Source organism: Mytilus trossulus, chromosome 11 (genome assembly GCF_036588685.1).
Source record: "Mytilus trossulus isolate FHL-02 chromosome 11, PNRI_Mtr1.1.1.hap1, whole genome shotgun sequence".
In the NCBI taxonomy this organism is placed as follows: Eukaryota; Metazoa; Mollusca; class Bivalvia; order Mytilida; family Mytilidae; genus Mytilus; species Mytilus trossulus.
The window spans coordinates 46,826,926-46,899,014 of record NC_086383.1 but is presented as its reverse complement, the minus strand read 5'-3'; the positions used below and the strand labels follow the sequence as shown (position 1 = coordinate 46,899,014).

General features: G+C 33.7%; 4 protein-coding genes across 5 annotated transcripts; 3 read left to right on the top strand and 1 right to left on the bottom strand.

The window, feature by feature from the left end:
• Positions 1-26,340: 26,340 nt before the first annotated feature.
• LOC134690096 (mucin-21-like) lies at positions 26,341-28,299 on the bottom strand. The gene has a single exon (XM_063550067.1). The coding sequence runs from the start codon at positions 28,297-28,299 to the stop codon at positions 26,341-26,343; it is 1,959 nt and encodes a 652-aa protein (XP_063406137.1).
• An 11-nt stretch (positions 28,300-28,310) lies between these two features.
• On the top strand, positions 28,311-28,808 carry LOC134690095 (uncharacterized). Its single transcript, XM_063550066.1, has one exon. The coding sequence runs from the start codon at positions 28,311-28,313 to the stop codon at positions 28,806-28,808; it is 498 nt and encodes a 165-aa protein (XP_063406136.1).
• Positions 28,809-32,878: 4,070 nt separating this feature from the next.
• On the top strand, positions 32,879-34,796 carry LOC134690093 (uncharacterized). Its single transcript, XM_063550065.1, has 4 exons — positions 32,879-33,220; positions 33,255-33,630; positions 34,228-34,354; positions 34,745-34,796. Exons 1-4 carry the CDS (start codon positions 32,879-32,881, stop codon positions 34,794-34,796), a joined length of 897 nt encoding a protein of 298 aa, XP_063406135.1.
• Positions 34,797-53,832: 19,036 nt separating this feature from the next.
• Positions 53,833-71,318, top strand: LOC134691214 (transmembrane protein 18-like). Of its 2 annotated transcripts, none has more exons than XM_063551563.1 (5): positions 53,833-54,202; positions 57,639-57,756; positions 61,685-61,739; positions 68,611-68,704; positions 70,120-71,318. In XM_063551563.1, the coding sequence occupies exons 1-5, from the start codon at positions 54,176-54,178 to the stop codon at positions 70,261-70,263; spliced, it is 438 nt and encodes a 145-aa protein (XP_063407633.1). In that variant the 5' UTR covers positions 53,833-54,175; the 3' UTR covers positions 70,264-71,318. The 2 variants fall into 2 exon arrangements, with proteins under 2 accessions (XP_063407633.1, XP_063407632.1); XM_063551562.1 differs by lacking the exon at positions 53,833-54,202 and adding an exon at positions 54,898-55,093.
• Positions 71,319-72,089: the final 771 nt, after the last annotated feature.

Below are 72,089 nucleotides of genomic sequence, written 5' to 3'. Positions count from 1 at the left end.
ACGGCGGATAGCAAAAAGCAGATTGACTTGCAAAAAGCATATCGCACGGTTATTTTTAGAATATCTAAAAACCGATATACTTTGTGACGTCATGTACTGAATTTCAAGATATTGTTTAACGTTTTATAACACATGATATCTGTCATCGATTATTTGACAAAAAAATCTTTAAATACATAAGATGTTAAAAAAAAAAAAAGGAAATGAAATAACAACTAATATGTTGTTACTGTCAAGGAGACATATAGATTCTTACATTGATACCAGTGGATTATCGGATTTATCCAATCGAGATAGTTAAATTATCAATTTTAAAGTCCGAGCCGCCTCGGCGAGGACTTTAAAATTTATAATTTAACTACCGAGATTGGATAAATCCGATAATCCACGAGTAAATATGTGAGAATCTGTTTCTCTAATGATTAAAAAGACATTTTCTTTTTTTGTTAACCGAAAATCCCCTTTGAGTGCCTTTCAGATTGCACGAAGTTGTCAATTTCATTAACACCTGTTATCAAATTTTGATTCATCCAGTTAGCTAAAAAGGTCATGACCCTTAAAATCATCCAATCATCTTTTGAGATCACCAGCAACCACACGTTGATTAAACTTTTTTATACAATGGGTTCGGAAAGGGATAAATTTCCATAGAATTAGAGAAAATGTAATATCTATAAAATTCCAATAATCCTAAATGACGATTTTGATACAAATATGGTCGGAAATTAATAATATAACAAATATAGCCTGTGTATGAGGTCAATACAGGATATATCGACCCAAAGAAGTATATCGACCTCGGACTTCGTCCTCAGTCAATATACTTCTTTCAGGTTTATATATCCTTGTATCGACCGCATACAAAGGCTGTATTTGTATAATATCATTATGACATTTACCGTTGATCTTAAGGTCCAATTAATTAATTGATTGTCCAACCCTTAAACCATATATGTTCTTACAGGCTATGCCATTTTCTTTAATGCACAATATGATTAATTTCTTAGGTCAAATAATGCCTCGTTAATAACTCCAAAAATGATTTATATCCCCCTTTTGCCTTGGTAAGTCGTTTCTTATTCACCATTCACATTCACATTCCAACCCCTACATCATATTAATTCGTAATTGCCTGTATGAGACATTTTATTCCATAAAATGTCTGTATGTGGTACAAGTCACGTCTCATTCATTCCATTAACTGTTAAGTATCTTTAAAAATTGTTCTAACTCATCTGAAATTAATAACTCCTATTTATTCTTGTTTTCATGAAAAGACCGTCACATTGAAACAAAGATATAATTGAGAATGGAAATGGGGAATGTGTCAAAGAGACAACCCGACCATAGAAAAAACAACAGCAGAAGGTCATCACAGGTCTTCAATGTAGCGAGAAATTCCCGCACCGGAGGCGTCCTTCTGCTGTCCCCTAATCAAATATATACTAGTTCAGTAATAAAGAACGCCATACTTATTTCCAAATTGTTCACAAGAAACTAAAATTAAAATAATACAAGACGAACAAAGGCCAGAGGCTCCTGACTTGGGACAGGCGCAAAAATGTGACGGGGTTATACATGTTTATGAGATCTCAACCAAAGGTCTACAATTTAAAAAAAAAAGTTTGCTGTTGCTAAAGCAAGATGTGGGACTCGATATCCAATTCGTCCAAAAAATAATGATAATCTAGATGTTAATATTATAGTGTAACACCGTATTACGAAGTATATTCATAAAAAATAACTAAGTTCATACTTAAAAAAATAAAGAACCTATTATTGCATGGTTGAAATGCACTTTGACAATCTGTATTACATTCAATTTAATTTGTTCAATATTATGACTTATTGATTTGTAGTTGGTTTTAATTCAAACATGATTTGCTTTTGCTAAGCAACACTTGTATTGGAATGAAAGACAAATTGAGAGAAAAATCTTCAAACCACTGCTTAATTCAAGCACCAATTTTGTAACCGTTACTAGACAACCAACATTTCTGTTGCCAAGGTTGTTTTCAAGCATATAGTTAACAAAATCAAAGGATATTTTCATTTGTGACTTCAAGTTCTTGGACAACCAATATTATTTGCAAATATTCAAATTTGTACTGATAAAGCAATTCATATGATATAATTTTCATTCTTAATAAAAACCGTTGCTAGGCAACCTTCCTTTCACCGGAACACAATAAAATCATTTCTTTTACACTAAGACCATCATTATTATCAATATAAACTTATTTGGAGGGGGGCCAAAAATAGCCCTTATCATACCTTGTCCTTTAATTTCCAACATTCGATTTTCAATTTTAAGCAAAGGTTTTCATAATTCATTGTTAGGTTTAAACATTCAATTTTCAACAATCAACATTCGTTTCAAACAATCAATATTCGTTTCCAATATTGAAAAATCGTTTTCAACATTCAATTTTCGACATTCAGCGTTATATTTTATAACATCCGTAATTTGTTTTCAACATTCGATCTTCAATTTTGAGGAATGGTTTTCAAAATTAATTATTTTTTTATTTTAACATACAATTTTCAACATTAAACGTTCATTTTTTAATCTTTTTAAATACGTTTCCAACATTTTAAAATAAGTTTTCCACATTCGATTTTCAATTTTTAAAAATGATTTTTAAAATTCAATTTCATCTTCATTATGAAACATTCTAATTTTTAAATTTTAAAATTCATCATTCGTTTCAACATTCAAAATTCAAAATCCATCATTCGTTTTTAACATTAAATATTCTTTCAACATTTAAAATTAGTTTTCAATCTTCGATTTTCAATTTTGAGCAATGGTTTTAAAATTCAATATTCGTTTTCAACCTTCAATTTTCTATTATCAACATTCGTTTCAAACATTCATTAGTCGTTTTTAACATTCATAATTATTTTTCAAAATTCGTTTTCAATTGTAAGATTTTTTTATTTTTTTAACATTTGGTCAACATTCGTTTTCCAACATTAAAAATTAGTTTTCCACATTCGATTTTCAATTTTTAAAAATGATTTTTAAACATTCTTTTTACAACTTTCCACATTCTTTATCAACATTTTACATTCGTTTTCAACATTCGATTTCCAATTTTCAACAATGGTTTTCAAAATTTAACATTCGTTTCAACGTTTAAAATTCAACATTCACGATTCGTTTTCAACATTTAACATTTTTTCCAATTTTCGAATTTCAATTTTGAGCAATGGTTTTCAATATTTAATTTTCAACCATCAACACTCGTTTTCAACATTTCACATTCGTTTTCAACATCAATCATTAGTTTTCAAACTTCGATTTTCTAAAATTCCATAATTGTTAAACATTCAATAATTTTATGTTAATATTCGTTTCAACATTCAAAATTCAACATTCGTTTCTTACATTGTTTTCTTCATGAATTTGGGTTAGACAAGTACTGTGCCACGTCTTATCTCAATACCTCAAAAATAAGAGAAAACACAAATGACTCAACGTTTAAATGCAACACACACAGAAACGAACAAAATTATAACAATGGCCATCTTCCTGACTTGGTACAGGACACGTTTAAAGGGGAATAAAAGTGGTGGGTTGAACCTGGTTTTATGGCATGCCAAACCTCGCACTTTAATGGTAAAGTTAAATATAACATTGAAATGACAACAAAATATTACAGGACTACAATACAAATTAAAAGGAGAACATATTAGACAAAGAAAAGCATGATTAATAGATAACAAAAAGCATCAGGTTTAAAATTCAATACGCCAAAAACGCGTCTTGTCCACACAAGACTCACCAGTGACGCCCAGATATAAAAGATCGAAAGTGAAAAAAGTACAAAGTTGTACAGCACTGAAGATCAAAAGTTGAAAAGGTTTTGCCAAATACGGCATTGTTTGTATGCCCGGGATAAGAACATTCTTATTATATAGAACAATTCATGCTATTGCAAACAGTAAATTTTATCAAATGAATATGAAAGAGATATACATAATGAAACTGAAGTATTAACTAATTAAAATTAGTTTCCAACTTCGATTTACAATTTTCAAGAATGTTTTCCAAAATTCCATAATCGCGTCATTCAATTTTCAACTTTCAACATTGTTTTTCAAATACATAATTAGTTTACAACATTCGATTCCCAATTTTAAACAATGCTTTTCCTTATTTGTTTTCAACATTCACTATCCGTTATCAACATTTAACAGTCTTTTATAACATCTAAATTTTGTTTTCAACATTAGATTTTCAATTTTGAGCAAAAAATCCATCATTCGTTTCAAACATTCAATATTCGTTTTTAATATTAAAAATTAGTTTTCAGTATTCGATTTTCAATTTTAATAAGATTTTTTTTTCAAATTGAGCATTCGTTTTCAACCTTCAACGATTAACGAACGTTGAAAGTTGAAAACGAATAACATCCGTTCCAAAATTCAAAATGAGTTTCCAACATTCGATTTTCTATTTTGAACAACTGTTTTCAAAATTCATTATTTGATTTTAACATACAATTTTCAACATTTAACGTTAGTTTTTAATATCCCTTAGACGACTTATTTCCAACATTCATCATCAGTTTTCACAATTCATCATTCGTTTCAACATTTAAAATTCAACCTTCACCATTCGTTTTTAACATTTAACATTCAACCTTCACCATTCGTTCTTAACATTTCATATTGTTTTCAACATTTAAAATTAGTTTCCAATCTTCGATTTACAATTTTGAGCAATGGTTTTCATAATTGAATTTTCGTTTTCAATATTGTCAACATTCGTTTTCACTATCTAAAATTAGTTTCCAAAATTCGATTTTCTATTTGAAGCAATCATGGTTTCAAAATTCAATATCCGTTTTTCAACATTCAATTTTCTACTATCTACATTCGTTTCAAACATTCATTATTCGTTTTAATCATTTATAATTAGTTTTCAGCATTCGCTTTTGATTTTTTTATTTTTTTTATTTAGTTTGAACAGTTTTCAAGATTCAATTTTTAACATTCGATTTAAAATTTTAAGCGATGGAAAATTACATATTCGATTCAACATTCAAAATTCAACATTCGTTTTTACATTGTTTTCATCATCTAAACTTCGTTTCGTTTTCAACATCTAAAATTAATTTCCAAAATTCGATTTTCAATTTTGAGCAATGGTCTCAAAAATAAAATTTTGAACAAACATTGGTTTTCAACATTTACATTCGTTTTCAACATCTAAAATTAGTTTCCAACCTCGATTTTCATTTTCAAGAATGTTTTTCAAAATTTCATAATCGTGTTAAATATTCATTTTTTAACATTTAACATTCTATTTCAACATTCATAATTAGTTTACAACATTCGATTCCCAATTTTAAACAATGCTTTTCAAAATTCCTTATTTATTTTTAACATTCATAAATCAACATTCACTATTCGTTATCCATTAAACAGTATTTTATAACATCTAAATTTTGTTTTCAACATTAGATTTTTAATTTTGAGCTATGGTTTTCAAAATTCTATATTCTTTTTAAACAATCAATTTTCAACAATCAACATTCGTTTCAAACATTAAATATTCGTTTTCAAATTAGTTTTCAGTATTCGATTTTCAATTTACAGGAATGTTTTTCAAAATTCAACATTGGTTTTCAACATTGAATTTTCAACATTAACCTTCGTTTTTAAAATTCATAATTGGTTTCCAACATTCTTGATTAGTTTTTGTTTTCAAAATTCAACATACATTCAATTTTCAACTTTCAACATTGGTTTTGAACATTCTAAATTAGTTTTCAACATTTTTATTATCCAAATTTCAACAAATTTCAAAATTCATCATTTGTTTTCTATGTTCAAATTTCAACTTTTTCCATTCGTTTTCAACATTTACCATTCGTTTTCAACATTGAACATTCGTTTTCAATATCTAAAATTAGTTTTCAACATTTAATATTCGTTATCAATATCTAAAATTAGTTTCTTCAATTTTCAATTTTGAGCAATGGTTTTTGAAATTTCCACTTTCATTTTCAACATTCAGAATCCGTTATCAATATTCAAAATTAGTTTTTTTACATGATTTTCAATTTTCAAGATTGGTTTTAAAAATTGATCATTCGTTTTCAACATTCAATTTTCAACATTCAACAGTCATCATTCATTTCCAACATTCAAAATTAGTTTATAAAACTCAAGATTCGTGTTTTACATTCAATTTTCAACTTTCGACATTCATACTCAACACCTCTACATTAGTTTACAACATTCGTTTTCTTCATTCGTACTCAACATTCTACATTAGTTTTCAACATTCGTTTTCTTCATTCGTACTCAACATTCTACATTAGTTTTCAACATTCGTTTTCCACATTCATACTCAACACTCTACATTAGTTTTCAACTTTCGTTTTCCACATTCATACTCAACAATCTATAAAAGTTTTCAACATTCGTTTTCCACATTCATACTCAACAATCTATAGAAGTTTTCAACATTCGTTTTCTACATTCGTTTTCCACATTCGTTTTCCACATTCGTTTTCCACATTCATACTCAACACTCTACATTAGTTTTCAACATTCGTTTTCAACAATCTTTTTCTACATCCAGTTTTTAACATTCAACGTCCGTTTCTAACATTTGAAATTTGTTTTAAATTTCCAATTTTCTTCTATGGTTCAAAATTCATCACTTGTTTTCAACATTAAAAATTCAACATTCACCATTTATTTTCAACATTAAAAAAGTAAAATCACAAAAATGCTGAACTCAGAGAAAAATCAATTCGGAAAGTCCATTATCACATGGCAATATCAAATAACAAGCACATCAAAAACGAATGGACCAGAATTGTCATATTCCTGACTTTGTACAGTCATTTTTAAATGTAGAAAATGGTGGATTAAACCTGAATTTATAGCGCTAATGGATGTCAGTCTCATCAACTTCCGTTATATGAAGCGCAATGATGCGTTCAACAGACACAATAAATCAAATAGTAAAAATATGGGTACAGCAGTCATCATCGTGTAACAATTTTTTAAGAAACAATTTAACAGAAAACACACGCTTCTGGCGTACTAAATTATAATCCTGGTACTTTTGATAACTATTTACACCACTGGTTCGATGCCACTGTTGGTGGACGTTTCGTCCCCGAGGGTATCACCAGCCCGGTAACCAACACATGAATATCAATAATGTGGTCATTTTTATAAATTTCCTGTTTACAAAACTTTTAATTTTTCAAAGGATTTTCATATCCCAGGTATAGATTTCCTTAGCCGTATTTGGCACAACTTTTTGGGAATTTTAGATCCTTAAATGCTCTTCAACTTTGTACTAGTTTGGCTTTATAAATATTTTGATATGCGCGTCTCTGATGAGTCTTATGGCGACGAAAAGCGCGTCTGGCGTACTAAATTATAATCCTGGTACTTTTGATAACTATCAATGAACAGAGTCACGTTATAAGAACCAAAGAACTCAAAAGAGAAAACAAACGACACAACGGAAACACAGCGTTAAAATGTTGCACATACAGAAACGAACTATAACATAACAATGGTAATTTTCCTGACTTGGTACAGGACATTTTTTAAAGGATAAAAATGGCGGGTTGAACTTTGTGTTGTGGCATAGTAAACCTCGCAATGGCAATGTTAAATATAAAAAATATTAAAAATGAGCCTCGTCCATGCAAGACTCACCAGTGACGCCCAGATAAAAAAAAAGCTCGAAAGTGAAAGAAAGTATAAAGTTGAACAGCACTGAAGATCAGAAGAAAATGGTTGTGGCTATGTTTTTATGCTTGGGATAAGAACATCCTTTAATATTATTTTAATAGAACAATGTATGCTATTGCAAAACAGTAAATTTCTTCAAATGAATATAAAAGATATACATAATGATACTGAAGTATTAACTAATTACAGAAAACAAAACCCGAATACATTCCATCACAGAAAAATAGACACACCCGACTTAGTCCAGACCTCAACATAAAAAATCATAAAATAACGTCACATACGAAGTGGTGAAAATGCACAAAAATTACGTAACATGAATTTGTGAATCAGCACAAAAATGACGTCACATTTGAAAAAAACTATATCGCAAAAGTAAGATAGAATTAGGATTGATTTAAGAAAAATCTGAAAATAGCCACCCAAAAATAGCCACCCAAAATAGGAGGTCTGTATTAGGGAGCACCCGAAAAGTGAACCCCCTATATAGTGAATAAAGTGCACAGATCCGATTTAAGGGGTATTGTAGCGCCCGAATACAAAAAACGGCCGAACTTAATAAAAAAATACTTCAACAATTGAGTTTTGAACCCTTGCATCCCATAATTACAGGTATATCCTATATATCTAAAGGTTATAATAGAAGATGGAATATAATATAGGATATACCTAAAATTAGGGGATTCAAGGGTTTAAAACTCGATCGAAGCGTCCTTTCGAAGTATTTTTCTGTGCACTTTATTCACTATATAGTTCCTCATTTTTCTATGTTTTATGCTTAAATGTGTAAAAATGAGATTAGAGTATTTATATTAAATTGGATAATGAGATGTAGAAAAGAATTATTGGCACTTTGTGACATTATCATTAGTTTGCCCCTTCCTGGCACAAGGTAAGGCGTTTCGTTATTCCGGTGGCTTTCATTTGGTGGGGACAACTCGATAGAGTAATGCTGGGGGAACGAATGATAAGAATACTGCTTGATAAATAAAAGTTGACACCTCCCTTTCCCCCTTTACGAAATATATGTTACAACTTAAGTGCGACAATTGTGCCGTTAGCATGTAGATATGCATAAAATGTATTATACATGTATATTGATCGAAATTGGAGTTTGGATACAATTGATAAATAAAAAGGGGCAATGCTAACATACATCCTATCGCTGCATACTTTAATTAATACCATATCATTTGAACACACCACGTTTTAAGCTGATAAAATTTTAATCGTCGAATTCTAAAAAATATTACACAAAACAGACCAACTTTTTTTAGAGATCCTTTAAAGAAGATCCCAAATCACGGACTTTAAAACATGAAATCCAGAGGTCCCGCATTTAAAGATATTGAAATCCGACAAACCGAAATTCAACTAAAGAATTCCCGGATCCCGAAACGATCAATCCCGAAATTTCGACCTTGCAAAAACACCTTGGTATCTTGAAGTTACGAAAAAGGTCCCCCCTTTTGAATAAACGTATTCTAAAAAGTTACCGATACAGAATCGTCATCAGATCTTTGAATGTTGTTTTTATTGGTATTTATGTTGATTTTGTGATCAGTAAATAAAAAGAAAACTAAATATTATTGCCCTTTCATGGATCTTCAATCTGTCGATTTCTGTGCAATACAAGGTCATGTTTTTCTCGAACTGTTTATGATGAATTTTCACTAAATCTATGTTGGATGTGAAATCATTAAAGTCTTAGATGTATGATTTTTTTATTAGTTGTTATTGGCTTTGAACTAGCTGCCAGTAGCTGCGAGTACTCTCAGAACTGAACTTAGTGTCTTTTTTGTTGTTGGGATGTACGCGTATATCTGTCCACGGTTTCTACTCTATGTTTTTTGTTACATGTATTTCTATTTGTATTCATTCGATGAGTTTATCATTTTTTGTTCATTAATTAGGCCGTGTTAGTATTCGGTGACTAACTATGTGGTATGAGCTGTGCTCATATTTGAAGGCCGTACAATGACCTGTAGCTGTTAATTTCTGTGTAATTTAGACTCTTGTGGAATGTTGTCTCCTTGGCAATCATACAACATCTTCTTTTTATATATCCAGGACATACAAGAAGAGATTGAAGTTATTCAATTTGAATAAACTTGAATGGTGAAAAGTGCAAAAAAAACACAATTCACTATTCATGAATTTTGAATAGTGAAAAGTGAATAGTGAACGTACTTTAGCTCGGTATAGTATATACGGTGGTATTGGATTATTAAAAGTCCAAATTCGCCAGTATTCCTCACAGACAATCCTTATAACATGTATATCTGCTCTTTGTTGGGTTCTTGTCTCTTTGACATATTCCTTTTTTCCATTCTCTCTTCTTTTTTTTTTAATTCATCGTATTATGAAAACGAACATTTGAAGTGCACTAAAGGTAATCATGAATGCTCTCAAACATGAACTAAAACTACCGGGTTAATCGGTCGAACGACTATCCGAGTAACCGGTTAATCAACACTGTACGATTTGACAACACTAAAATTAACCCATATAAATACATTAGAAAAGTAGTGCCTTTTTTTTAATCCCTTTTTATCCCATCCCGTTTCGGTTTGAGTGATAGACATATATCAGAAGATGTGATATGAGACAATGAGACAACTCTTTACCCGAGTCACAATTTATTAAATTATACCATTAAAGGTCAAAATAAGGTCTTGGCTCAAACCGACCAGCAAGTTATACAACTTTAACAATTGTGATGATATGAATATTTTTCTGCAACAACATCTTACCTGCTAGTTTAAAATTCGTCTGTTTATTTATCATGCTACATCAGAAATGTATGACATATACAGTGAAAATGATATTTTATGATCCGCACTTTACATACTCTGAAATATTGAATTTTGAAAAACATTCCTCAAAATTGAAAAACGAATGTTGAATGTTGTAAATTGAATGTTAAAAAACGAATGTTGAGTTTGAAAACCATTGTTGAAAATTGGAAAATCTAATGTTGGAAACTAATTTTAGATGTTTAAACGAATGTTTAATGTTGAAAACGAATGTTTATTGCTGAAAATTAAATGTTGAAAACGAATGTTGAATTGTCAAAACCATTGTTGAAAATTGAAAATGTATAGTGATTGGCCTAACCCTTATATTTCTACAAAACAAAAGGTGTATCTTACCAAAAAACACACATTGCTCTTAGGTGTGTAGAGGAGTTCTAAGGCATCACAAAGTCTGAATTTTGCGCCTGTTCAAAGTCAGGAGCCTCTGGCTTTTGTTAGTCTTGTATTATTTTTATCTTTAGTTTCTTGTGTATAACTTGGAGTTTAGTATGGCGTTCATTATCACTGAACTAGTATATATATTTATTTGAGGGCCAGCTGAATGACATCTCCGGGTGCGAGAAATTCACGCTGCATTGAAGACCTATTTGTGACCTTCTGCTGTTGTCTGACATATGGTCGGGTTGTTGTCTCTTTGACACAGGTTTAGCAGTCAAATTTAAAACTGGTCATTCAATAGTAACTGAAAATCCTTTATCATTATTTTAATTAGTTGTCAAGTTGTAACCATTTGAAATTGGTTTTTTTAAGAATTTTCCAATAGACTTCTATAAGAAACCCTACATATATGTTATATTTTAGCCATGGCGTCCATGTTAGTTGGAGGCAAGGTCATCGGATACATTTCTAAATCAAGATGCCCTATTGAAAATTAAGGCTAATCATGATAATTCTATTTGGCCCAGTAGATTGAAAGATTTTTGTGAAAGATTACCAAATTTACAAATAAATTTACGATTTTTTTTTAAATTTACTTTTAACTCTACAAGTTATTTGCTGAACAAATTTTTATGAATCATCTACTTATAGTAACCAAAATGTCTTTGAAATATTCAGGGGCTGCAACCCAACAACGGGATGTCTGATGCCTTTTCAAATTTCAGGGCAGAAATAAATTGACCTGATGAATTTCTACCAATGTCAGATTTGCTATAAACGCTTTAGTTTCAGAGATATAAGCCATACACTCCATTTAACAAGTCATATTTTTAGCCATGACAGTCATCTTGGTTGATACATTTTTTAAACTAGATACCCCGAGGATTTATGCAGCGGTATACTGCTGCTGCCTTTATTTATACTAATTTTGTTTTTGTTTGGCTCTGTAGTTTCAAAGGAGACGAACTTGTTGGAAGACGACAAGAAGTGATTGAAGTAATAAGAAAAGCTAACTGAGCCTATCTTGTCCAGGTGAGCTAAAATACAATTGTTTTTCTCAATTTAAACAACTTATAGAACTTTCTTGAGAAAAAAAAAGAGTATACGATCACAAGTTTTATAATAAAAAATAGCAAACATATATAAAAACATCCATATTTTTTTTTAATTTGAAGTTCCATTTAACCGTTAAAGCTGGTTACACAGGCAAATTTTGTTCACGTGAATTTCATTTTAAATTTTCACGTCAATTTCACGTGAAATTCACATTAAATTTTCACCTGAAATTCACATTAAATTTTCACGTGAATTTCACGTAAAATTATTTCATATGAATTTAACGAATTTTTTTTTAGGTATTTCACGTAAAAAAATATAAATGGTGTCTTAAGTTATAACAAATTAACTGAAAATCAAAAAATTGTCAACATCTTACACCTTGTATTATATGTAGCATATATTCCCTGGGAATCTGAATTTAATCTGAGAAATCCTATTTCACGTGAAACATTTCGACCCAGCACGAGGTATTTGGGAATTAACAGGTTACTTAGAACTTTTTGTAAAAAATAAACACTAGCACATCATAGAAAATCAAGTGAGTAATTCATGTTTCAAATGTTATAATAAAAATCTCTGTATTAATGGCTGTGGATTTTCTATAAAAATCTTGATTTATTCGTTCGTTTGAGGTGAATCTCACGTGAAAAATTTCACATGAAATTCACATGAATTTCACGTGATATTTACGTGAACAAAATTTGCCTGTGTATAAGAAATAAAATGTGAGACATATTACCATTCATAGGTCTACACTCTATGTCGATACCTGTAAATTAGCATTGCACCCAAAACATCATGTTTTCTTTGACTGTTAAGGTAGCACAATACAAAGATTTTTTTACTTCCAATCACTAACCTTTGAAGTGCTGTAACTTTCTTATGAATGCATAGAAAATAATAAAAGAGGTATATATAGATAGATAAAAGATTAATCTTTTAAATGAATGCAATATTTTTATTATGCAATCATTATGTAATCAGTGGCAAAATCTGGGTAAGTTCACTTGAATGAATTTAGCTCTATCATCTCTTTAAATTTACAGAAAATGTTAACGAAATCGTAATAAAATCAACGGTACCAATTTTGATGCACCAGATGCGCATTTCGACAATACATGTCTCTTCAGTGATGCTCATGGCCAAAATCTTTGAAATCCAAAGATGAAGAGCTATAATCCAAAAGGTCCAAAAAGTATAGCCAAATTCGTTAAAGGAATCAGAGCTTTGCATGAGGGAGATACATTTCTTAATTTTTAATAATTTCTAATATTTTGTAACAGCAAATTTTAATAACACAAAAAATCCGTATTTTTATGCCCAGTACCGAAGTACTGGCTACTGGGCTGGTGATCAACACATCATGGGCTTCAAAAGGGTGTATCAGATTGTCTCTATGGTATTCCATTCTCTCATAAATCTCTAATTAGTGTAAACATCCTAACCACATAAAAGAAGATAATGTTAGGTGTAAAATTTGTTCTATACATTCTATCTGAAATCTGAGACACTCTTTTGTAGATAATGGCCATTGGAATAACATATAATAAAATCAACCCTCTAGGGATACATATGCAGAAGCTAATTACATTTGAAAGTGGAAATTTGGTGAAAAATATTTTAGACACAGTTAACATTATAATTGGTTACATAATTGTTTTGCATAGGTACAAACATTGCATTAATTTGAAAGAGTAATCTGTTAGCTATCCAAAACTACCATTTTTATAAATTTTCAAGCATCATTAAAAAAGAAAATTACAGCATTTTAAAACTTGGGAGTTGGAGTTATAAAATCTTTGTATTGTGCTACCTTAAATACGTCCTTACACTAAATCCATCGGATGTTTGATGCGTTAGTTTTATGATATTTGAGTCTTAGATGCAGAATTTATAAGTAGTTGTTTTTGGCTACGAGAGTAAACCAAGATCTGTACCGCTGTGTGTTTTTGTGAGATGTTAATGTTTAATTTTTTTTTTGTATCGAGTTTTCAAATGATTTTTATAGTTTTCCAAATTTTATTTTTTTATTTTTAAATGATTTTTTATATTTTATATGTATGTTGTATTGGTAACCCACTGTCCCAGATTAGACGAGAGTAATGTGCCAGCAACTAGCTTATTTTACATATATATCTGTCCCGACTCCTAAGTCAGGGCCATGTGTTGTCGTTTGTTGCTGTATATCATATGTTTATATGTATTTATCAAAGTTGTACAAAATCGAACATGTAAAGTTGTTTGTTTATAGTTAACACGTGTTTGGTTAATTATAGTAAGGTCGGTTCGATTGGGATATTGAGTTCATGCACGAGTGTACAACTCAGGTGGTTTAAAGTCATTGGAGCCATTGCAGTCAAAGAGTACAGTAGCATTTTATTAGTTTCTCTCCAACTTGTACTTTTCGTAATATGGCAAGTTCTGAACGTGAAGATCCTCTATGACATTATGGTACTGTCATAACAGATAGAGACATGCTTACCAAAGTTGCAGACATAACCTTTTACAATTTCTTAAGCGGATGAAGTTATTACGATTGCTGATAAGTCACCAGCAGGAAGGGATACAGCCAAAGAATACCTGTCATACGAGCTTGCTTAGGTTGCCGATGATGAGAAGAAGATTAGGTCCGCTGCAACACGGACCTTGACTCACCAAGTAAAACAAGTAACACGAGCATGTTAAACATCAAGGTGATAAGTATTGTTTACATAATGTATGGTTTTTCATCATATTGAATATAAAATTTTATTATATAACATTAATATTTAGATACAATTCAGTGCATGCCCTTTGAATATGAAAAAGATTCCCTCTTCATGATCTGTTTTGGGAAATGAGAAGAACATATATAATATGAAAGATAAATTATACAAATTCATTCGTTTTAGACAGGATTGATAATGGTTATTGTATCCCGTTTATTATGATTCAACCAGTTATACTGCTATATTTATCAAGAACTATAAAAATGCGGAATTTGTTTCAGAAGCTAATTCAGAGAAAGGATTTGTAAAGGGGATCATTTTTGACCTACATGCAGTTAAACAACAAGTTTGGGAATAAGTAATTTAGTTATTCTTTTCATGGTATCCAGTTCAGTATACATCAGATTTATAATGAGTACTAACTATTTAAAAAGTATATAGTTAACATGAGCTTTAACTAAAATATCACAATACAGTACCCAAGAGTTTCAAATTGATTATTGTTGCCTAATCTACCATTGGGAATGATACTAGTACATTTCTTTTAAGTTTATTACTTTATTGACGCAACTGGGCATGTTGTTAATGACGCCACTGGGCATGTTGTTATTGACGCCGCTGAGCAAGTAATTATTGACGCCACTGGGCGTGTTGTTATTGATGCCATTAGGCGTGATTTTAATGACGCCACTGGACAGGTTTTTATTGACGCCACTGGGCGGGTTGTTATTAAAGCCACTGGGCAAGTTGACATTGAAGCCACTGGGCGTATTGTTATTGAAGCCACTGGGCGTGATGTAATGGACACCACTGGACAGGTTGTTATTGATGCCACTGGACGTGTTGTTATTGAAGCCACTGGGCAGGTTGACATTGACGCCACTGGGCGTGTTGTTATTGAAGCCACTGGGCGTGATGTTATTCACCACACTGGACAGGTTGTTATTGACGCCACTGGGCGTGTTGTTATTGGAGTCACTGGGCGTAATGTTATTAACGCCACCGGACAGGTTGTTATTGGTGCCACTGGGCGTGTTGTTATTGAAGCCACTGGGCGTGATGTTATTAACCACACTGGACAGGTTGTTATTGACGCTAGTGGGCGTGTTGTTATTGAAGCCACTGGGCGTAATGTTATTAACGCCACCGGACAGGTTGTTATTGGTGCCACTTGACGTGTTGTTATTGAAGCCACTGGGCAGGTTAACATTGACGCCACTTGAAGTGTTGTTATTAAAGCCACTGGGCAGGTTGACATTGACGCCACTGGGCGTGTTGTTATTAACGCCACTGGACGTGTTGTTATTGAAGCCATTGGGCAGGTTGACATTGAAGCCACTAGGCAAGATGCTGTTTAAGCCACTGGGCAAGATGATGTTATAGTCACTGCGCAGGTTGATATTGACGCCACTTGGTGTGTTGTGATTGACGCCACTGGGCGTGTTGTCATTGACGCCACTGGGCGTGTTGTTATTGACGCCACTGGGTGTGCTGTTATTGAGGGCCACTGGGCCGGTTGACATTGAAGCCACTGGGCAAGATGCTATTGAAGTCACTGGGCAGGTTGTTATTAACGTCACTGGGTGTGTTGTTATCGACGCTACTGGGCGAGGTATTATTGACGACACTAGCCGAGGTAGTATTGACGCCACTGGGCGTGATGTTATTGATGCCACTGGGCGAGGTATTATTAATCACACTAGGCGTGTTGACATTGAAGCCACTGGGTAAGATATTGTTGAAGCCACTTGGCTTGTTTTTATTCAAGCCATGGGCTATAAACTAATCCATTAGGCATGTTGTTATTGAAGCACTTGGTTTGTTTTAGACGCCACAGGACAACTTGGTATTGAAGCAACTGGACAAGTTGTTTGTTACGTCACTGGGCAGGATGTTATATTCGCCACTTGCAGGTTGGTATTGAAAACATTGGACAGGTTGTTTGTAAAACCACTTGGCAAGCTGTTAATGAAGACACTTAGCTGGTTATGGTTGCAGCCACTGTACTGGTTGTTATTGATGCCGTTGGACAGATTATTGTTGACGCAGCTGGTCGTGTTGTTATTGAAGACAATGAACAAGTTGTTATCAAACCACAAGGCTGATTGTTAAATTTTCCACTGGGCATGTTATTATTGACTCCACTGGCCATGTTAGTATTTACGCCACTGGGCATGTTGTAATCGACACAACGGTTGTTATAGACGCAACTGGGCGGATTGGTATCGAAGCCGCTTGACAGGTTGTGTTTGAAGCCAGTGGGCAGTCTGTTGGTGAAAACACTTGGCTTGTTCTTATTGACGCCAATGGGCAGGTCGTCGTTGACGCCACACAGATAGGTAATTGAAGCCATCGGGCGTTATGTTAGTGAAGAAACTTGGAAAATTGAAGTTAAAGCTAATGGGCTGATAGTTAATTAAGCCACTGGACATGTTATTTTTGACGCAACTGGACATGCTATTATTGACGCAACTTGACATGTTATTATTGACGCAACCGGACATATTATTATTATTACATATCGGCATGATGCTGTTTAAGCCACTGGTCATGTCGTTATAATATATAGGCTGATAGTTATATTAAGCCACCAGGCATGTTATTAATGCCACAGGGAAGGTTGGTTGTAAAGCCAATGGGCCGGTTGTTTTTGAAGACATTGGGCATCGTTCAATTCTTTTACATAAATAAGGCCGTTAGTTTTCTTCTTTGATTTTGTTTTACATTGTCTTATCGGGGCCTTTTATAGCTGATTATGTGGTATGGGCTTTGCTAATTGTTGAAGGCAGTACAGTGACCTATAGATGTTTATGTCTGTGTCATTTTTGTCCTTTGTGGATAGTTGTCTCATTGGCAATCATACCACATCTTCTGTTTTATATGTTCTTATTGACACCAGTGGGCAGCATGTTGTTGAAGACAATTGACGGGTTGTTGTTGAATACACTCGGCATTTAGTAATTAAAGTTACTAGGCTAATAGTTAGTTATTTAAGCCACTCGACATGTTGTTATTGACGCCATTGGCCAGGTTTCTATTGAAGATACTGGACTTGTAGTTATTGCAGACTATTGGGTAGTTGTTGTTGAAGACACTGGGCTTGGTAATGAGGACATTGGGTTGATAGATGTTGAAGACACTGAGCTTGTTGTTGAGGACATTGAGTTGATAGATGTTGAAGATACTGAGCTTGTTGTTGAGGACATTGAGTTGATCGATGTTGAAGACACTGAGCTTGTTGTTGAGGACATTGAGATGATAGATGTTGAAGACACTGGGCTTGGTGTTGAGGACAATGGGCTGGTTGATGTTGATGACACTTGCAGTGACTTGGCTTGTTGTTGTTAAAGCCACTGGGCATGTTGTTATTACAAACACTTGGCTGATAGTTATTCAAGACACTCGGCATGTTGATGTTGAAAACACTGGGTAGGTTTTTGTTGAAGACACTTGGTAGGTTTGTCAATGAAGACTCTGTCCGTTGTTATTGAAGACACTGCTGACTGTTGTTGAATACATTGGACAGGTTGTTTAGCTATTGAAGACACTGAGCTGGTTGTTCAAATTCTCGGCTGGTTGCTAAAGATACTAGGCTGTTTATCGATGAAAACACTGGGCGGGCAAGTTTTAATTAAAGGCACTTGGCTGGTTGTTGTTGAAGACACTAAGCATGTGGCTTTTTGATGAAGCAACTAGGCTGTTTATTATTTAAGTAACTTAGCATATTATTATTTAAGTCATTAGGGCGAATGTGTAGATAATACTGATTGTTATTGAAGCTATAAGGCTGAATTTCAGACATGTATATTGGTATATTATTTAACAAAATAGATTTCTTTGAATAGTTATATTAAAGATGCTGCCATAAACTTGATTGATATCTAGTTAGAATAACATTCAACAAGTAGTCAAATTTTCATAGGTTTCGTCTCTCGTATACAAGAGCCAGTGCTAACACCTGTACTTCTGATAAGATCTTTTCTGAAACATAATGGGTTAAAACAGGCCAGAAGAAACGATGGTTACGTTAGAGAAGACTTTCCAGCACAGTCAGTTATCTGTTCATCGAATTCAAAAATTAGATAAATATTCAATGCTATTTTCCCGTTCTTTGTGTTTCGAGAGCACTTGTCTCTGCAAGTGGCGTCTCCCATGTAAGAGTTTGTGGTTATTTGATAAATATTTTATGTTCGTTTGAGTTTACGAATTAGAATTTAAATGTATTTATCAAATTTTTACAAAATCGAACATGTAAAGTTGTTTGTTTATAGTTAACACGTGTTTGGTTAATTATAGTAAGGTCGGTTCGATTGGGATATTGAGATCATGCACGAGTGAACAAATCAGGTGGTTTAAAGTCATTGGAGCCATTGCAGTCAAAGTGTACAGTAGCATTTTATTAGTTTCTCTCCAACTTGTACTTTTCGTAATATGGCAAGTTCTGAACGTGAAGATCCTCTATGACATTATGGTACTGTCATAACAGATAGAGACATGCTTACCAAAGTTGCAGACATAACCTTTTACAATTTCTTAAGTGGATGAAGTTATTACGATTGCTGATAAGTCACCAGCAGGAATTGATACAGCCAAAGAATACCTGTCATACGAGCTTGCTTAGGTTGCCGATGATGAGAAGAAGATTAGGTCCGCTGCAACACGGACCTTGACTCACCAAGTAAAACAAGTAACACGAGCATGTTAAACATCAAGATGATAAGTATTGTTTACATAATGTATGGTTTTTCATCATATTGAATATAAAATTTTATTATATAACATTAATATTTAGATACAATTCAGTGCATGCCCTTTGAATATGAAAAAGATTACCTCTTCATGATCTGTTTTGGGAAATGAGAAGAACATATATAATATGAAAGATAAATTATACAAATTCATTCGTTTTAGACAGGATTGATAATGGTTATTGTATCCCGTTTATTATGATTCAACCAGTTATACTGCTATATTTATCAAGAACTATAAAAATGCGGAATTTGTTTCAGAAGCTAATTCAGAGAAAGGATTTGTAAAGGGGATCATTTTTGACCTACATGCAGTTAAACAACAAGTTTGGGAATAAGTAATTTAGTTATTCTTTTCATGGTATCCAGTTCAGTATACATCAGATTTATAATGAGTACTAACTATTTAAAAAGTATATAGTTAACATGAGCTTTAACTAAAATATCACAATACAGTACCCAAGAGTTTCAAATTGATTATTGTTGCCTAATCTACCATTGGGAATGATACTAGTACATTTCTTTTAAGTTTATTACTTTTTGAGTAACTGATTTTCTTAATTGCTGGGCCGATTTGAGTTAAATCTACTGCTAGTAGTATTAAGGCACTATACTGTTAATAATTTAATCCACTTAACATGTTGTTATTGGAGCCGCTGGATTAGTTGTAAGTGAAGCCACTAGGCATGTCGTAATATTAGAAACTTGGCTATAGTTATTCAAACCTCTAGACTGTTGTTATTGAAACTACTGGGCGGGTTTTATTGAGGCTACTATTCGTGTTGTTATTGACGACATTGTACAGATTGTGTTGTTGACGTCACTTGGCGTGTTGCTATTGACGAAACTGGGCATGTTGTTAATGACGCCACTGGGCATGTTGTTATTGACGCCGCTGAGCAAGTAATCATTGACGCCACTGGGCGTGTTGTTATTGATGCCATTAGGCGTGATTTTATTGACGCCACTGGACAGGTTGTTATTGACGCCACTGGGCGTGTTGTTATTGAAGCCACTGGGCAAGTTGACATTGAAGCCACTGGGCGTGTTGTTATTGAAGCCACTGGGCGTGATGTAATGGACACCACTGGACAGGTTGTTATTGATGCCACTGGGCGTGTTGTTATTGAAGCCACTGGGCAGGTTGTTATTGACGCCACTGGGTGTGTTGTTATCGACGCTACTGGGCGAGGTATTATTGACGACACTAGCCGAGGTAGTATTGACGCCACTGGGCGTGATGTTATTGATGCCACTGGGCGAGGTATTATTGATCACACTAGGCGTGTTGACATTGAAGCCACTGGGTAAGATACTGTTGAAGCCACTGGGCATGTTTTTTTCAAGCCATGGGCTATAAGCTAATCCATTAGGCATGTTGTTATTGAAGCACTTGGTTTGTTTTAGACGCCACAGGGCAACTTGGTATTGAAGCAACTGGACAAGTTGTTTGTTACGTCACTGGGCAGGTTGTTATATTCGCCACTTGCAGGTTGGTATTGAAAACATTGGACAGGTTGTTTGTAAAACCACTTGGCAAGCTGTTAATGAAGACACTTAGCTGGTTATGGTTGCAGCCACTGGACTGGTTGTTATTGATGCCGTTGGACAGATTATTGTTGACGCAGCTGGTCGTGTTGTTATTGAAGACACTGAACAAGTTGTTATCAAACCACAAGGCTGATTGTTAAATTTTCCACTGGGCATGTTATTATTGACTCCACTGGCCATGTTAGTATTTACGCCACTGGGCATGTTGTAATCGACACAACGGTTGTTATAGACGCAACTGGGCGGATTGGTATCGAAGCCGCTTGACAGGTTGTGTGTGAAGCCAGTGGGCAGTCTGTTGGTGAAAACACTTGGCTTGTTCTTATTGACGCCAATGGGCAGGTCGTCGTTGACGCCACACAGATAGGTAATTGAAGCCATCGGGCGCTATGTTAGTGAAGAAACTTGGAAAATTGAAGTTAAAGCTAATGGGCTGATAGTTAATTAAGCAACTGGACATGTTATTTTTGACGCAACTGGACATGCTATTATTGACGCAACTGGACATGTTATTATTGACGCAACCGGACATATTATTATTATTACATATCGGCATAATGTTGTTTAAGCCACTGGTCATGTCGTTATAAGATATAGGCTGATAGTTATATTAAGCCACCAGGCATGTTATTAATGCCACAGGGAAGGTTGTTTGTAAAGCCAATGGGCCGGTTGTTTTTGAAGACATTGGGCATCGTTCAATTCTTTTACATAAATAAGGCCGTTAGTTTTCTTCTTTGATTTTGTTTTACATTGTCTTATCGGGGCCTTTTATAGCTGATTATGTGGTATGGGCTTTGCTCATTGTTGAAGGCAGAACGGTGACCTATAGATGTTTATGTCTGTGTCATTTTTGTCTTTTGTGGATAGTTGTCTCATTGGCCAATCATACCACATCTTCTGTTTTATATGTTCTTATTGACATCAGTGGGCAGCATGTTGTTGAAGACAATTGACGGGTTGTTGTTGAATACACTCGGCATTTAGTAATTAAAGTTACTAGGCTAATAGTTAGTTATTTAAGCCACTCGACATGTTGTTATTGACGCCATTGGCCAGGTTTCTATTGAAGATACTGGACTTGTAGTTATTGCAGACTATTGGGTAGTTGTTGTTGAAGACACTGGGCTTGGTAATGAGGACATTGGGTTGATAGATGTTGAAGACACTGAGCTTGTTGTTGAGGACATTGAGTTGATAGATGTTGAAGAGTGAAGAAACTGAGCTTGTTGTTGAGGACATTGAGTTGATCGATGTTGAAGACACTGAGCTTGTTGTTGAGGACATTGAGATGATAGATGTTGAAGACACTGGGCTTGGTGTTGAGGACAATGGGCTGGTTGATGTTGATGACACTTGCAGTGACTTGGCTTGTTGTTGTTAAAGCCACTGGGCATGTTGTTATTACAAACACTTGGCTGATAGTTATTCAAGACACTCGGCATGTTGATGTTGAAAACACTGGGTAGGTTTTTGTTGAAGACACTTGGTAGGTTTGTCAATGAAGACTCTGTCCGTTGTTATTGAAGACACTGCTGACTGTTGTTGAATACATTGGACAGGTTGTTTAGCTATTGAAGACACTGAGCTGGTTGTTCAAATTCTCGGCTGGTTGCTAAAGATACTAGGCTGTTTATCGATGAAAACACTGGGCGGGCAAGTTTTAATTAAAGGCACTTGGCTGGTTGTTGTTGAAGACACTAAGCATGTGGCTTTTTGATGAAGCAACTAGGCTGTTTATTATTTAAGTAACTTAGCATATTATTATTTAAGTCATTAGGGCGAATGTGTAGATAATACTGATTGTTATTGAAGCTATAAGGCTGAATTTCAGACATGTATATTGGTATATTATTTAACAAAATAGATTTCTTTGAATAGTTATATTAAAGATGCTGCCATAAACTTGATTGATATCTAGTTAGAATAACATTCAACAAGTAGTCAAATTTTCATAGGTTTCGTCTCTCGTATACAAGAGCCAGTGCTAACACCTGTACTTCTGATAAGATCTTTTCTGAAACATAATGGGTTAAAACAGGCCAGAAGAAACGATGGTTACGTTAGAGAAGACTTTCCAGCACAGTCAGTTATCTGTTCATCGAATTCAAAAATTAGATAAATATTCAATGCTATTTTCCCGTTCTTTGTGTTTCGAGAGCACTTGTCTCTGCAAGTGGCGTCTCCCATGTAAGAGTTTGTGGTTATTTGATAAATATTTTATGTTCGTTTGAGTTTACGAATTAGAATTTAAATGTATTTATCAAATTTTTACAAAATCGAACATGTAAAGTTGTTTGTTTATAGTTAACACGTGTTTGGTTAATTATAGTAAGGTCGGTTCGATTGGGATATTGAGATCATGCACGAGTGAACAAATCAGGTGGTTTAAAGTCATTGGAGCCATTGCAGTCAAAGTGTACAGTAGCATTTTATTAGTTTCTCTCCAACTTGTACTTTTCGTAATATGGCAAGTTCTGAACGTGAAGATCCTCTATGACATTATGGTACTGTCATAACAGATAGAGACATGCTTACCAAAGTTGCAGACATAACCTTTTACAATTTCTTAAGTGGATGAAGTTATTACGATTGCTGATAAGTCACCAGCAGGAATTGATACAGCCAAAGAATACCTGTCATACGAGCTTGCTTAGGTTGCCGATGATGAGAAGAAGATTAGGTCCGCTGCAACACGGACCTTGACTCACCAAGTAAAACAAGTAACACGAGCATGTTAAACATCAAGGTGATAAGTATTGTTTACATAATGTATGGTTTTTCATCATATTGAATATAAAATTTTATTATATAACATTAATATTTAGATACAATTCAGTGCATGCCCTTTGAATATGAAAAAGATTACCTCTTCATGATCTGTTTTGGGAAATGAGAAGAACATATATAATATGAAAGATAAATTATACAAATTCATTCGTTTTAGACAGGATTGATAATGGTTATTGTATCCCGTTTATTATGATTCAACCAGTTATACTGCTATATTTATCAAGAACTATAAAAATGCGGAATTTGTTTCAGAAGCTAATTCAGAGAAAGGATTTGTAAAGGGGATCATTTTTGACCTACATGCAGTTAAACAACAAGTTTGGGAATAAGTAATTTAGTTATTCTTTTCATGGTATCCAGTTCAGTATACATCAGATTTATAATGAGTACTAACTATTTAAAAAGTATATAGTTAACATGAGCTTTAACTAAAATATCACAATACAGTACCCAAGAGTTTCAAATTGATTATTGTTGCCTAATCTACCATTGGGAATGATACTAGTACATTTCTTTTAAGTTTATTACTTTTTGAGTAACTGATTTTCTTAATTGCTGGGCCGATTTGAGTTAAATCTACTGCTAGTAGTATTAAGGCACTATACTGTTAATAATTTAATCCACTTAACATGTTGTTATTGGAGCCGCTGGATTAGTTGTAAGTGAAGCCACTAGGCATGTCGTAATATTAGAAACTTGGCTATAGTTATTCAAACCTCTAGACTGTTGTTATTGAAACTACTGGGCGGGTTTTATTGAGGCTACTATTCGTGTTGTTATTGACGACATTGTACAGATTGTGTTGTTGACGTCACTTGGCGTGTTGCTATTGACGAAACTGGGCATGTTGTTAATGACGCCACTGGGCATGTTGTTATTGACGCCGCTGAGCAAGTAATCATTGACGCCACTGGGCGTGTTGTTATTGATGCCATTAGGCGTGATTTTATTGACGCCACTGGACAGGTTGTTATTGACGCCACTGGGCGTGTTGTTATTGAAGCCACTGGGCAAGTTGACATTGAAGCCACTGGGCGTGTTGTTATTGAAGCCACTGGGCGTGATGTAATGGACACCACTGGACAGGTTGTTATTGATGCCACTGGGCGTGTTGTTATTGAAGCCACTGGGCAGGTTGTTATTGACGCCACTGGGTGTGTTGTTATCGACGCTACTGGGCGAGGTATTATTGACGACACTAGCCGAGGTAGTATTGACGCCACTGGGCGTGATGTTATTGATGCCACTGGGCGAGGTATTATTGATCACACTAGGCGTGTTGACATTGAAGCCACTGGGTAAGATACTGTTGAAGCCACTGGGCATGTTTTTTTCAAGCCATGGGCTATAAGCTAATCCATTAGGCATGTTGTTATTGAAGCACTTGGTTTGTTTTAGACGCCACAGGGCAACTTGGTATTGAAGCAACTGGACAAGTTGTTTGTTACGTCACTGGGCAGGTTGTTATATTCGCCACTTGCAGGTTGGTATTGAAAACATTGGACAGGTTGTTTGTAAAACCACTTGGCAAGCTGTTAATGAAGACACTTAGCTGGTTATGGTTGCAGCCACTGGACTGGTTGTTATTGATGCCGTTGGACAGATTATTGTTGACGCAGCTGGTCGTGTTGTTATTGAAGACACTGAACAAGTTGTTATCAAACCACAAGGCTGATTGTTAAATTTTCCACTGGGCATGTTATTATTGACTCCACTGGCCATGTTAGTATTTACGCCACTGGGCATGTTGTAATCGACACAACGGTTGTTATAGACGCAACTGGGCGGATTGGTATCGAAGCCGCTTGACAGGTTGTGTGTGAAGCCAGTGGGCAGTCTGTTGGTGAAAACACTTGGCTTGTTCTTATTGACGCCAATGGGCAGGTCGTCGTTGACGCCACACAGATAGGTAATTGAAGCCATCGGGCGCTATGTTAGTGAAGAAACTTGGAAAATTGAAGTTAAAGCTAATGGGCTGATAGTTAATTAAGCAACTGGACATGTTATTTTTGACGCAACTGGACATGCTATTATTGACGCAACTGGACATGTTATTATTGACGCAACCGGACATATTATTATTATTACATATCGGCATAATGTTGTTTAAGCCACTGGTCATGTCGTTATAAGATATAGGCTGATAGTTATATTAAGCCACCAGGCATGTTATTAATGCCACAGGGAAGGTTGTTTGTAAAGCCAATGGGCCGGTTGTTTTTGAAGACATTGGGCATCGTTCAATTCTTTTACATAAATAAGGCCGTTAGTTTTCTTCTTTGATTTTGTTTTACATTGTCTTATCGGGGCCTTTTATAGCTGATTATGTGGTATGGGCTTTGCTCATTGTTGAAGGCAGAACGGTGACCTATAGATGTTTATGTCTGTGTCATTTTTGTCTTTTGTGGATAGTTGTCTCATTGGCCAATCATACCACATCTTCTGTTTTATATGTTCTTATTGACATCAGTGGGCAGCATGTTGTTGAAGACAATTGACGGGTTGTTGTTGAATACACTCGGCATTTAGTAATTAAAGTTACTAGGCTAATAGTTAGTTATTTAAGCCACTCGACATGTTGTTATTGACGCCATTGGCCAGGTTTCTATTGAAGATACTGGACTTGTAGTTATTGCAGACTATTGGGTAGTTGTTGTTGAAGACACTGGGCTTGGTAATGAGGACATTGGGTTGATAGATGTTGAAGACACTGAGCTTGTTGTTGAGGACATTGAGTTGATAGATGTTGAAGATACTGAGCTTGTTGTTGAGGACATTGAGTTGATAGATGTTGAAGATACTGAGCTTGTTGTTGAGGACATTGAGTTGATAGATGTTGAAGACACTGAGCTTGTTGTTGAGGACATTGAGTTGATAGATGTTGAAGAGTGAAGACACTGGGCTTGGTGTTGAGGACATTGAGTTGATAGATGTTGAAGACACTGGGCTTGGTGTTGAGGACATTGAGTTGATAGATGTTGAAGACACTGAGCTTGTTGTTGATGACATTGAGTTGATAGATGTTGAAGACACTGAGCTTGTTGTTGAGGACATTGAGTTGATAGATGTTGAAGACACTGAGCTTGTTGTTGATGACATTGAGTTGATAGATGTTGAAGAGTGAAGACACTGAGCTTGTTGTTGAGGACATTGAGTTGATAGATGTTGAAGACACTGAGCTTGTTGTTGAGGACATTGAGTTGATAGATGTTGAAGACACTGAGCTTGTTGTTGATGACATTGAGTTGATAGATGTTGAAGAGTGAAGATACTGAGCTTGTTGTTGAGGACATTGAGTTGATAGATGTTGAAGACACTGAGCTTGTTGTTGAGGACATTGAGTTGATAGATGTTGAAGACACTGAGCTTGTTGTTGAGGACATTGAGTTGATAGATGTTGAAGACACTGAGCTTGTTGTTGATGACATTGAGTTGATAGATGTTGAAGAGTGAAGATACTGAGCTTGTTGTTGAGGACATTGAGTTGATAGATGTTGAAGACACTGAGCTTGTTGTTGAGGACATTGAGTTGATAGATGTTGAAGACACTGAGCTTGTTGTTGATGACATTGAGTTGATAGATGTTGAAGAGTGAAGATACTGAGCTTGTTGTTGAGGACATTGAGTTGATAGATGTTGAAGACACTGAGCTGGTTGTTGATGACATTGAGTTGATAGATGTTGAAGAGTGAAGATACTGAGCTTGTTGTTGAGGACATTGAGTTGATAGATGTTGAAGACACTGAGCTTGTTGTTGATGACATTGAGTTGATAGATGTTGAAGAGTGAAGATACTGAGCTTGTTGTTGAGGACATTGAGTTGATAGATGTTGAAGACACTGAGCTTGTTGTTGAGGACATTGAGTTGATAGATGTTGAAGACACTGAGCTTGTTGTTGATGACATTGAGTTGATAGATGTTGAAGAGTGAAGATACTGAGCTTGTTGTTGAGGACATTGAGTTGATAGATGTTGAAGACACTGAGCTTGTTGTTGAGGACATTGAGTTGATAGATGTTGAAGACACTGAGCTTGTTGTTGATGACATTGAGTTGATAGATGTTGAAGAGTGAAGATACTGAGCTTGTTGTTGAGGACATTGAGTTGATCGATGTTGAAGACACTGAGCTTGTTGTTGAGGACATTGAGTTGATAGATGTTGAAGACACTGAGCTTGTTGTTGAGGACATTGAGTTGATAGATGTTGAAGACACTGAGCTTGTTGTTGAGGACATTGAGTTGATAGATGTTGAAGAGTGAAGATACTGAGCTTGTTGTTGAGGACATTGAGTTGATAGATGTTGAAGACACTGAGCTTGTTGTTGAGGACATTGAGTTGATAGATGTTGAAGACACTGAGCTTGTTGTTGAGGACATTGAGTTGATAGATGTTGAAGACACTGAGCTTGTTGTTGAGGACATTGAGTTGATAGATGTTGAAGACACTGAGCTTGTTGTTGAGGACATTGGATTGATAGATGTTGAAGACACTGAGCTTGTTGTTGAGGACATTGAGTTGATAGATGTTGAAGAGTGAAGATACTGGGCTTGGTGATGAGGACATTGAGTTGATAGATGTTGAAGACACTGAGCTTGTTGTTGAGGACATTGAGTTGATAGATGTTGAAGACACTGAGCTTGTTGTTGATGACATTGAGTTGATAGATGTTGAAGACACTGAGCTTGTTGTTGAGGACATTGAGTTGATAGATGTTGAAGACACTGAGCTTGTTGTTGAGGACATTGAGTTGATAGATGTTGAAGACACTGAGCTTGTTGTTGAGGACATTGAGTTGATAGATGTTGAAGACACTGAGCTTGTTGTTGAGGACATTGAGTTGATAGATGTTGAAGACACTGAGCTTGTTGTTGAGGACATTGAGTTGATAGATGTTGAAGACACTGGGCTTGGTGTTGAGGACATTGAGTTGATAGATGTTGAAGACACTGGGCTTGGTGTTGAGGACAATGGGCTGGTTGATGTTGATGACACTTGCAGTGACTTGGCTTGTTGTTGTTAAAACCACTGGGCATGTTGTTATTACAAACACTTGGCTGATAGTTATTCAAGACACTCGGCATGTTGATGTTGAAAACACTGGGTAGGTTGTTGTTGAAGACACTTGGTAGGTTTGTCAATGAAGACTCTGTCCGTTGTTATTGAAGACACTGCTGTCTGTTGTTGAATACATTGGACAGGTTGTTTAGCTATTGAAGACACTGAGCTGGTTGTTCAAATTCTCGGCTGGTTGCTAAAGATACTAGGCTGTTTATCGATGAAAACACTGGGCGGGCAAGTTTTAATTAAAGGCACTTGGCTGGTTGTTGTTGAAGACACTAAGCATGTGGCTTTTTGATGAAGCAACTAGGCTGTTTATTATTTAAGTAACTTAGCATATTATTATTTAAGTCATTAGGGCGAATGTTTAGATAATACTGATTGTTATTGAAGCTATAAGGCTGAATTTCAGACATGTATATTGGTATATTATTTAACAAAATAAATTTCTTTGAATAGTTATATTAAAGATGCTGCCATAAACTTGATTGATATCTAGTTAGAATAACATTCAACTTGTAAGTAGTCAAATTTTCATAGGTTTCGTCTCTCGTATACAAGAGCCAGTGCTAACACCTGTACTTCTGATAAGATCTTTTCTGAAACATAATGGGTTAAAACAGGCCAGAAGAAACGATGGTTACGTTAGAGAAGACTTTCCAGCACAGTCAGTTATCTGTTCATCGAATTCAAAAATTAGATAAATATTCAATGCTATTTTCCCGTTCTTTGTGTTTCGAGAGCACTTGTCTCTGCAAGTGGCGTCTCCCATGTAAGAGTTTGTGGTTATTTGAAAAATATTTTATGTTCGTTTGAGTTTAAGAATTAGAATTTAAATGTATTTATCAAAGTTTTACAAAATCGAACATGTAAAGTTGTTTGTTTATAGTTAACACGTGTTTGGTTAATTATAGTAAGATCGGTTCGATTGGGATATTGAGATCATGCACGAGTGAACAAATCAGGTGGTTTAAAGTATATAGTTAACATGAGCTTTAACTAAAATATCACAATACAGTAACCAAGAGTTTCAAATTGATTATTGTTGCCTAATCTACCATTGGGAATGATACTAGTACATTTCTTTTAAGTTTATTACTTTTTGAGTAACTATTTTTCTTAATTGCTGGGCCGATTTGAGTTAAATCAACTGCTAGTAGTATTAAGGCACTAGACTATTTTAAAATAATTTAATCCACTTAACAGGTTGTTATTGGAGCCGCTGGATTAGTTGTAAGTGAAGCCACTAGGCATGTCGTAATATTAGCAACTTGGCTATAGTTATTCAAACCTCTAGACTGTTGTTATTGAAACTACTGGGCGGGTTTTATTGAGGCTACTATTCGTGTTGTTATTGACGACATTGTACAGATTGTGTTGTTGACGTCACTTGGCGTGTTGCTATTGACGCAACTGGGCATGTTGTTAATGACGTCACTGGGCATATTGTTATTGACGCCGCTGAGCAAGTAATTATTGACGCCACTGGGCGTGTTGTTATTGATGCCATTAGGCGTGATTTTATTGACGCCACTGGACAGGTTGTTATTGACGCCACTGGGCGTGTTGTTATTGAAGCCACTGGGCAAGTTGACATTGAAGCCACTGGGCGTGTTGTTATTGAAGCCACTGGGCGTGATGTAATGGACACCACTGGACAGGTTGTTATTGATGCCACTGGGCGTGTTGTTATTGAAGCCACTGGGCAGGTTGACATTGACGCCACTGGGCGTGATGTTATTTAAGCCACTGGGCGTGATGTTATTGACCACACTGGACAGGTTGTTATTGACGCCACTGGGCGTGTTGTTATTGGAGTCACTGGGCAGTTTGACATTGACGCCACTGGGCGTAATGTTATTAACGCCACTGGACAGGTTGTTATTGGTGCCACTTGACGTGTTGTTATTGAAGCCACTGGGCAGGTTGACATTGACGCCACTTGGAGTGTTGTTATTGAAGCCACTGGACAGGTTGACATTGAAGCCACTGGGCGTGTTGTTATTAACGCCACTGGACGTGTTGTTATTGAAGCCATTGGGCAGGTTGACATTGAAGCCACTAGGCAAGATGCTGTTGAAGCCACTGGGCAAGATGATGTTATAGTCACTGCGCAGGTTGATATTGACGCCACTTGGTGTGTTGTGATTGACGCCACTGGGCGTGTTGTCATTGACGCCACTGGGTGTGTTGTCATTGACGCCACTGGGCGTGTTGTCATTGACGCCACTGGGCGTGTTGTTATTGACGCCACTGGGCGTGTTGTTATTGAGGGCCACTGGGCCGGTTGACATTGAAGCCACTGGGCAAGATGCTGTTGAAGTCACTGGGCAGGTTGTTATTGACGCTACTGGGCGTGTTGTTATCGACGCTACTGGGCGAGGTATTATTGACGACACTAGCCGAGGTAGTATTGACGCCACTGGGCGTGATGTTATTGATGCCACTGGGCGAGGTATTATTGATCACACTAGGCGTGTTGACATTGAAGCCACTAAGTAAGATACTGTTGAAGCCACTGGGAATGTTTTTTTCAAGCCATGGGCTATAAGCTAATATATTAGGCATGTTGTTATTGAAGCACTTGGTTTGTTTAAGACGCCACAGGGCAGCTTGGTATTGAAGCAACTGGACAAGTTGTTTGTTACGTCACTGGGCAGGTTGTTATATTCGCCACTTGCAGGTTGGTATTGAAAACATTGGACAGGTTGTTTGTAAAACCACTTGGCAAGCTGTTAATGAAGACACTTAGCTGGTTATGGTTGCAGCCACTGGACTGGTTGTTATTGATGCCGTTGGACAGATTATTGTTGACGCAGCTGGTCGTGTTGTTATTGAAGACACTGAACAAGTTGTTATCAAACCACAAGGCTGATTGTTAAATTTTCCACTGGGCATGTTATTATTGACTCCACTGGCCATGTTAGTATTTACGCCACTGGGCATGTTGTAATCGACACAACGGTTGTTATAGACGCAACTGGGCGGATTGGTATCGAAGCCGCTTGACAGGTTGTGTGTGAAGCCAGTGGGCAGTCTGTTGGTGAAAACACTTGGCTTGTTCTTATTGACGCCAATGGGCAGGTCGTCGTTGACGCCACACAGATAGGTAATTGAAGCCATCGGGCGCTATGTTAGTGAAGAAACTTGGAAAATTGAAGTTAAAGCTAATGGGCTGATAGTTAATTAAGCAACTGGACATGTTATTTTTGACGCAACTGGACATGCTATTATTGACGCAACTGGACATGTTATTATTGACGCAACCGGACATATTATTATTATTACATATCGGCATAATGTTGTTTAAGCCACTGGTCATGTCGTTATAAGATATAGGCTGATAGTTATATTAAGCCACCAGGCATGTTATTAATGCCACAGGGAAGGTTGTTTGTAAAGCCAATGGGCCGGTTGTTTTTGAAGACATTGGGCATCGTTCAATTCTTTTACATAAATAAGGCCGTTAGTTTTCTTCTTTGATTTTGTTTTACATTGTCTTATCGGGGCCTTTTATAGCTGATTATGTGGTATGGGCTTTGCTCATTGTTGAAGGCAGTATGGTGACCTATAGATGTTTATGTCTGTGTCATTTTTGTCTTTTGTGGATAGTTGTCTCATTGGCAATCATACCACATCTTCTGTTTTATATGTTCTTATTGACATCAGTGGGCAGCATGTTGTTGAAGACAATTGACGGGTTGTTGTTGAATACACTCGGCATTTAGTAATTAAAGTTACTAGGCTAATAGTTAGTTATATAAGCCACTCGACATGTTGTTATTGACGCCATTGGCCAGGTTTCTATTGAAGATACTGGACTTGTAGTTAATGCAGTCTATTGGGTAGTTATTGTTGAAGACACTGGGCTTGGTAATGAGGACATTGGGTTGATAGATGTTGAAGACACTGAGCTTGTTGTTGAGGACATTGAGTTGATAGATGTTGAAGATACTGAGCTTGTTGTTGAGGACATTGAGTTGATAGATGTTGAAGACACTGGGCTTGGTGTTGAGGACATTGAGTTGATAGATGTTGAAGAGTGAAGATACTGAGCTTGTTGTTGAGGACATTGAGTTGATAGATGTTGAAGACACTGAGCTTGTTGTTGAGGACATTGAGTTGATAGATGTTGAAGACACTGGGCTTGGTGTTGAGGACATTGAGTTGATAGATGTTGAAGACACTGAGCTTGTTGTTGAGGACATTGAGTTGATAGATGTTGAAGACACTGAGCTTGGTGTTGAGGACATTGAGTTGATAGATGTTGAAGACACTGAGCTTGTTGTTGAGGACATTGAGTTGATAGATGTTGAAGACACTGAGCTTGTTGTTGAGGACATTGGGTTGATAGATGTTGAAGACACTGAGCTTGTTGTTGAGGACATTGAGTTGATAGATGTTGAAGAGTGAAGACACTGAGCTTGTTGTTGAGGACATTGAGTTGATAGATGTTGAAGACACTGAGCTTGTTGTTGAGGACATTGAGTTGATAGATGTTGAAGACACTGAGCTTGTTGTTGAGGACATTGAGTTGATAGATGTTGAAGACACTGAGCTTGTTGTTGAGGACATTGAGTTGATAGATGTTGAAGACACTGGGCTTGTTGTTGAGGACATTGAGTTGATAGATGTTGAAGACACTGGGCTTGTTGTTGAGGACATTGAGTTGATAGATGATGAAGACACTGGGCTTGGTGTTGAGGACATTGAGTTGATAGATGTTGAAGACACTGGGCTTGGTGTTGAGGACAATGGGCTGGTTGATGTTGATGACACTTGCAGTGACTTGGCTTGTTGTTGTTAAAGCCACTGGGCATGTTGTTATTACAAACACTTGGCTGATAGTTATTCAAGACACTCGGCATGTTGATGTTGAAAACACTGGGTAGGTTGTTGTTGAAGACACTTGGTAGATTGGTCAATGAAGACTCTGTCCGTTGTTATTGAAGACACTGCTGACTGTTGCTGAATACATTGGACAGGTTGTTTAGCTATTGAAGACACTGAGCTGGTTGTTCAAATTCTCGGCTGGTTGCTAAAGATACTAGGCTGTTTATCGACGAAAACACTGGGCGGGCAAGTTTTAATTAAAGGCACTTGGCTGGTTGTTGTTGAAGACACTAAGCATGTGGCTTTTTGATGAAGCAACTAGGCTGTTTATTATTTAAGTAACTTAGCATATTATTATTTAAGTCATTAGGGCGAATGTTTAGATAATACTGATTGTTATTGAAGCTATAAGGCTGAATTTCAGACATGTATATTGGTATATTATTTAACAAAATAAATTTCTTTGAATAGTTATATTAAAGATGCTGCCATAAACTTGATTGATATCTAGTTAGAATAACATTCAACAAGTAGTCAAATTTTCATAGGTTTCGTCTCTCGTATACAAGAGCCAGTGCTAACACCTGTACTTCTGATAAGATCTTTTCTGAAACATAACGGGTTAAAACAGGCCAGAAGAAACGATGGTTACGTTAGAGAAGACTTTCCAGCACAGTCAGTTATCTGTTCATCGAATTCAAAAATTAGATAAATATTCAATGCTATTTCCCCGTTCTTTGTGTTTCGAGAGCACTTGTCTCTGCAAGTGGCGTCTCCCATGTAAGAGTTTGTGGTTATTTGATAAATATTTTATGTTCATTTGAGTTTAAGAATTAGAATTTAAATGTATTTATCAAAGTTTTACAAAATCGAACATGTAAAGTTGTTTGTTTATAGTTAACACGTGTTTGGTTAATTATAGTAAGGTCGGTTCGATTGGGATATTGAGTTCATGCACGAGTGAACAACTCAGGTGGTTTAAAGTCATTGGAGCCATTGCAGTCAAAGTGTACAGTAGCATTTTGCAAAATAAAAAATATTATTAATCATATTATTTATTTTCAGATTTGTGGATTTGTGGACCACAAGTATGGGGAAACCAGTACCAGCTGCTTGATAGCTATATATTTATATGAACTTTCAACAATAGTATACTCATATTATATTTATAATAAAATGTGCGCTTGTCTTTGCAATTGCGTCTCCCATGTAAGAGTTTGTGGTTATTTGATAAATATTTTATGTTCGTTTGAGTTTACGAATTAGAATTTAATTGTCGTTCATTGTTTTGTACATAAATCGCGTCGTTAGTTTTAACTTTTAAATTGTATATAACGTATGTCATTTTGGGAGTTTTTATAGCTGACTCTGCGGTATGGGTTTTTCTAATTGTTGAAGGCACTACTATAGTTTTTAACTTCTGTATCAATTGGTTTTTATACGGAGAGTTTTCTCATTGTCAATGGTACCACATCTTCTTATTTTTATATTAACTGTTCTTTAATCTGAACGAATAGATCGTGAATTACATACCTCTTGGACGTACTTTTGTTATTTATTGAAGAAATAAGCAAATAGTTCGTTTAAAAAAAATTAAAATTTCTATTATTTTAATGATTTTGTTTGTAAGATGAACTATATAAGTAAAACAAACCAGAAGAAAGTACAAATTAAATTTCATATCATTTATCAATTTGAATAAAAGTAAATTGTTGTGAGTTCGATTTTACATCTCGAGTAACCTTCAGTAATATGCAATAACATTGAAATGTCACGGAAAAAGAAACAAAGGGAAAGGTATAACCCATAAGTGTTCTAAAGTAGAAACAAATCAAAATTGAAGGAAAAAATGAAAAAGACAAATTAGCAGTATTTTTTTTATAAAATAGTTTCTCTTTTTGGATACATTGAATTATTATAAAATTGCTTGCAAGTCAGAAATATGTGAAAGTTTTGTTATAGATAATCAGACAATGTTCCGTGATAACATGTATCGCATCCACAAATTCATTAATCCATTGTAACAGTCACGGACGTCTATATTTGGGGGACACATTTCTTCTATCTGTTTGTGGATATTTTTCTTCTCTAATGAAATAATTCGCTCTGCAAAAACAATAAATGGCAAATTATAAAAAGATAAAACCAAAAAAAACCGTCATTAATTATCGTTATTAGACTACGAAAAAAGAAGATTACCATAAAACTAAAGAAAAACAAACAAAACGAATCACGGCAAATCGTACGTCACATATTACGTCCTGATATTTGTAATGTTTTGTCACAATGCAGTAAACATGGTCAAACTTTCCTTTTCGGCAAACCTCAGCAGATCTAACAAATAATAAAATAGAAAATAAATTCATAAATGTATTATAATGTATATTATTTTAGTGGCACTTGATAGCTTTCTGTGAAGTGTCATCTAATGATCCGAGCTAGTTGACGACCTAACTTTGACATATAATGTTTACTTTTGAAAATTGTGACTTAGATGGACAGTTTTCTTATTAGCAATCATACGATATCTTCTTTTATCTATCATCCTGGTGTCATTTGTTTTCATCTGGCAATCATATCACATGTTCTTTTTTATATTTAATCCTAATCATAATTGTCTTTTCTCTTAAATTAATCCAGTATGGCCTGATAGTTCTTCAGTAGAAGATTTTCATAGCTCTTTCAGTTAGAGCCTATTGCTGAGTTCACACGTAATTCGAATTCGATTCGCATTAACTAATTCGAATTAGTTTAATTCGCATTCGAAACGTTTAACAGCCTAACGTCAATTTTAATTCGAATTGGAATGCGCGTCAAATTCGCTTTATTGCCCAAACGACGTTAACTGTTAATTCGGATAAACAAAAACGTATTTCTAATGCGAATTAGTTAATTCGAATTAGCAATTCGAATTAAAAAAGAAGATATCTAAGTTGTGTCCTGTCAAACATTTTTTTGGATAGCTACATGCATTGTTATCACTTGAAGTCCGTCGATTTTGACCGGCAACCAACAACATGGACACTGTTACTAAATAAAGGCAACAGGAGTATACCAGTAATCAAAGGTCATTAATCGATTGAGAGAAAACACATCCGGGATACAAACTAAAACCGAGGGAAACATATCAACTGTAAGAGGGAAATAAACGAACAACAGGAACCCTTAAGTGAACAAAAATAAACCCTTGACATACATATAACGAACTATTCGATAACAACTGTCATATTCCTGAATTAGTCCAGGACATTTTAAGAACAAATGGCGGGTTTATCTTTGGTTTAAGGGCTAGCCAAACCTCCCACTTTATGACAATGTTAAAAATGTCGCTGAAATGATATCACTACGTGACAGAAATACAGATCAAACACCCGCAAGAACTTCCATCACAGAGAATCGCACAAACATATAGTATACTGCAGTAAAGCAATAGTCATTAAATATGTAAACTGCGGAACAACAACGAATATATTTCAACAACGACAAACACCATAGGATATTTAAGAAACAGTTACGCGCTCACGTAACTCACATGCAATCGCGATTTTTTTTGCAATTATTTCCACAATACTATACAAAGAGACCACATAGCGAAAAAAGCAGATTTTTGCCTCGCTTGCGACGAACATCATAAATAGCGAAACAAAGGAATTGAATTGAATAAAAACCTTTTATCAACATTTTGTGATTTTTGTAATAAAAAAAAATAACGGTAACTACAGACAACGACGAACGACAAGCGATTATGTCGTTATTTCGTTATTACGATGCAAAGATATCGTTATTTCCACATAATATGTCGTTATTTTTGAATGACCCTTAATGACCTCCGTAGTCTGGCAAGATCTAAAGGTGGTACCATTATTATTAAATGTTAAGGTAGTTCGCCTAATTAGAGACTAAGTATCGCCTATGTATTTCCCAATAACTATACGCAATTTGTTTACTCATAAATATCACACATTATATATCATTTTCCTTTAGATAATATAACACATGGGTGTCAAATGTATCATAGTCTATAATACAACTTTGTTGACGTCAGAAATTAGTAGACATATTAATATTTTATTATTTGGTGTTAAGGGAACTCAAATTAATCTTGTAAATTAATAAATGTGTGTTATAGATGACATTGAGTATTATGATAACAATTGCTAACTATCAGACGAAAAATAAAAAAAAAGTTTTATGTTTGATTATTACAAGTTATATGTATGCTTTCTACCATCATCATCGTATTAGTTTGACTGAGATATATATCATCAGAAATAAAATTTAAAAGAAATGGAATTTAAACGTTCCCCCAACCTTATCACAGAAAGAGTTGCTACCGAAAGTTTTAAACATCGGTAATAAAATGGCAATCTGTACTGGTAGTTAATATGGTTTGTTGGATTCTGGTTATGGCTTATTAATTGCTAAGGTTTTGTCTACCACAGGCATATATTGTATTCGTCGCACAACAAATCGGACTTTTCGGTTTTTAATGCTACTCAACTTCGAAATGTTTTTATTTGACCTACACTGATGAGAATAAGAAATCACTTCTTTTTGTAAAGAGGTTTGATTATCATTATACTGCATGCCAAATTTTCTGTTACTAAAAAAAACCTGATACCCTGGCATGGGTTTTGACTTTATTCTAGAACCTCATTTAAATAGTTCAAGATAGATAATCTTCTCGTTAGAATATTCAAGTGATCGCCCTTTATTTCTAACCATGTCAAAATCGCAAGAAACGCACGGGAAATATGATGAGTCTCATTTATTTTTTAGATGTAGAATAAATGAACAATTGAGAAAAGAATTGTTAATTGAAAATAAATATAATAACTTAAATGATAAAGATAAATTAAATAACAAAACAGGACACTAACAAATTGGGCTCTTTTTTTTTTTAAATAAAGTCACCTAGATCGAGGACAGGGAGTGAATAAAGAAACGAAGTTAATCTTAATACATATGATCCAAGCAGGTAATCTTAATACATATGATTCATACGCGTATGGTCCTAATACTCATATGGTCCGGAACATAAGCATAGACAATTCGAATTCCATACGCGTATGGTCATAATACTCATATAATACACATTATATGAGTATTAGGACCATACACGTATGTTCCATAAGCATAGACTATTCGAATTTAGACGTACATACATATATTGTATAAGATGAGATGTATGTTTGTTCATCTCAGATATTTCTATATCTATTTGTCTTGTATCTTGTATGATTTATTTTATTGTTGAAGAAATGGGAACCGAAAATGTCTAAATGCTACATCTCTGAGGAGGAGTCTGATTCTGCAAATATAAGTTGTCATACAGCAACTAAACACCATGATACCTTCCTTTCAATAAAAGAAAAGTGTCTAAAAAGTGGAAAAAATGAATATTAGTTAAGACATTACAATGTTGTTCCTGGTGTCGTTCGAAACACTGAACAATCTAGATAGTGATAGCATATAATATACACATTTTGTATTTGTCTATCATTGTTAAAGCATCATATTTAGGTTAATGGGTATTTTTGTCCATCTGATGAGTTAAGCTTTTTTCAACTGATTTTTATAGTTCGTTCTTATGTTGTACTGTTATACCACTGTCCCAGATTAGGGGAGGGTTGGGATCCCGCTAATATGTTTAACCCCGCCACATTATTTGTGTATGATACGTATATATTCTAATTGGTTGCATTATAATGATGCTGAGATACAGCAACAGCTATTGGCTTAAATGAGATAAAGAATTACAGACTTTTCTCGTCCTGGGTTAGACAAATTAACTATATGTATTTCATTTCCGATCAACTGACTCTGTCATTAATTCATGTTCGTTTTATTATGCATACATTTCACAGATAATTTCAATTATTAATACATGTTTAATTGCTTTGTTACTTTGCAATTTGCACGATTTGCTTTGCTAAACAATGTTCCTATACAATGTTTACAAAAATGCATTATCTGTATTTTATAACTTCTGACAATACACCTCCAGAAAGGCACACCTCAAGAGCCGTTTCTTAATTTATAATTGTTTTAATTTTCAACATGAAATTTAAAACTTTTAAAAGCATGGGTGTATAACGCACACTCTTAAAGTTCATCCATTTTATATCAATCAATAACTTAGAATACCACATTTCCAATACTAAATCCTCCTCTTTAATAACCACATGCACACACATAACCTTAAATTATTGTAGAGCGAAGTGGTCCTACTATAGCTTTTTTAGAAAGCTAAAACTTGTTTTATTAATAGTTTGTTTTTATTAATTTTCGCAGTTCACCAGAAGAAATATTATTAACTGTAAAATCAAAAGAAGCATGAAATGAAGTTAAATGAATATGAGTTCCCTGCATAATGTTTTAGACACCTTTTTGTTAAGGATCAAGTTATTTCTAAATGAACACTGGAAAATAGTTGTAAAACACTTAATTAAAGTTATAATATGGAGAAAAGTCATTGTTAAAGTCTAGAATACTTTCAATTATTCTGTAAAAAAAACCGGACCATTTATCTAAAAACCTAGACATTTTCACAGTTGCTTTCGAAAAAAACAGGACAATAACACACTATTTGGAAAGGCAGACTAAAACTTTTCAGTGGTTGAAGACTATAAACCCTAATTATCTCACACACAAAATTATGTTTTTTCGAAGATATGCAATTTTATCATCCAACTTAAAAGACGGTCGTCAAGTACTTTTAGTAAAAAATAACTACTCTGATTTTGTGATTCATTAGAAAGGTATTTCACTTGAATCATATATTTCATCTTTTATAACTGTGAATTTCTGATGTTATAAAGTCAAGCCTTGATATATAAAAGTGATAGAATCTGAAGCGAGATGATCAAATATTCTTGCTTTATACGTTTTCAAGACGAAATGTTCAACTCAAAATCGCCCTAGCATACAAAGGTACACTCGATTTTCTCTTTTCGATACAATTGTTACTAATTATTTGGAATTTTTTCTTGGAACGCATATGGAAGGACAGACAGGAAAATTACTGAACTAATAGATTAATATGTTCTCCGTCCGTGGTAAATATCTTTAAAAATTGGAGGTTATGCATTTTCTACATCGAACTTGATAGATACCCACGTCGTTGACTTGATATCTAATTGTTCTGCTTAACTTTGTAATAGAAAAATTGAAAACTTATGCAAATGATGTTTTTAAAATAAAAATAAATCGTAATTGATCATAAATTTTTTAATTTTATTTGTTTTTATTAACTTTAAAAAAAAAATTGATACTATAGTAAACATTACAGTAAAGATTTATCGCCTTCTCTACCAAAGAGCTTCGATTATTTTGTTCTATTTCAACCTGTTTTCCGCTCGAACAGTTTGAAGGTAACCTACAGCGTGTGATACATTTTGAGAGGGAATTCGTTGTTTGCTCTACCACGGTTCATTTGAACGCCCTTTACGATTATACCACGAAACCAATCAGAATAAAAAATGATTGCAGTGTTTTCAAAAGTGATTTTACTTTGTCTCCATGTATTTTTTTAAAACAATAAATTTTGTAAAGTGCGAATTTTCTGTATAGAGTAACTACTTATGGAAACTTTCGAATCCTAATCTGCTTTAAATACGAAAATGTGAGATCCTAAAACTAAACCAATACAGAAAAGCATGAAATTATAGAAAAACTTTTAGTTTCCAAATTTTTATGCATTGAAAAAAAAATGAACTTAAAAAATGTGTCCTTCCTCCCTAACCGGTTTTGCCCTATTAATGCTCTCATTGTCATAGAAGAATCTTACGCAATTTGATTGTATACAGTAACTTGAATTACATTCAAACTGGACACTGGACGAGTCCATATTATTTTGTTCCGTTCAACCAGTCCTATAAAACAGTAAATATGTCATACCTTTTTCTAAGGGAATGAATTGTCTTTCTCGAGATATTCCTCTTCTGTTTGGTTTGTATCCAATATTTACACTTTTTGCAGAGATTTGAAACGTAGACAAAACTACCAAATAAATAAAAGCAATTTTTAGTTGTAAATTTTTACATGTCATGAGCATTATAAACAATGGTAATTTAAAATTTCTAGCGCTCGCAGTATCAAAGGTGTCTGAGATAGCCATTTCTTTCCTTTACATATATATACTTTTTATGTTGATTGACACCTGAGGTGATAACTGTCGCCTACTTGTATTTTGTTGACCAATTATAATACTACACAATATGTATCTAGTGTTACAGACAAACGGATTTCGAAAACGTGGGATCTCGCATATTAAGATATTATATTCAACCAAGACTGAAATTTTCAAGTATAATCATTTATTAACATGTTTATTCATCACTTTGGTACTAGCTACAATTTATTTGTTCAATATAAGTTGAATTAATTAAAGTAATTTAAGCTTCCCTTGGAACAATAAGCACGATATATATGGTATCGATTATAATTGAAATTAGGCATTAAAGTAAGCTTTTATCCTAGACAAAAATCTTACGCCTTATTTCCTGAAATTTCTTGACATTATAAGCTTATTTCCTGAAATCAGATGATGATTATTCAACCTATTACCAAACATAATTTCAGACAACAATTTAATTTTGTGATTTTTGTTTCTCTTCTAAATACATGTTATTTCGATGAAATGTACTTGACGAATGAAGTTTTAAATATTATATTCCAAAATTTAATATTAATTGATTAAAAGATCTCCGGTTTCTAGTACTTTTCCATAATTAAAACAAAACTTACTCTATTTCTTTGTGGTATTGCTCTGCTTTAAGCTGGTCAAAAATAGACAAATAAAGATATTAATTATAACGGTAAAATCATCTTACTTTGTGTTTTAAGTTTTTAAATGCCCATCTTGTGTCTCTTCACTTCTTAAACTGTATAAAAAGCAACAACAAATGTATTGGATCTTTGCGGAATATACACGAATCGGGGAAAACATAGATTATCTACACAATGCACAACCACAATGACCATTTGGTAAATATTAAACTTCAAAAATTAGAAAAAAAGTAAACTATAGACTAGATATAGGAAAATGTGGTGTGAGTGCCAATGAGACAACTCTCAATCCAAATAACAATTTATAAAAGTAAACCATTATTCATTTAAAAAATTGGATGTTTTTTAAAAAAAAACTGGTAACTTAAGTAAAAGAGAACGAGGAGAAACATTTCTAAGTCAAGTTATGTTTTTATTTTGAGAAAATGAATGGCATTTTGAGAGAAGAAAAAAAACACATCAAGAGGCAAAAACCGCCGTCTATCTGAATCTTTTCTAACCTTTCAGAATTTATTTGCCCACAGTTGTCCCAAACTTCAGATGAATATTTATGAAAGATCCAAAATAGGACGAATAAAAATCATATAAATCATTTCAAGATATTCCCTTTTTTGTCTAAATTTTAGTTTCCTGAGTACATTTACCTGTTTTCTTACCGTAAGTAGTAGTTTTGACATTTAGGATATCCAATATATTGTTATATCTCAAAAATACTTCAAATGATTCCTCTTAATTCGTATACTGGTGACCATTCTGTAAAATGAAAAATAAATAAGAATTAAAAGTTTGCCACTCTTGCATCCTTTGTCATAAAAAATATCAAAATACTCGGATTTAGTTACATGCACAGTTATTTTAAAATCTAGCAGTTATGTAATAGTTCGAAACATCCTCATGATAGAATTTGACCGCTGGCGCAAAACCAAAATACCCTATTTTGTTATTTTTACTTTTCAATAGAAAAATTTGCCACTGGGGTAAAACTAAACCCTATATTGAGATATGAGTACACTGATTGATTAAAAAATCATCACATCAATGCACAGATAATTACAAAATGCTGAATTATTCATTATTAAACAAACATTCTGTATGTGCCGGTCCTTTGTCAGGAGCCTGTAACTCAATGCAGTTTAATGTCGTTTATCATATCTGTTTTTCGATTATTTTTTTAACATAATTCAGTTCGTTAGTTTTCTCTCTGGAATTATTTTGCATTCAATATTGATATTTCAGGTCCTTTTATAGCTTGCTATGCAGTATGGGCATCGTCATTGGTGAGTGCTGCACGATGACCTATAGCTGCTAAAATTTACATCCTTTGGGCTCTGGTGGAAAACTGTCTCATTAGTGTAGTCGTGCTTCCCATGTATTTAAATAAACACAAACACGTTGATAGGTCTTAGGTTCTTTATTTCATCAGAATTGGTGGTAATTTTCTAACAAAAATGACCCTCACACGTAGTGCAAAGGTCTTTTCACCAACTGATTGATTTGAATCAGTTTACATTCTGTTTCAATAGTATAACCTTATAAAAGAATATGAAAGTCCTAGACTATTTCAATACCAAATTAAGATATAACAACTTCCAATAGAGCTGAAGAAAATGGCTACCACTTCATATAAATATTTTAGCCAAGTGACCAGAACAAAGAATAGTTAAACAAAAGATTCCCGCCTAAATCATAGTGACCAATAGAAAAGATATAAACAATAGGAAATGTTCTACCTGAATAAACTAGCAGACTACAAATTACAATAAATGTAAATAGAATATATCCAGTATATATTCTAATAACATAAAATCTTAATTAACATAAAACATAAAAATATAGCTCTACCACATTAGCAATCATATTACATATTCTTATTTGAATATAGTTTCAGTTCTTGACCTTTTGAATCTCATTAAACAAATACAAAGTACATTCATTTAAGTATAAAAAACTCAACTGAAACCTAGAGTCTTGGGTTAAACATACAACCATGATAGATTAAAAAAGTAAGAAAAGAATTGCAAGTGTAAAGCATATGTTTAGCTCTTTATTTAGCTGGACATTGTTTCCGGGCACCAGTTTTAATGGCATCATTCCGACCGTGCGCGGATACATCCCGTACACCCTTACCAGTGACAAGAGTTTTACTCTCGGACGGGAGAATATTAAGATATTAAATATGTCAAAACAGTTTTTTATAATTTATTATTTGATTACTACTGATTATCTAAGTCGTTATAACAAGTTAGCTAATTTGTTTAAACGAGTTAGCTAAGTCGTTATAACAAGATATAAATGCTAAGTCGTTATAGCAATTTGGCTAAGTCGTTATAATAAGTTAGTTAATTTGTTTAAACAAGTTAGCTAATTTGTTTAAGCAGGTAAGCTAAGTCGTTTCAACGAGTAAGCTAAGTTGATTTAAAAAAATAAGGTGTGATAACAGAGATAAATTTTCCATCTGTTTACAAAATAGTGGTCTATTTGCCTACAAAAAAACATTTTATTGCTGATACATGTATAACACAATGTTTATGTAAAAGGGGTTATAAACCTTAAAAGCGTAAGACATACTACACATTTTTAACCTTTCCAATTTGCAGTGTAATTTCATGTTTGGTCTATTGCCTTCACTTATGGTCTTTTTCCGACTGTTAGCAAAACCCTTGTCAAAGTGGGGCATCTTTTTGGCTGTTCATGATGTATAGATAAGCAGCAGAGGGTCTCGCTCTCTGCACGTTAACAACCATTAAAAATCTCTTCGAGGGTCCGAAAGTGGACGATTTTAATAGCTCTCTAGCTTGTGTTACTTTGTTTGCAATGTATCGACAATAAATAACACTTTGATTTGATTTTATGTTACAAGGCTGAATTTCTGTCCCTTCCCATATTACCTCATGCATTTTCTAGTGACATTCCTTTATCGCCTTCACCCGGTTGATCCTCTATTACATGCAATACATTTACTATTAATTCGTTGTGGTGCTGGACATGCTTGCAATATTTGACACTGGACATAAACAAAAAAAAAACCGTTTCGTTTATGAAACAGCTTGGTAACACTTTGTAATGGAAAGGTAAACTTTTGCAAAGTTGTCGATTGCCACGATATTCATGGGACCATAGTATTTTTACAAACCAGATGGGAGTACATATCTGTTTTATTACTTTATACTCAGAAGAGATAACAGAGACTAGTGCAAATACAACGTCTACCAATTCTATGAAGTAGATTTTCTATGATGACCTTTGCCGGACTATTGATATGTCGGATAAATGGGCCATCGTAGTAATTGGGTGTTGGGCTAAAGGGATTTTGGAATAGTGGGCCAACCCCGAAAAAGAACTGTTCAAAGTTGTAGTTTTATTTTGTCTCAGGTACAACAATACTGGTTGTAAGGAAATAATTTTATGTTTAATGTATCCCCTATTATAGACTCGTGGGGACGGTTTGATATTTTGTATTGATTATACTTGTCTATTGTTGTAGACTATTTATTGACTTTTTTTTTTTATGTTTTTGTGTTATTTTTGTCAATTAAGGATGTTCGCTGCTCTGTTTCAAAATAAATAACTTTTCATAAAACTAGTAGAAGTATATATTGATAGGGAATGAATTGAGGAATCAAAATAGCAAAACAATATTGTGGTCCATGTTCTTGTTTTCGAGATTTTAGCCATTAGAATTTTGGTGGGGAAATGTTCTCTCTTGAGTTTTCATAGCTTTATCATTGACCAGTTAAAGTTCTCAAATACTGTTAAAAAATAAATAAAATTTTATAAGACTTTTACAAATGACTTATAATAATACATGTAAAAGATTTATAAAAAGAAAAATGGGAGTTCATGGGGATTTTTTTTAAGGCATTCCAATCGATAAAACCAGAGGATTCCGAAAATCTGACAAAAAATCCAAAACAAGACAAGCAGACATCCTTAAGTGCAGTGTCGTTCACTTTAATCGCACACCTCCTTTTATCATATTCAGAAAAACATGTCCATCTTTTACGACTGTAGAACCAGTGCTGAAATGATCTTACATTTTGGACAGCGTTCGCTATCGTGTAGAAAGGAAGAGAAGGAGAACTCCCCTCTAGTGATTTATTTTTTCCTGTGATCATTTAAAATAAATCTTATAATGACAAAATGTTCATTATAAGGCATGATAATAAGACAAATGTATATGCATGAAGAATCACCATAGAAAATGAATATTAATGCGGTGCAAAGTATTATAATGACCATGTATTAAAAATCTTTGATCTACAACGGTTCTTCTGTCTTTCCATTGTATTATTATAATGGTACATTGACGTTGGTGAGTTTATTATTGACAATATATATAGGGGCGGGTCCAGCATTTTTCAAATATGACTTCATTCCAACAGATTATATATATACCGCCGAGCGTATCGAGGCAAACATAATTTTTTGACGATTGTAGGCTAAACAAAAAGTTGCGAAAAAAACAGGATATAATCATTTTTAGGGCATAAAAGGCAGGGAGGGGTGTTCGATATTATACGCCGCCTGGATCCGACACTGATGTACGTTAACGAAATCGTATACCATCTTGCAAATGAAAGAAATAAGAAAAACATGGACACCCGCGAAATGAATGTATGTGTGTTGGATTATCTTATTACATTGATATTTTGGTATTGTCAAAATTCAAGACCAATGAATGCAAATTCGTGGCTGATTGAACTATTTGTATAATAATTCATGTTTCAGAAGTCAGAGACCTGACTGCACCAAACCTATCATATCAATCTTTTATGTTACGAAATATCTATCTGTCATATTTCCACTGCCCTTGACATCGTTTTCATAGTTTAGCGAATTCCCAACAAAATGAATATTTAGCTGTTTATTTATCAAGTAATTTGGCCCCTTATTCCTGAAAATTGAGTGCAGTTATCATAAACGCATACCCAGCCTTCCCATGGTGATATGGAACCAATATTGTGGTACAATTTCAGAGAGATCCATACACTAACACACAAGTCATGGTCCGGGAACTAAAAAAAAGGTGTTTTTTGGCCCCTGATTTCTAAATCTCTGGTACCATAAACCCCAAAACCAATCCAAATCTTTCCTTGTGGTATTGAACCTTCTTGTAAAATTTCCTAGAGATCCATTCACCTAAACTTAAGTCATTGTCCGGAAACCAAATGTGTCTTCGATCGTTCATGCAGTCGCGAGTGTTGTTTTTTTGTGCATGATGAGTTTATCCCGTTTGTATAAGGCTTAATTATTAATAATGATAAAAATTATATAAGTGTTGCATTCGAAAAATGTGTACTACCTGTATTTCGAAAAGTTGTCGTTTTAAAAATACTCACTTGTGGTTTCAGTTTATTTGACATTGACAAATATATTGAATTTCTTTCGGTGAACAATATTTAAATCTATTTTAACGTTGCTTTCATTATGAAAATTGTGGTTTCAAAACTGAACAAAACCGGGTCATATACAAAGACAAAACCGGGTCATTGTTTAGTCAACAGCGTTGACGATCCATTTTGACATGACCCATTTCCTTAGTTTCATGCACAGAAATACAATTACAAAGGTGCCAAAGGTGTCTAGTCATACTATCTCCTAGTCCAAATAATTATGACGTCACGTCGGAAGGCGTCCCAGAAAAAAAATAGCCTTGCCAGACGTCACAATTATTTGGACTAACTATCTCCATGTCAATTGCTTTCTTTCTGAACACATTGTTCAATTGCATAATTTAACGAGAAATTTAAAATAAATAAGATCGTCTTGACGTGCATTTAAAGTTTACTTTTAATTTTTTCTCCATTAATCTAGAACGGTTGTAGAAAATATTACATCTTACAATCAAAAATAGTTGTATCTGTATTAATATTCTTCGAAATCATCATAAAAATAACAAATAAATAAACAGAAACCTACAGTGGCTGTCAGTGGCGGATCCAGAGTTAATCATAACTGGGGCTGCATAAGAGAAGGCCCGCTCCCGTCACGCTTCATTGATTTCCTGTATAATCAACCAATTTTTTTCAAAGGGGTACGGTGGGCACATGCCCCCCCCCTTAATTCCGCATCTGGGTCCGTCAGCATACAACACATTTTTTGTCGGTGTAGTTTGCAGGTGGAAGATAGGTCCGCTGCTGTATGCCCTGAGGTAATCGGTGCCCTCAGGTAATCGTAGTAATAGTGCCCATGTTTAGACTGACCGTGATTCAGAAGTAATACGACCAACTCGACTAATTAAAATTAACTGTTTTACTCATGATAGTGTGCGACAGACCATATTTACTATACCTTTATAAAGCAGATTATTGTTTTCTTTCTCTGCCTTTTTTTTATATATAAATGAAATATTAAATCAAGGCGTGTATTGATTCGTATTTATATTCATAAAAACACCAAATAAAACAGGGGCCGGTTATCCTCTTATGACTTTCCTATGACATATCTCAGTCCTCGTCTCGAAGCTGTCTTAGGATGATCTTAGCTAAGACATCCTAAACCTGTCGCAAGTTCTTTAAATTTTCAAATATAAATATGATTTACGGGAAAAAATCATGGAACTGTAGTATGTCTTACCATTAATTATTCTAAACGTATTGATCAATATAAATGACATTATTTGCAAAATAAATATAAAAAAGTAAAAGTCATTTATATTCAAATAATCTTTAAACAATGAAATTTTTAATGCAAAATTTAAAAAAAAGAATATCAAATGATATTTTTTGGGTACAAGCCAGTTGAATTCAATTTCGACTGTATTGGTTATAAAAGGTTAAAGGATATAAATAAATCGAAATTTCATTGTTGACAAATCATGATAATCCGTCAATCTAGAAAGATAACGTTATAAGCAGGAACAGGAGAATAGATAATTAGATGAAAATAAGATTTTTTTTTTAATATAAAAATGAGTGTAATTTATAAATATAAATAAACGTATAACTATCATAAGACCATCATAAGACACCTCTCGCGTTGTCCTAACTTTATGACCAACTTTAAGAGATGTCCTAATTTAGGACCACTTTGTGAAACCCACTTAGGACTAAGATATGTCGTAAGACCATCCTAAGATATGTCTTAGTCCTAAGACAGCTTCGTGAAACTGGGCCCAGGGGTGGTGTTCTCGAAGCTATCTTAGGATTAGGACGTGTCCTAAGTCTATCTTATGACAAGTCTTTGTCCTAAGTCGTGTTCTCGAAGCTCTCTTTACTTATGATATATCTCATTTTTCGTCCTAACTTTAGGACACCCAACAAGGTGTCTTAAGAGCATCCTATCTTTATCCTAGTGTAATAAAGTTTGGATTTCGCTTTTTGCTCATTATTTTACGTGAAAATGAAAATGAAATGAAACGCACCATCGGTTATTAACTCGTATATAAGGAAAAGGTGCATGATTTTAAACTTTGAACTTCGTGTTTCACGATACGATTATACTAACAATTTTATTCTCTTTTCAAAACAAATTGTTTTCCAGTTTAAATAACAATCTATTTTTTTTTATAATTACATTGGTAATTATGCAATTTATTCTGTACATGTTATTATAAAATTCGTAAACGATTTTATTAAATATTTTCGTCATTAATAAATGTTTTATCAACAAATATCTTTAACGATTTAAAATTTGACTTAGGATATGTTTAGGACGTCCTAACATAAGATTCGCTGAGATAGCTTCGAGACACAACTTAAGAGTGTCCTAAGTTGGTCTTAAGTCCGTCCTAAAATTGGTCTTATCTACGACTTAGGACGAATCTTAGGATACTTTCGAGAACACCACCCCAGGTGTCTAGAAAATAAAAGATTACTATAATTTTTCTAACGTTAACTTCCTTCAAAAGATTTTCCAAAACATATTATTCATTAGTTGTTTTATATTCTTATATATTAAAAATCAAATTCTATACTCATACGTCTGCACAAGAAATATAAAAATATAAAGTTCAAAATTCTCTTGTTAAGGTCTATACTTTCTTCAACTGGATTCACATCTACTCATACGTCTGCACAAGAAATATAAAAATATAAAGTTCAAAATTCTCTTGTTAAGGTCTATACTTTCTTCAACTGGATTCACATCTATGTGCACGTAATAATCATGGATTAGAAAATCTGAATTCATCAACTGAATGCCTTTTTCATAATGAATTTCAAACAAAATGATATACAAAAAAAAATGAAGAATAAAGCAAAAAATAGTGTGCTATTATATATATAAGATAAAATATATTTTGTTTCCAATTAATGGCCCTGACGGGGCATATAGAGAATACAAACATACAGAAAAAGAACATTGATTAGCATAGATACATAGAATGTACATACACAATTACAATACAATTTAATAGACTGTAAAAAAAAATTCTCCAACAGCATTAAGAACACAGCTGAATAAATATATAGATTATCAGTGCCGGTTGTTTAGTGAATTAAAGTTAGTTTCATTTTTGATATTCACCACACATGAACCAAGTTTTAGGTAAGTTTTATTGTTGATATTCCTACCACATGAACCAAGTTTTAGGTTAGTTTCATTGTTGATATTCACACCACATAAACCAAGTTTTAGGTTAGTTTTATTGTTGATATTCACACCACACGAACCAAGTTTTAGGTTAGATTCATTGTTGATATTCACACCACATGAACCAAGTTTTAGGTTAGTTTTATTGTTGATATTCACACCATATGAACCAAGTTTTAGGTCAGTTTCATTGTTGATATTCACACCACATGAACCAAGTTTTAGGTTAGTTTTATTGTTGATATTCACACCATATGAACCAAGTTTTAGGTTAGTTTCATTGTTGATATTCACACCACATGAACCAAGTTTTAGGTTAGTTTAATTGTTGATATTCACACCATATGAACCAAGTTTTATATTAGTTTCATTGTTGATATTCACACCACATGAACCAAGTTTTAGGTTAGTTTCATTGTTGATATTCACACCACATGAACCAAGTTTTAGGTTAGTTTTATTGTTGATATTCACACCACATGAACCAAGTTTTAGGTTAGGTTTCATTGTTGATATTCACACCACATGAACCAAGTTTTAGGTTAGGTTTCATTGTTGATATTCACACCACATGAACCAAGTTTTAGGTCAGTTTCATTGTTGATATTCACACCATATGAACCAAGTTTTAGGTTAGTTTCATTGTTGATATTCACACCATATGAACCAAGTTTTAGGTTAGTTTTATTGTTGATATTCACACTACATGAACCAAGTTTAAGGTTAGTTTTATTGTTGATATTCACACCACACGAACCAAGTTTTAGGTTAGTTTCATTGTTGATATTCACACCACACGAACCAAGTTTTAGGTTAGTTTCATTGTTGATATTCACCCCACATGAATCAAGTTTTAGGTGAGTTTTATTGTTGATATTCACACCACATGAACCAAGTTTTAGGTGAGTTTCATTGTTGATATTCACACCACATGAAACAAGTTTTAGGTTAGTTTTATTGTTGCTAATTATTATTCACACCATATGAACCAAGTTTTAGGTTAGTTTCATTGTTGATATTCACACCACATGAATCAAGTTTTAGGTTAGTTTTATTGATTTACACGAAATTTCTTGGTATCCTATATTATACAGACAGAAGAAGTATACATATATTTATATTTATCTGTCTATAATATGACGTATTTTTCTTCAAAGTTTTTGTTTTTCTGAAATTGTTTAATATTTCCAAGGATTTGTATATTAAGACATACAAATCCTTGATATTTCACAGCGGTATACTACTTTTACTTTAATTGTTCATCCCTTATTTTTATTAACTTTGCATTTACATTGTATCATAAATCACATTTTTTCGTTCAGTGTGAGTTAATTTGTGTTACTACGTTTTTTGATTGAGTTCAGTAAGCCATTCCAATTGGTAGTTTATAGTGTGTCTTGCTATGTTGTGATGTTACATTATTGTTTCATATAAGGGAGAAGGTTTTATACCATCGTAAAACGTGTAATCCCGTTGCAATTGTTTGCACCTTTCCTAAGTAAGAAATTTGATGTTCAGTAGTTGTCGTTTGTTTGTGTGGTAAGTGTTCCTCGTTTCTCGTTTTTTTTATATATATTATACCGCTGGTTTTCCGCCCGTTTGAATTGTTTTTAACTAGTAATTATTTGGGTCCCTTAAATGTATAGCTTGCTGTTAGGTGTGAGTCAAGGCTCCGTGTGACCATACAACTTCATATGGGGTTCATGACGCGTTATTGGCGACGTCATCTATTTATGTTGTTGTGTTTCATTGTTTATTTTTCAACAAAACGCCGCAGAAAAGTCCAGCGTCCGATAAATTCGTTATACGGTAAACTCCTGACCCCTACGGATCCATAGAGGGTGAATAAAATTCATAGGGGACTCGGCCTCCGGCCTCACCCCCTATGGATTTTACTAACCCTCTATGGATCCGTATTGGGTCAGTAGCGAACCATATATATCTTATAGTATGGGGTTAGTAAGTTTCATATGGGGTTCGTGACGCGTTAATAGCGACGTCATCTATTAATGTTGTTGTGTTTCATTGTTTATTTTTCAACAAAACGCCGCACAAAAAGTCCAGCGTCCGATAAATTCGTTATACGGTTAACTACTGACCCCCTACGGATCCATAGAGGGTGAAGAAAATTCAAAGGGGACGCGGCCTCCGGCCTCACCCCCTATGGATTTCACTAACCCTCTATGGATCCGTATGGGGTCAGTAGCGAACCATATAACTTATAATACTTAATTAGGTATTTTGTGCCAGTGACAAACAAAGTCAAAGAGAGTATCTCTATAATTTTTTTACATGAAGTTAAAAAATAGATTTCCTCTTCAACACAGCCCGGCAGAGAAGCATTTTTTGGCAAATTCTTTCAGAAAACGACCATTTCGCAGCTGTTATGAGCCGATATACGGTGTAAGTTACAAATAGCTACAATCAAAGTTCGTAACCAAAGAGAGATAATTATGATAGCTACAGCTGGTTTAAATTTGAAATAATTGAACAATTTTCCATCAGAAGCATTTATTTGGCTTACATACCAAATGTTACTATATTTAATGTGAATTAATTGATTAATAACTGATTAAAGATAATAAAGCGTTTAATAGACATTTTATATTTAAGAAATAATTCATGGGGGCTTGAATATATCGTTATTTTCAGTACCACGGGTTGGCCCTTTATGACAAATATTTTACCCTGAGCGATAGCGAGGGGTAAAATATCGGCATAAAGGGACAACTCGTGGTAAAATCTAGATATATTCAAGCCCCCATGAATTATTTCGATTCTAATAGGACAAATACGGCTACTTTTTTGGATTGAAGCGCCCTAGGTGGAGGCCATTATTTGCCGTTCCCATAAATTCACGCACTTTTAGATTGGCGTAAAAGAACGGAGCAAACAGAATAAGTGACATGCTCAAACTATTCACAAAACTTATAAAGATAGATTTCGATGAATTTTAATGATAACTTACTTATATGCCTTCTATGTATATAAAAAAATGGGCTTATACCACATTTTTGCATCGTTTGTTTACGTTTCCTTGTTGTGATGATTTTCGGTATCAAAAGCGTGTATTTTCCCGTAAAATGCTTAAATTATAACGTCATCATTATATGACGTCGGGTACTTCATTCATTAAAAAAAACATATGACGTGGGAGTACGATCGGAACAGCCAATGCAATATATTCATATTTTACCACGGGTATGTACTCAAAGCGTTTGAAGGACGTCATGTTAGAATAAATAACTTAAACTAGTTAGAATGAAACGTGTCCTAAAAAATAAACTTAACTTAAATAATGAACCCCTTAACCCAACTTCCAAGCAAGGACTTTTCTGAAGCTCATAGACTCGGCAAACGCAGGACTTCGGGAATGTCCGGAGAGCCGACAACCTTGCTTCGGAAGTTGCCCTTAACCCTCTTGCTGCCGACCGTTTTTCAAGGTTGCATTTCATATGCCGGAAAATACGACAGCTCAACGTCTGTGACGTAACATGCCAAACAACAACGTCAGTCGATATATGACGTCACGACAAAATGACCACTACATTTGGGACCAATTGGAGAAAAACATAACCCTGTTTATTCTTCCGTATTTTAATTGAAAGAGATACAGCATTGATAAGAAGCTTGCATAAATTTATCCATGGACATATGTGTCCCTCCGGCACTGCCGGTTTGGACATATGTGTCCCTCCGGCAGAAAGAGGGTTAAAATTGGCTCCCTTGGTGTACTGTAGTATATAACTTTGTGTACAAAATGGTCCATCCAAAATCAATCTAAGTAAATTAATAGGCCGAGATTATTCCAGGCCGAGTTAGACAAACAACTCTTTAGAAAAATTATAATCCGGAAAATCACCGAAACGAGATTAAGTTAAACTGCTTCCGGTAACATACATTGTATGTGTCCGGTAACAAATAATATATATTTTTCTTCAGTCAAGGCAAACCTTTGGGACTACATGTAGTTGCAGCATACTATAATAGTCCTATCATTGAGTAATAAAGTACTTTCAATATTGTTTTAAGGAAATGGAAAGACCAATAAGAGTTGACGAAATACAAGGATTGTGGACATATCTTGCGTCGGTAAATTATGTTTTCTCTCTCCTTATAGTTACAATATTATTGAATAAGCTTACTCTGCTATTGAACCTTTTGAAAAAATATGGCTTCGAATTTGTGAAAAATAAAATTTGTTGCAATCAAAATTCATTTTTAGTGGGATCATTTTATCCCTCTAAAGAAGGATTATTCCTCTATAGACTATACAGGTATAATCACCATACAGGGGGTTTGTTCTCAATATGTTCAAACTATTTGATTTCATCCATCGTGAAGGCCGTAACTAGGCATATTATTTTAGTGAGGCTAAACAATTGAGCCGAGCGAAGGGAGGCGAATTTTTTTTTTTAGGTTATGAAATGAATGGTGCAAAATCCTGCATTCTAGGCATTTCCAGAGAGATTGACGATGTTTTACATTTGGACACTTTTTATATAAATTTTTCATATTTAAAGACTTTTATTTAAATTTATATGTAAGATAATCATCCAAATATCAATTTGAGTCTGTCGCCAGAACATAGAACAAACATCGTTTCAGTAGAGTTTGCCAATTTTTCGGTGGCCGGTTTCGCCAAATCGTTTCAGAATATTTGGTCTGTTGACATCCTTATCGCAATTACCATGGAGCATGGCAAGACCTCACAATTTCTCGCCACTCTCGCATGCTCTTTCAGGGCAGTCTGTTTTTGACAGAACAACAAATGACTATGATATTTATATTTATATAATAAAAAAAAATCAGTGTCGACATTTTAGTGAGGCAATTGCCTCACTTGCCTCAAGGGTAGTTACGGCCTTGATCGTGTTTACTTTTTTCATGTTTCTCAAATTTAAAAGAAATATATATGTTTATGTTAGTTGTAAGTGGATGAAGATAAATTGAAAGTGTCGCAGGATATATATTGTTTTAGGGAAAAAGGTGACGAATAAGAAAAATGACCAGGGAGAAACCCTGTAATTATGATGTTTAAATAACACAAGAAATCCCCTAAAAAAATGAATGAACATGATGATCATGAATCCATGACAAGTCGCCCCACTTTTTCACCAACTCGCCCCACTTTAAAAAAAAAACGCCCCAACCTGGATCACCAACTCGACCCACTTTTTAAAAAATCGCCCCACTTGTGAAATGTGTTAAATCCTGTTAATATTACTCCTGAAAACTCGCCCCACTGAATGGAAAACGATAAAATCTAGATTAACATATTATTAACCAGGATGAATTTAGTAAAGCCAACTCGCCCCACTCATGGAAAAAGATGTTATCCCGTTGTATATAACTTAAATTCCGTGAATATTACTCCTGCCAACTCGCCCCACTTATGGAAAACGATGATATCTAGATTAATATATTATTAACCAGGATAAATGTAGTTATGCCAACTCGCCCCACTCATGGAAAAAGATGTTATTCCGTGAATATTTCTCCTGCCAACTCGCCCCACATGAAAGAAAAAGATAATATCTAGATTTATATTATATTATTAACCAGGATGAATGTAGTAATGCCAACTCGCCTCACTTATGGAAAAAGATGTTATAAATTTTGGGTTTGTTTGTATTCTGTGTAGATTAGTTTTCATTTAAGTGGGGCGAGTTTTTATTTTTAATTTTATATTAATCTAAATATTACCGTTTTCCATTCAGTGGGGCAAGTTGGCAGGAGTAATATTAAACATGATTTAACCAATTTCACATGTGGGGCGATTTTTAAAAAGTGGGGCGAGTTGTGATCCAGGTTGGGGAGTTTTTTTTTTAAAGTGGGGCAAGTTGGTGAAAAAGTGGGGCGACTACAGGTGTGGGGCAACTTGCCAGTGGGGCGACTTGTCCTGCTTCCATGATCATGATGATGTCCCACCAATAATAATGAATCATCATGTATCATGTGTATAGTTAACAATGATAGACCAAAAGTAAGTGAGGAAAAAAAATCTATAAAGGTAAAATTTATGGGCTCATTAGGCATGTTAAAAGGTGTGTTTATTTGACTATATGGATCAATGATACTTGACCTGGTCCGTCTTAAGCAGTGGTCTGAAGCAACAAAAAAAATATACCTGTATCATATGTCTGTTTACGGTTACCTGATCCACCCTGTTTTGAGTGCCGACCCTAAGCAATTTTATTTCCATCACAAAAAAATAAAATGAAAAAATAAAATAAAATGGAAATACCGACCGACCTACCTATTCTATTTTTGGGCTCATAGGATTTTGAGCATCTGACACTTGACCGAGATTAAACAACAATAATCATTTGAACAATTCTCATACTACTGTCTACACTCACTTTAGTATTGTGGCTTCAGACATTTTCTCTTACGAGGTCAAAATTTTACCAGCCAATCTGTGATGTCTAATTATGGTGGACAATTTATATAAGATGTATCAAGGCCATTCATGTCATTCATCAATAAAGAAAGCTTAATTTTGATGATGAACAAAGGTTTGGCCTCATATTTAATTTTTATTACATTCTTATTTATGTACAAATGTATACATGTAGAGACTCATTGTCTCAAATTTGTGAGAGAATAATTTACATGTTTTTTTTTCTGTTTTCAGATTGATTGGACTGATCCATGGTTTCGATATTTACTCTTGTTTCATGTTATATGCTGCTTAACTACAATAGTGATCAGGAAAAAATCCAATATACAATTTATTTATTTTGGTTTCTTAAGTAAGTAAAATCAATAAAAATTTATCCACCATGCAACAGATAAAAATGAGTTTCGCTAATAAAAGATTCATGAATAAATCCTGATTATATGTTGTATGGTGTATATATGATAATTATTAATATATGCCAAGTCAGGAGCCATTACACCATTCCAGACCCTTTAAATTGTTAACACATGATTTATATTTACCAATAATTAACAAGAACTAGGTTGAATCTGATACTGATACCAAAAGTACCTGTTACCTAATTTGTACCTTCTGATTTGTTAGGCACACCATCATATGATGTTTGTGTGATACCTGTCTACATCATTGTACATTTGTCAGGCACACCATCATATGATGTTTGTGTGATACATGTCTACATCATTGTACATTTGTTAGGCACACCATCATATGATGTTTGTGTGATACCTGTCTACATCATTGTACATTTGTTAGGCACACCATCATATGATGTTTGTGTGATACCTGTCTACATCATTGTACATTTGTTAGGCACACCATCATATGATGTTTGTGTGATACCTGTCTACATCATTGTACATTTGTTAGGCACACCATCATATGATGTTTGTGTGATACCTGTCTACATCATTGTACAGAAATTGACAATACTTAATTAATTCATTGACCAAATAAATAAATACATCTACAAGTAATTTCCACCTTTAGTTATAAGAAACCAGTGCTCATGAAATCAAAGGGAGAGATTCTGAAAGCAGAGAAAATTGTCCGTATTATAATTGGCATGACTTAATAGAATAACAGAACAAATACTTAAAATCCAGACTTAAATACATTGTACAATGTAAGGCATGCAAATGGCATAGGTACAAAATGTACTTTAATACATTGTAAGGCATACAAATGGCATAGGTACTTTAATGCATTGTAAGGCATACAAATGGCATAGGTACACTTTAATACATTGTAAGGCATACAAATGGCATAGGTACTTTAATACATTGTAAGGCATACCAATGGCATAGGTACTTTAATACATTGTAAGGCATACAAATGGCATAGGTACTTTAATACATTGTAAGGCATACAAATTGCATAGGTACTTTAATACATTGTAAGGCATACAAATGGCATAGGTACTTTAATTCATTGTAAGACATACAAATGGCATAGGTCCTGCTTGTACCTTCAATACTAATTTACTTTAAATGTTGTTTTGGAACAAAAGTAAAAATGAACTAAAGGGTATTTTAAAAATTAAACACTTTTGTTGTGTCAATTTGTGCTGATGTAAATTCTTTTCACATTAACTTTTAAAATTCACATGAGGAGAATGTCCAGTTGTGTTTATAAATTATGAAAGATAGTTTTTTTTTAATTTTTTTTTTTTTTATAGATTTGACATGATTGAAGTGGAGAACTATTTATCGTCGCTGGGCTTCTAAAATGTTGTAAATTACAAATTTTTCAAGAAAAAAATCTCTCACAAACATGCTTTGAAAATTTTGGCAAATTGCATGCTTCCAAAATGTCGCATGTAAACTTGAACATTTTTGTAAATAGCAGTGAAATAAAAACTTCGACATTTCTGGATTATCCAAGAACTTAAATTATTTTCACAGAAATAAAGAAATGTACAATTATTTTTTTCCCAAAGCTATTTTACATCGTTTTTTATGCGACCGCAATTTTTCAAAATTTTCGTCGTATATTGCTATCACGTTGGCGCCGTCGTCGTCGTCGTCCGAATACTTTTAGTTTTCGCACTCTAACTTTAGTAAAAGTGAATAGAAATCTATGAAATTTTAACACAAGGTTTATGACCACAAAAGGAAGGTTGGGATTGATTTTGGGAGTTTTGGTCCCATCATTTTAGGAATTAGGGGCCAAAAAGGGCCCAAATAAGCATTTTCTTGGTTTTCACACTCTAACTTTAGTTTAAGTTAATAGAAATCTATGAAATTTTGACACATGGTTTATGACCACAAAAGAAAGGTTGGGATTGATTTTGGGAGTTTTGGTTCCAACAGTTTAGGAATTGGGGGCCAAAAAAGGGCCCAAATAAGCATTATTCTTGGTTTTCGCACAATAACTTTAGTTTACGTAAATAGAAATTAATGAAATTTAAACACAATGTTTATGACCACAAAAGGAATTTTGATACATGTATTGATTTTGGGAGTTTAGGTCCCAACAGTTTAGGAATTAGGTGCCAAAAAGGGACCCAAATAAGCATTTTTCTTGGTTTTCACACCATAACTTTAGTATAAGTAAATAGAAATCTATGAAATTTAAACACAAGGTTTATGACCATAAAAGGAAGGTTGGTATTGATTTTGGGAGTTTTGGTCCAAACAGTTTAGGAATAAAGAGCCCAAAGGGTCCAACATTTAACTTTGTTTGATTTCATCAAAAATTGAATAATTTGGGTTATTTGATATGCTGAAGCTAACTGTGTATGTAGATTCTTAATTTTCGGTTCCGTTTTCAAATTGGTCTACATTAAGGTCCAAAGGGTCCAAAATTAAACTTAGTTTGATTTTAACAAAGTCCAAAGGGGCCAAAATTAAACTAAGTTTGATTTTAACAAAAATTGAATTCTTGGGCCTCTTTGATATGCTGAATCTAAACATGTACTTAAATTTTTGATTATGGGCCCAGTTTTCAAGTTGGTCCAAATCAGGATCCAAAATTATTATATTAAGTATTGTGCAATAGCAAGAAATTTTCAATTGCACAGTATTCAGCAATAGCAAGAAATCTTCAATTGCACAGTATTAAGCAATAGCAAACAATCTTCAATTGCACAGTATTGTGCAATAGCAAATATTTTCAATTGCACAGTATTGCACAATAGCAAGAAATATTTAATTGCATAATATTGTGCAATAGCAAGAAATTCCAATTGGATTTCAATTGGAGTTATCTTTCTTTGTCCAGAATAGTAGTCGAATCAACCTAAATCATTGTTTTATACAATATACAATGTATATTCACTTTTACTACCAACTGATAGATTAAAACAATCTTTACCATTCAGTGATAACATGTCAAGCACTTTTTTTACATTTTGATATTTTATGATGTATTTAATTGAGTGGTTATTGTTGCAAACTTCATTAGAAATTTGAATTGAGATCAGTTTTGAAATAAGGGAAAGGGGGATGTACATGTGAAAAAGAAATTGGGGGGTCAATTTTTTTCATTTCAGATTTCATAAATAAAAAGAAAATTTCTTCAAACATTTTTTTGAGAGGATTAATATTCAACAGCATAGTGAATTGCTCAAAGGCAAAAAATTTTTTTTAAGTTCATTAGACCACATTCATTCTGTGTCAGAAACCTATGCTGTGTCAAGTATTTAATCACAATCCAAATTTAGAGCTGAATCCAGCTTGAATGTTGTGTCCATACTTGCCCCAACCGTTCAGGGTTCAACCTCTGCGGTCGTATAAAGCTGCGCCCTGCGGAGCATCTGGTTAAGTTTTCATACAACATTTTGGAAGCAAATTTTACAAACAACTGACATTGGCAGTTTTGTAATATGTCTTATTTCACACATTTTGATTGGTTTAAGTGTATGCTATTTTGTAATACCAAAGATTTCCTCCTGTTCAGACCATTGGTGTCAAAAAGTATTTTTAGCCAAAAAAAATCATATATGACATTTAAGAAGTCCAGCGATGTTATGATGTTAAAAGAACACTCCCTACATAAGGTGGATATGTTTAATTAATACATTGACACAATCCCTATTAACACTGTAATAAAGAAAAATAAAAACACTTCACTATATCTTTGCATAAGAAAACATAAAAAAAGAATATGGACTATGCAGTTGCTATAAATAGAATATAAAGAGGAAAAATAGTAATCTTTAGTATTATGTATTATGAGTGGATGTTTTATTAGCTAGTATATATGAATATTTTATGATAGTTTATATTTGTACTTTTCAGTCGTGATGGTGTATTTGTCAGAATATATAAATGAATGGGCTGCAAAAAATTACAAGTAAGTTTGGTGTACTCTAGCATTTATACCTCGAATAATCTTCTACACATTTCTATAATTGTGCACATTCTTCTGACATAAAACAAATGTAGAATTCTACTTTGAAATTTTTGGAAGATTTAGGATAAGTACATTTTTGATGCATCAATATGTTTTCTTTACAACCACACACATACCTTGTATTACATCTTCAATCAAGCAAATTTTAAAAATATATTTGATCCTCACTTGGCTTTTATTAACAAAGGTGAATTTTGTGGTTTCTGACTCAACATTAAAAGATGAAAAAAAACTTAAGAGTTCATTATTTAAAAAATACTTTTTTTCATATTAATCATCTAATCTAATAGGTGTTTTCAATGGCATAGACTGCCTATGAAGTCATTTTATGGTCAGTTTTAAATCATGGATAACATGTATGTTTATATATGTTACACTGAATTTGTATAATCAGTGATTATGTAGAATCCCTGAAAATTTCAGGGATTATGTAGAATCACTGGCCAATTTAGGGATTATATATAATCTTTGTTCTAATTGTCAATCCTTAGCTTTTTATACATTTAGTTGTGTAAAATTTCTCTGTTTAGATTTTTTGTTCATTTGAACCAGAACATGTCTGAACAAAAACAAGAAAAAAAAACCATGCTCCATAATCTTCTTCACCATTTGTTTTACATGTACCACAAATAACATGCTCTGTGGATTTAAGAATAGAACATGGATATCCATTTGAAGCTTGCTTTTAATAAACAAACACTACATGTAAAGTTACTATAAAGGTAATCTTGATATTGTCCATTTTGAAGTCTTAAACTTTATTTCGAATCCCTGTGCTGGTTATATCTTTAAGACCATCATCTGTGTTTAAAAGCAAAAAAATTTCAACTGGCAAGGAATATAAATTAAAGTAAAAAATGAGAATTTTTATATATTTTCGTTTTTTTTAATCAAACAAAGGATCCTTAAATTATTCATAATCCCTGAAATTATATTAGGGAATTTGTAGAATAATTATCAAAATGTTCAGTGATTATGTAAAATCACTGGTCATTTTCAGGGATTATATATAATTATTAATGATTTAAGTGATTCTACATATTCCCTGAAAAATCAGGGATTCTACATAATCCCTGATTATACAAATTCACTTTAACATATATATTACCCATTATCCCCGGCTTAGTATATATCTAGGATTTTGATTGGTTAACGCATGTCGTTACAAAACCCATAGCCCCTGGGTGTTGCTAACCCATATCCCCGGACGTTGCTAACCATTATCCCGGGGAACTTCACGCAAGTTTTCCTTAGTTCCATGATTCCTCCTTGTGAAATATTGAATTCTGTAGATTATCCATGATGTTTGTTATTAAATATTGAGTTCATTAACGATTTTTTCCTATTATGCCGACCATTTACACTCATTTCATTAAATGCATCACTTGACTGCCACATTTTCAAGGAATGGGACTACTGACCTAGCTATGCAAATTACCCACGTTGACGTCACACCATCTATGGCGTAGCGCTCACAACCGATTGAGCGCCAAATTTGACTCAATCCAGTTTCTCTGTGTCCGTATTAAAAACGTCGTATATTTGACTAACTGTAGGGTTCTACCAAAGGTAGTACCCTACACCCCGTAAAAAATATGTAAATTTCCAAATTTCAATGAAAAAAATTTAGATAATGAAAAAAACGTTGTTTTCGCGTTACACTTTGTACCCAAATTTCCATAAAACTCGCCCGATTCGGACTAAGACCGGGGATAAATTCGTTATCTACGTTCATATCCGTAGATATGGATATTTTAACACCCTTCAGTACCCTGTACACCCTTCGGCTACGCCTCATGGTGTACTGGGGTACTTCAGGGTGTTAAAATATCCATATCTTCAGTACCCTGTACACCCTTCGGCTACGCCTCAAGGTGTACTGGGGTACTTCAGGGTGTTAAAATATCCATATCTACGGATATGAACGTAGATAACTTATAATATCTTGAAAAATTGATCAGCGAATATGTTCAGTTTAACTCAAGTTTGTTGTCTTTTTTGTGTCATCTCTTGTCTTGTTTGTGTCATGTATTGTCTTGTTTGTGTCATGTATTGTCTTGTTTGTGTCATGTATTGTCTTGTTTGTGTCATGTATTGTCTTCAGGGTTTTCGTTAAGACATGTATACGTGTCCTGGACGCATGGAAATTGAGCTTAAAGGTCATTTTTTAAACCCATGAGTCCCTGGGACGCGTCCTGATTGTATCCCCCAAAAACATAGTTTTGCCTAGAAGATTGATGATATGACATTGTTTTCACAAGAAACTAAACCGGAAGTCGATGTCAAAACATCAATGTGATGTGTAGATCAATATTTTTGACAGCTGTTAGATTTATAATTTACATTGTCTGCAAGCCAATGAACGGCGATCAAGAGACATTTGTCAAATTGAAAAGTAAAAATTCTTTGCCAACTATTTTTTTAAATATAAATGCTTGACTGTACCTTAAATGAAATTAATAAAAATCCAAACTAAATTATTAAAAACAGAATAATCCAGAAAATAAATGAATTCCTTCACCACATGTTTTCTTTTGTTTACAAACATGTCATCATTTTAGGCGGGAAAAATACTTGGGGAAACACCTAAGTAACAGACAACTCTGTCTGGCTATTTATAGACATTTAAAAAAACCAGCAGATATGGTAGTGCCCTGAAAGTAGTTAAATTTGGTGTATATAATTCAATCTATACTAATTTATTTGGGAAAGGGTGTAGAGGGGAAAGGGTTAATTTGTAAAGTAAAAGTGTATTTTTAATTTTAATAAATTTTTGTAACTAAAAATGACCAGACAAATTCTTTAACTGAGTTTATTATTAAATAGTCCATTCATAATTAAAAACTAAAAACTAAAACCCTACCTATCGCCCTGATCTTTTTTATGGAACTCTGGCTTTGGCAAACAAACATTTTTTTCAATGTGGCCCCACATCAAGAATATGATAGACCCAGAAAGAAGTCTGTTACATGTATATATTTTGAACAATAACTATTAAGAGGTCATAATTTGTATTGATTTAATAAAAACTACCAACCCAAAACGCATCGTTTAAGATGTATTTCATCATATTTCATTATATTATGACACAAAAAAAATTCATGCATCCTGGACTCATCAAAATCTTTTGGGACTCACCATTTCTAAAAATGATGAGTCCCAGGACTCACCATGAAAAATTCCTAATGAGAACCCTGTTGTCTTGTTTTTGTCATGTATTGTCTTGTTTGTGTCATGTATGGGTTTGTTTGTGTCATCTATGGGTTTGTTTGTTTCATCTATGTATTTGTTTGTGTCATCTATGTGTTTGTGTCATCTATGGGCTGGTTTGATGTCATCTATGTGATTATTTGTGTCATCTATAGGATTGTTTGTGTCATCTATTGGATAGTCGTGTCATCTATGGGTTTGTTTGGGTCATCTATGTGCTTGTTTGTTTCATCTATGGGTTTGTTTGTGTCATCTATGTGTTTGTTTGTGTCATCTATTGAATTGTTTTTGTTATCTATGGGTTTGTTTGTGTCATCTATTGGTTTGTTTTTGTCATCTATAATTGTTTGAGTCATCTATGGGATTGTTGTGTCATCTATATATTTGTGTCATCTATGTGCTTGTTTGTTTCATCTATGGGTTTGTTTGTGTCATCTATGTGTTTGTTTGTGTCATCTATTGGTTTATTTGTGTTATCTTTGTGTTTGTGTCATCTATGTATTTGTGTCATCTATTGGATTGATGTGTCATCTATGGGATTTTTTTTGTCATCTATGGGACTTGTTTGTGTCATCTATTTTAATTGTTTTGTCATCTAGGGGTTTGTGCCATCTATTGGTTTGTTTTCGTGTCATCTATGGGATTGTTGTGTCATTATATATATATATGTTTGTGTCATCTATGTGCTTGTTTGTTTCATCTATGGGTTTGTTTGTGTCATCTATGATTGTTTGATTCATCTATTTGTTTATTTGTGTCATGTATGATTATGTCAACTTTGTGTTTGTTGTGTCATCTATGTGTTTGTTTATGTCATCTATGGGTTTATTTGTGTCACCTATGGTATAAATGTGTCAACTATGTGTTTGTTTGTGTCATTTATGAGTTTATTTGTGTCATCTATGGGATTAATATGTCATCTATGTGTTTGTTTGTGTCATCTATGTGTTTGTTTGTGTCATTGAATGTGTTTGTTTATGTTATATCTTGTCTTGTTTGTGTCATATCTTGTTTTGTTTGTGTCATCTATGTGTTTGTTGTATCATCTATAGGATTGTATTTGTCATCTATGGGTTTGTTTCTGTAATGTATGGGTTTGTTTGTGTCATCTATGGGATTGTTGTGTCAAATATGTGTTTGTTTTTGCCATCTATGTGTTTTTTTGTGTGTCATCTATGGTTTTTTTTTGTCATCTATGATTGTTTGAGTCATTTATTGGTTTGTTTGTTTCATCTATGGTATTAATGTGTCATCTATGTGTTTGTTTGTGTCATATATGGGTTTATTTTTGTCATCTATGTGTTTGTGTCATCTCTTGTCTTGTTTGTGTCATCTATTGGATTGTTGTGTCATCTATGTGTTTGTTTGTGTTATCTATGGGCTGGCTTGATGTCATCCATGTGTTTATTTGTGTCATCTATAGGATTGTTTGTGTCATCTATTGGATTGTGTCATTTATGGGTTTGTTTGTGTCATCTATTGGTTTGTTTTTGTGTCATCTATATGTTTGTTTGTGTCATCTATGGGTTTATTTGTGTCATCTATGGGATTGATGTGTCATCTATGTTCTTGTTTGTGTCATCTATGGGTTTGTTTGTTTCATCTATAGGTTTGTTTTTGTCATCTATGATTGTTTGCGTCATCTATGTGTTTATTTGTGGCATATTTGGGTTTGTTTATGTCATCGATGGGTTCGTTTGTGTCATCTATGATTGTTTTAGTCATGTATGGCTTTGTGTATTAATGTGTCATCTTTGTGTTTGTTTGTGTCATCTATGAGTTTATTTGTGTCATCTATGGGATTAATGTGTCATCTTTGGGGTTTGTTTGTGTCATCTATGATTGTTTGATTCATCTATTTGTTTATTTGTGTCATCTATGATTATGTCAACTTTGCGTTTGTTGTGTCATCTATGTGTTTGTTTATGTCATCTATGGGTGTATTTGTGTCACCTATGGTATAAATGTGTCAACTATGTGTTTGTTTGTGTCATTTATGAGTTTATTTGTGTCATCTATGGGATTAATATGTCATCTATGTGTTTGTTTGTGTCATCTATGGGGTTTGTTTGTGTCATCTATGTGTTTGTTTGTGTCATTGAATGTGTTTGTTTATGTTATATATCTTGTCTTGTTTGTGTCATATATTGTCTTGTTTGTGTCATCTATGTGTTTGTTTGTATCATCTATAGGATTGTATTTGTCATCTATGGGTTTGTTTCTGTAATGTATGGGTTTGTTTGTGTCATCTATGGGATTGTTGTGTCATATATGTGTGTTATTGCCATCTATGTGGTTTTTTTGTGTGTCATCTATAGGTTTGTTTGTGTCATCTATGTTTATGTCATCTTTGTGTTTGTTGTGTCATCTATGTGTTTGTTTGTGTCATCTATGTGTTTGTTTGTGTCATTTATGTATTTGTTTGTGTCATCTATGTGTTTGTTTGTGTCATCTATGGGTTTGTTTGTGTCATCTATGGGCTGGCTTGATGTCTTGTTTGTGTCCTTTTAAAAAAAAATGTCATCTATGGGGCTGTTTATGTCATTTGTTGCCTTGTTTGTGTCCTTTTTTAGATTTTTTGTTGGGCTCATCTGTGACCTTTTATGTATCATTTATTGGCTTGTTTGTGTTGTCCATTTTATTTATTGTGTTATAAAATTTAGAATAAAAATGGGGAAATTGTCAAAAAGATAACAACCCGACCAAAGAGCACGAAAATCATATCTGAATAATACTTTTATGTATTATTAAAACTTTATAAAGAAGTACTGTTACCAGGAAGTGACCATTCATTGGAATAGCAACTTCCAATACGTAAACAAGCACTTGCCACGATGGAATTTAAGGGAAAAATACCCCAAAGATGTGTCAAATAACACTTGAGACTGAATGAATAGGTAACAACACACATGTTTTATACCCCCATTACCCCCTCAAAGTGTGAATTTAATGCAGACCCGTGAAAATCAAATCGTGTTCACTGACAGTTGAATTTTACTGCTATGTCAACTTGATAAGTTGATTGATGTTATGTTAAATGTTAAGTAATCTGATAAAATTGGTACTAATTATAAAAATATGCAATTTGATCTCCCAAAATTGAGTGTGCCAAAGTTGTCTTAGTGTACTGTATAAAAATCATCTAAGACTAACAAAAGTTGGGTTAAACGTCAGGTATTGTGAGATCTCACCCTGACCCCACTCCCCCCCCCCCCTTATACCTGTAGCCAATGTAGAATTAAAGAAAAATAGCTATACACACAGTAAAACTCAGTTTAAAGAAGGTCCAAATTTATCTATTGTCATGATTGTTGTTGTCATATTTTGTTTATGCTTTCCCTAAAAATTTAAGTCGATATATATAATCCCAATTGGAAGGAGACAAAAAGTATAACTACACAAAGAAAAAAGGACCTACAAGAGTCAACAAATCAGTACACCAAATAACATGAAGTAAGCATAAAAGAACCAAGATGAACAATCAATGTAAGGGTTAGCAGTGCCTGATTCATCACTGTTTTGTATTTTAAATGTTGTAAAACTACAGATCAGTATATATCATTAGTTTAATCAGAATTTCTTTTAAATATGTGTTTTACAGGTCATTCTCGAGACAGCAGTATTTTGACAGTAATGGCTTGTTTATATCAACAGTTTTTTCAACGCCAATTCTTATTAACTGTTTGATTATGGTAGTAAGTAATTGTTTTTGTTGTTAAAATAAGAAATTGCACACAATTGTATATCTAGAAATATACAATAAGAGAATTTAGATACAGATTAGACGTCAATTAATCTAAAGTCAAAGTTATAAAGTTACTAATAGTAGGTTTGTGTAAAAAAAATATTACTGTCTAAAATAGTAATTTATATGAACTGGGTGGAATGTGTGAGCGTGCTCAATGAATGTTCTTTTAATTTGAAGAGTCTAGGGTATCTTGCATACTGCAACACATGTGTTGAATGGAATGCCTTTAAACAGACAAGGAGTCCCTGCATATTTATACACGCTAGGCCTACACAGTGTAACAATGCTCATATTGGTAGGCCAATTTTATTCAGTTTTATATGCATCAGCATCTCATTACCATGGAGAATATTTGTCCCTGCCACTCAGTCATGATCTTTTGACTTTGAAACTTTTGCTTAGTTTACATGTATTAGTTTGTGATTAGATCAGTTAAAGATGGACTGCTATTGGTAAGTCAATGGTATTTAGTATTCAAATTTATTGGCATAGTTTACAAGTTAATGTTTTTGTTTAAGTTTGTGTTTCAAGGGCACGACTTATGATGAGACAATGGTATTTTTTATGCAGTTATAGCATTGGCACATTCCATTCATGGAGATTGTTTAGCCATAAAACTGCAGTCAGGGTTTCATGGACTGTGAATATTTGCATAACTTACATGCTAAAGTATTGCTTATTTAATTTTAACATTTGCATTATCAAAATTACAAAAAGGCGAGATATATCTCTATGATTACAGTTTGTTCTAATAGGACGTCCTTATTACGCTTTGTAAACAAAGCCATGTTCTAAGGAGCACAAAATATGTTTGACACATGCACACAAATTTACTGTTTCTATTAAAGTTATTTCTATTGTTATCCTATAAAATATATACATTCAGGGAGCTTACATAAACTTTTATAATATATGTTATATCGAACAACATATATTTACCCTGCTTGTACTTTTTAAACTTATCAAATATGAAATGTAATGTACAGACTCCTCGGCGAGGAAAATGGGAACAGCTAGATATTTTTACGGTATTTTCGTACGCTTCGACCTATAAAAATACTGTATTTGTCCTATTTGAATCGAACTACGCTCTGTGTAAAATATTGCCAAATATAATGCCTACCCATGTTAAAATGAGCATAGAGCATGACATGAAGGAATTATTTCTTAATTAATTTTATAATATTCCATATCCGGCATATGTTCAAACTTTTGCTTATTATCTCAAAAGCTATATAAAGCTAGTCAAAAATGTACATTTTACAACAAAAAGTTCTTTGATGTCTTGAATTTGTTTGTTGTGCCTCATATTTTAGTAAACGTTAATGTATTGTACCTTAATTATAACATGTTTTATTACAGATAATGTGGTTATTAAATATGAGCAAGTTGATGTCAGAAGTCAGATATGTTAAACATCGTTCAAAAAGGAAAAATGAGAGTGAACCACTTCAAACTTCAGAGAATAGAACAGATAAAGTAGGAAAGAGAGAAAAAGGAGACTAACATCGTCATTATTGGATAGTAAATTGTGGGAATTGCAATATCTAATCTGGGGTAAACATTTGTAAGGATTCCAATAAGATAACCAGTATTACGATACAGTGTGTTATTTAGGATAACAAACTAAAGTTGTTTTCAGAAGACAGTGACAGCTTGATTGTATTGTTAAGGTATTGTCTTTGAAAAATTTGTACAAGGTGGTATTAATTTGGAATTAACATGTTTATAAGTTAATTACTGTCTGTGGTTAAGATGTCATTCAATCCTGGACTCTGATTGAAGTGTTTAGTTAATTATCATGACTAAGATGTCTTCCAATCCTTGACTCTGACTAAAGTGTTTAGTTATAGTTAATAACCATGGCTAATTATATAATTTGTCTTACAATGATGGACTCTGACTAAAGTGTAATAACAATGTCTAAGATGTCATTCAATCCTGGACTCTTTCTATGCTTATTTTAACACTAAATAGTAAAGACTTGATACAGTTTCATAGTATAACAGCTAAATATATACTTTTAATACAGATAACCATTGACAGTCATTTCTAGAAAATTGAAATGTCAATTTCATTCTCTTCTCTATTAATTCTATATATGTAGGCAGAACAGAAGCTTTGTACATTTAAAGATACCTTTTTAATTACCAAGGATTGTTTTAATAATCCAAACTTTGAAACATGCATTTTATTGCAGTGTTTAGTGACTTGTTTATTTTATTTGTTATACATTCATATTGCTAAATAAACACCCTAAGGGGTCATGCCAATAAAATTATAGAAATATAAGGGCTGATTATTGTTACATAAACAAATGTGTTTTAATCTGAATAATTACTAATTAATTAGTGACATTATTTAAATGTAATTTTTCTTACAAGTAATTGTTAATTCTTAAACAAGGTTAAATAAGGAGTTACATTTATTTGAAGATTATTTTTTTTTGCTCTGTATTTACTGTTTGCCAATCTTATTATATGTTAAACATTTGTGTTTATCACTGAATCCTCTTTAAAATTCAGACAAGTATTTTATCTTACCCAGTATTGCCCAGTATTTCCAACCCGGGTTTTCCCAGTATTTCCAACTGGGCTGGGCAATACTCATAAAACCCGGGTTTTTGCCAACCCTGATAATAATATTTGTTTGGGATTAACATGTAATGATAATGTTATTTGTTTGGGATAAATACTTGATGATAGAAATATGTACATGTAACTATGTTAATGTGTTAATGTTCCATAATTGTTAATTTTGAGAGCATTAAATGTTTTTGAAGCATGGATAGTTATTTCATATTTGTGTCTTGTTTATAAGAGGATAATAAAATATAGACTTATGCATGCTGTTTTCCACAAGTGACATCTTATTTTCTTGGAGATTGTTTTTTCCCTCTCCTCTGTCATGGTTTATTGACTTTGAAACCTTTGCTTAGTTTATATGTATACGTTTGTGATTAGGTCAGTTTTAGGGAAATACTAGGATACATGGTTTTCAGTTGTATGAGTTTTGAATGCACATCTCATTTCCATGTATATTATTTGATTCCACTCCTCTTTTATCGTCAATTATCTTGGATACTTTTGCTAATTTAACATAATAAAATTTGTGATAAGTTTGGTTCAAGACAAAGCGCTTACATGTATGGTAAGTCACTGATTCTAAGTATATAGATGTATTTATACCCCTGCTTTGAAAAAAGCGGGGGGTGGGGTATACTGTATTTTTCTCTGTCCGTTTGCTGTCCATTCGTTGGACAATCCGACCATCAGTCCGTCCATCTCATTTATAGTTTCTAAGGAACTACAATGCCAGGATTTCTGAAATTT

Bases quoted from the DNA above. Each gene is read 5' to 3' on its own strand.
- LOC134690096 (XM_063550067.1), bottom strand. From the start codon at position 28,299: ATGTCCTCAACAACAAGCTCAGTGTCTTCAACATCTATCAATCCAATG.
- LOC134690095 (XM_063550066.1), top strand. From the start codon at position 28,311: ATGTTGAAGAGTGAAGATACTGGGCTTGGTGATGAGGACATTGAGTTG.
- LOC134690093 (XM_063550065.1), top strand. From the start codon at position 32,879: ATGTTGAAGAGTGAAGATACTGAGCTTGTTGTTGAGGACATTGAGTTG. The intron at 33,631-34,227 runs GTGACTTGGCTT...AAATTTTCATAG, and splicing joins TGATGTTGATGACACTTGCA to GTTTCGTCTCTCGTATACAA. The intron at 34,355-34,744 runs GTCAGTTATCTG...ATTTATTTTCAG, and splicing joins AGAGAAGACTTTCCAGCACA to ATTTGTGGATTTGTGGACCA.
- LOC134691214 (XM_063551562.1), top strand. From the start codon at position 55,037: ATGGAAAGACCAATAAGAGTTGACGAAATACAAGGATTGTGGACATAT. The intron at 55,094-57,638 runs GTAAATTATGTT...TTCTGTTTTCAG, and splicing joins TGTGGACATATCTTGCGTCG to ATTGATTGGACTGATCCATG. The intron at 68,705-70,119 runs GTAAGTAATTGT...GTTTTATTACAG, and splicing joins TTAACTGTTTGATTATGGTA to ATAATGTGGTTATTAAATAT.